The sequence below is a fragment of the Piliocolobus tephrosceles genome, chromosome 21 (genome assembly GCF_002776525.5).
Source record: "Piliocolobus tephrosceles isolate RC106 chromosome 21, ASM277652v3, whole genome shotgun sequence".
Classification (NCBI taxonomy): Eukaryota; Metazoa; Chordata; class Mammalia; order Primates; family Cercopithecidae; genus Piliocolobus; species Piliocolobus tephrosceles.
The window spans coordinates 32,811,183-32,867,168 of NC_045454.1; the positions used below are offsets into that span (position 1 = coordinate 32,811,183).

Genomic DNA, 55,986 nt, shown 5'->3' on the forward strand with positions numbered 1-55,986 from the left:
GCTTTAAGACAATTACCTTATGTGGGACAAGGGTGTGGGGCAGTCCCCCAGAAAATTCACCAACTGAAAATAACTACTGAAACAATATGTGCCTATTCCCAAACAGAGCAAGAGTGTCTGTAGATGGTCAACCTTTGCAGACAGTAGTAACATCTACGTTCACCAAGAGACATACTGTGAACTCTGAGAACAGGTTACAATGTGTATTGAGTCAGGAGAAACTCATCCATCAAACCACAGCCAAAGACAGTCAAATATTAAACATATTCTCTGCACATGTGGAAACATCAGATGTGCAAAAATAAAACATTGGGAGACAAGGTCCTCACTGCATATTTGTGGGCTTTAGTCTCCAGTGAGACACATGAGCCCACATCTCCTATTTCACTACTGCTGCATCTGTCATACACCACATTTCATATATATTTCATACTACGTTTGAATTTTATATTCCATTTGTCTCTAAATCTGTTCATAAATCAAAACTATATTATTTAACTTTTCAATTCCTTACAACACATCACAGAAGATGTCACTTCACTTTTCTTTTCCAAGCCCAGGCTGGAATGCAGTGGCATGATCTCAGCTCATTGCAACCTCCACCTTCCAGGTTCAAGCTAAGCTCCTGCCTCTGCCTCCCAAGTAGCTGGGATTACAGGTGCACCCCACCACATCTGACTAATTTTTGTGTTTTCAGTAGAGATGGTGTTTCACCATGTTGGCCAGGCTGGTCTCAAACTCCTGACCTCAGGAGATCTGTCCGCTTCGGCTTCCCAAAATGCTAAAATTACAGGAGGGAGCCACCACACCTGGCAAAGAGCTGTAATTGTTATTGGTAAATTGTAACTGGAGCAAATTCTTCAAAATATCTTATTTTTTGTTCAAGTTCAACAGCTCATTTTCCTTTATTCAGCTATGAATAATTGAGATCTATCCATACTGACTTAAAACACCTAATTTTTTTTTTTTTTTTTTACATAAAAACTTGGGAGTTAGGCATACCTGGGCCAGTGTGGCAGCTTCATGAAGCCCTTAGGGATGTCTCTGCTCCATCACCCCTGATATTCGTTTTCCATTCTTCATGGTCCAAGATGAGGCTAAAGATCCAGAACATCTATTAACATCCATATTTTTGAAAACCAAAGAAGCTCTTTTTAAAATCATTGTTGTTCCATCTACTCAATTTCTGAATTTTATTTTATTTGTGCTGTTTTCTTCAACTTCTATTTTAGGATCAATGGTGTATGTGCAGGTTTGTGAAATGGGTGAATTGCATGTCACTGGGGTTTGGTGTACACATTATTTCATCAGCCAGATAGTGAGCATGGAGCTTGATAGGTAGATTTTTTTTTTTTTTTTTTTGATGGAGTTTTGCTCTTGTTGCCCAGGCTGGGGTGCAGTGGCCTCATCTTGGCTCACTGCAACCTCTCTGCATCCCAGGTTCAAGTGATACTCCTGCCATAGCCTCCTGAGTAGCTGGGATTACAGGTTCATGCCACCATGCTCGGCTAATTTTTGTGTTTTTAATAGAGACCAAGTTTCACCATATTAACCAGGATGGTCTCGAACTCCTGACCTTGTGATCTGCCTGCCTCGGGCTCCCAAAGTGCTGGGAATATAGGCATGAGCCACCGTGTCTGGCCCAATTTTTGTATTTTGAGACAAGGTTTTACCATGGTGGCCAGGCTGGTGTCGAACTCCTGACCTCAGGTGATCCGCCTGCCTCAGCCTCCCAAAGTGCTGGGATTACAGGCGTGAGCCACCGTGCCTGGCAGATAGGTGGATTTTTGATCCTCACCCTCCTCACACCCTCTACTCTCATGTAGACCCTGGTATTTATTGTTTTCCTCTTTGAGTTATGTGTACTCAATGTTTAGCTTCAACTTATAAGTGAGAATATTCAGTATTTTGTTTTCTGTTCCTGCATTAATTTGCTTATAATAATGGCCTCCAACTGTATCCATGTTGCTGCAAAGGACGTAATTTTACTCTGTTTTATGGCTGACTTGTATTCCATGGTGTACATGTGCCACGTTTTTCTAATTCAGTCAACTGTTGATGGGCATGTAAATTGATTACATATCTTTGCTATTGTCAAAAGGGCTACAGTGAACATATGTGTGCATGTATCTTTATAGTAGAATGATTTATATCCCTTTTGGTATATACCCGGTAACAGGATGGCTGTGTCAAATGGTTTAAAGTTATTTGAGAAATCTTTACACTGCTCTTTCCACAGTGGCTGAACTAACTTATATTCCCTTTGCTCTGCAACCTGACCAATATCACATTGTGGTTTTCATTTGCATTTCTTTAATAATTGTAATGTTTACCATTTTTAAATGTGCTCTTTGGCTTTGTGTATGTCTTCTTTTGAGAAGTGTCTGGTTTTTGTTTTGAGATGGAGTCTTGCTCTGTCACCCAAACTAGAGTATAGTGGCAGGATCTCTGCTCACTGCAACCTCCACCTCCTGGGTTTAAGCGATTCTCCTGCCTCAGTCTCCTAAGTAGCTGGGATTCCAGGCACCCACCACCGCGCCTGGCTAATTTTTGTATTTTTAGTAGAGATGGGGTTTTATCATGTTGGCAAGGCTGGTCTCAAACTTCTGACTTCGAGATCCACCTGCCTCAGCCTCCCAAAGTGCTGGGATTACACGCGTGCGCCACAGCGCCCAGCTGAGACGTGTCTGTTGATGTCTTTGTTCATTCTTTAATTGGTTGTATATATTTTGCTTGTTGATTTGTTTATGTTTCTTTATAGATTCTGGATATTAGACCGTTTTCAGATGCATAGTTTTCTTTTTTTTTTTTCGGAGACGGAGTCTCGCTCTGTCACCCAGGCTGGAGTGCAGTGGCCAGATCTCAGCTCACTGCAAGCTCGGTCTCCCAGGTTTACGCCATTCTCCTGCCTCAGCCTCCCGAGTAGCTGGACTACAGGCGCCCGCCAATTCGCCTGGCTAGTTTTTTTTTTTTTGTATTTTTTAGTAGAGACAGGGTTTCACCGTGTTAGCCAGGATGGTCTCGATCTCCTGACCTCGTGATCCGCCCATCTTGGCCTCCCAAAGTGCTGGGATTACAAGCTTGAGCCACCGCGCCCAGCCCAGATGCATAGTTTTCAAATATTTTCTCTCATTCTGCAGGTTGTCTGTTTAGTTTATTGATGGTTTTTTTCACTGTGTAGAAGCTCTTAAGTTTAATTAGGTCCTGCTTGTGAATTTCTGTATTTGTTGCAGTTGCTTTGAGAGTCAGTATCATGAAATCTTTGTCAAAACCTATGTGCAGAATGGTATTTCCTAGGTTTTCTTCTAGGGACTTTATAGTTTTAGATTTTATATTTGAGTCTCTAATCAATGTTAGGTTAATTTTGTACACGGCGAGAGACAGAGGTCCAGTTTCAAACTTCTGCATATGGCTAGTCCATTATCTCGGCACCATTTATTGAATAAGAAGTTATTTCCCAATTGATCGTTATCATCAACTTTGTCAAAGATAACATACTTATAAATGGGTAGTCATTCTTACATCAGACAAAACAGGCTTTAAAGCAAAAACAGGTAAAAATAAAAAACACAAAAAGGGACATTATATAATGATAAAAGGACTAGTCCAACAGGAAAATATCACAATCCTAAATATATATGCATCTAACACTGGAGCTCCCAAATTCATAAAACAATCACTACTAGACCTAAGAACTGAGATAAATGGCAACACAGTAATAATGGGGAATTTCAATACTCTACTGACAGCACTAGACAAGTCATCAAGACAGAAAGTCAACAATAACAACAAAAAAACACAATGGACTTAAACTATATCCTAGAACAAATGGACTTGACAAATACTTACAGAACATTCTACCCAACAACTGCAGAATACACATTTTATTCATCAGCACATGGAACATTCTCCAAGATAGACATACGATAGGCCACAAAACAAGTCGTAATAAATTTAAGACAATCAAAATTATATCAACTAGTCTCTCAGACTGCAGTGGAATAAAATTGAAAATCAACTCCAAATGAACCATCAAAACCATGCAAATACATGGAAATTAAATAAATTTTAGAAATTAAATAAAAACCATGGAAATTAAATTAAATATAAAGTTAAGATCCACCCGTTTCTGAATGATCATTGGATGAAATCAAGATTGGAATTTAAAAATTTTTTGAATGGAACAATAATAATGGCACAACCTATCAAAACGTCTGGGATACAGCAGAAGTGGTGTTAAAAGGAATGTTCATAGCATCAAGAGCCGCCATCAAAAAAAGTCTGAAAGAGCATAAGTAGACAATGTAAGATAACAACTCAAGGAACTAGAGAAACAAGAGCAAGCCAAACCCAAACCCAGCAGAAGAAAAGAAATAACAAAGATCAGAGCAGAAGTAAATGAAACTGAAACAACCACCACCAAAAAATCCAAACCATAAATGAAATGAAAAGCTGGCTCTTAGGAAAGATAAATAAAATTGATAGACCATTAACAGCATTAACCAAGGAGACAGAAGATCCAAATAAGCTCAATTAGAAATGAAACAGAAGATATTGCAACTGATGCCACAGAAATACAAAAGATCTTTCAGGGTGACTGTGAACACCTTTATGTGCACAAGTTAGAAAACCTAAAGGAGATGAATAAATTCCTGCAAATGTACAACCCTCCTAGATTAAAAAAACAACAACTCTGAACAGACTAATAACAAAAAGTGAGATTGAAATAATAATTTTTAAAAATTGCCAACCAAGAAAAAAAAAAAAGTTCAGAACTAGGTGGATTCACAGCTGAATTATATTAGACTTTCAAAGAAAAATTGTTGGGGGCAGAGCCAAGACAGCTGACTAGAAGCAGCATCCCATAAAAAAGAACTATAATAGTTTGTGAATCCTGCACCACAACCTGAGGTATCCAGGTTCTCTCATCAGAACTGACTAGGTGGCTGGCGTGACCCATGGAGAGGAAGGAAGAGCAGTGTGGTGCGCAGCCCACCTGACACCCACATGGGCCTGGGGAGCCCCCACCCCCACCCAGCCAAGGGAGGTGGTGAGTGAACGTGCTACCCATCCTGGGACACTGTGCTTTTTCCATGAAACTTGCAACCCATGGATTAGAAGATTCCACTCATGAACCCACACCACTGGAACCTAAGGTCCCAAGTGTTGGAAACAAGAGCTCAGAGTCACAAAGCTGAGAGCTGCAAAGAAAAAGAGCACTGAAACAAGGAATTTCTCAGCAAGGCAAGGCAAATTTACTTCTGCAGAAGGGTGCCAGTCTTGTCTCTGGCTGTTGTGAGAGCACAGCATACAAGGGAGGGAAGGGGTTTTTATCCCTAACACAGTCCCTACTTCTGTGTCTTGCCCTCTTTGGCTGGAGTCAGACCGCACAATCTAAACTAACTCGATGGCTATTTTAAATCGAGACTGGCAGGAAGGTTGTTTACAGAGCAAGTAACTAGGAGCGAGGAGCACTTCTTCCAAATAAGGAAGAAATGTGGGTTACAGATTGCGAAGGGGAGAAGAGATGTTTACAGAGCAGGTAGCTAGAAGCGGGAAGGTACAAGGAAGTTGATTTTGAGAACAAAGAACAAGGAAGTTACCCTTTGAAGAGGAACTTATTATGCCTGACACAACCCTGGAGCTGAGCAGATTCTCAGCAGCCTGTGAGCTAGAATGTGCTTAAGCCTGTAGAGTTCCCACTGGAGGGGTGACCAGCACCACAGTTGCAGCTGGCTGCTGTCTCAGCTGTTTGAGCTTCTTGGGGGAGGGACAGCAGCCAACACTGGAACTTGAAACGGCCTAACAGGCTAAGCTCCCTGGGTGGGGAAAGGGCAGCAGCCATCTCCATAGCCCCCGGCCGCACTTTTCCCCTGCTAGATACAGGGAAACTGGATAGCTTGGTCTCAAGAGGTGTCCCCCACAGCCCAACACACTAGTTGTTCCAGACTGTGGCCAGAATGTCTCTTGAGGCCTGACCCGTCCCTCCTCACTGGGCAGGGCCTCCCTGCAGGATCTCCAACAACTCCAGCCAGGGGCTCAGGAACAGAACTCTGATGTTTCTGGGCCTGAGCCCCTAGGGGGAGGGGTGGCTGCAGTCCCTGTGGACCAGCAGACTTAGCCTTTCCTCCTGCTAGTTCTGAGGAATTTGGGCAGCCCAGATGAGTGGGTTTCTCCTCAGCAAAACACCCCCCTCCACAAAGGAACAAAGTGCTTCATTAAATGGGTTCTGCTCCCCGTGCTATCCCCTGGTGACCCTTCAACAGGGCTTGTCAGACACCCTATACGGGAGCGATCCTACTGGCATCAGGTTGGTGCCTCTTGAGGGCAGAGATCACAGAGGAGGGAGCAGACACTCTGCTGTTCTCCAACTTTCTTGAGTGACATCTCCAGGCACAGGAGTATACCAGATAAATAGGGCCTGAAGTGAACCCCCAGCAAACTGCAGCAGCCCTACAGAAGATGGACCTGACCACTGAAAGAAAAACAAACAAACAGAAAGAAACAACAGCATCCAAAACAAAAAAGCACCCACAAAAACCCCATCCAAGGCCGGGCATGGTGGCTCACATGTGTAAAAAGGTTAACTTGTTTTTGTGCTTGGCTATTGTTTTTAAATAACTAACATATAGAAATAGTTTGAAATAGACATTTCTCTGAGACAATGCTGGATAAATGCCTAAAGGGACTCACACAACCTGTTCCGAGACTTGGTGACCATTATTTGTGTCCATGTTCAATTGAGTTCAAATTTAATATTTAACTTTTCCACTACATTTGGCCTCAGTTGGATACTCAATTGTATGAAAATACCCTCACAGATATATGGGGAACACATAGTTGATATAGATTACAGACACAGGGTAAGCACCGGAGAATTAAAAGCACAATTAGTAAAAATTAAACCCAACATGGCTTTGCAATCAGAATAATATTGTGAGACTTGCCAGGAATATACACACCACATTCAGTATGCAGTAAGGCCCAAACCCCTCCTTGGGCTCTGGTAAGCATCTCTAATACCATGTGATTTTGCAACACAACAGTACGCAGCTGAGCAAATTCATCTGATAACAACATAAGGTCAGTGCTACTACCATTAAGAGCTTTTTCTACATGTAAGGTAAATGTTTTAATCTATTGCTGAAGCAGGATTGTACGGACAGCAGGGGAGAATACTGTGATAGGGTACCACCGCCAGGGAGGCCAGCGCATTTGTAACCAGCCAGGTTTGTAAGCATCTAGATTACTGGGGAGGGGAATATTATCGCGGATAGTGAATGAACTTAATGGCCACACCCAAGTACATCTCCCAGCAAAAGTGGCAGCAGGTATCAGCACCCATAGGATCTGCACACCCAGAGGGCCCCCCTGGGGACAGCAGTGGAGCTACCATAATCATAGTGTACTAATTACTATTTAATTCTTATTAAAATAGGAAAAGGGATTGTGGTTCACTGGGCGCGATATTGTTGATTTGGAGTATGTGTTGACAATTGACTGGAGAAACCCCAGAGAAACATTAGAGGAGTCATTTACGGCCTCCAGACAAAGCAGGGGCTATATGGAATCCGGCCACCAGCACAGCAGGTTTCCAAAATATACGGTTCCAGGACTATTGGGCAGGATACCAAAGCTTTCAATACAAGGTGAGGGTGCCGTTCACCTTTTGTCTGACTTGGCAAAGATAGATTCTTTAGTGTGGTCAAAGGAAGTCCAGGTTGGATTGCAAGTGTTGTTGTTATGGCCCCATTGGTAACGACATAGCCATTCAGAAATACTGTCAGGGATGATTCTCCAAGTTTGCCCATTTTTGGCGGCCTCCGGCAACTCGATGTACAGCCAACATAGATTGCAGTTGGCTTCTGTTGCAGCGGTGGCTACCCAGGTGATGAATTTATTCTTGGCCTCGGACACAAAGACACAGGTGCTGACCACTAGTAGATAGGTTATTCCCTGTAATAACAAAAATGGAGGGGAACATGATATTGTTTTTCATCTTTAGGAAATGTTACTACGCCTTCATTTTCTGCTTTCATAGCTACAAGGTCACCAGCCTCAGGATCGGGATCTGATGGATGCTGTACCCATATTTTGACTCCAGGATTTAAGCTACCTGTACCAGGGGAGCTGAATCCCCCAGTTCTGCATGTAGACTCTATTGGGCAGAGATTTCCTCAGGGTTTGACTGTGGACAAGGTACCACTAACAATTGAGCAACCAGCATCTGTGGTTTTATAGCAAAAGAATCTGGAGCGGTATTGTGTAAAATGACCTTTAACTCTCCCTGGTAATCGCTATCAATTATACCACCATACGCTAGAATGCCTCTCATTGCAAGGCTTGAACATGTTGCAATCCATTTACCTGCATTCAAGTTTGCAGTTATGGTGGAAATTTTGACCTGTTGCTGATTAAATAGTCTGTCAAGAGAAAGCAGAGATGCCTGAGCATCAACATGGAAAACAGGGTCGGGCGCAGTGGCTCATGCCTGTAATCCCAGCACTTGGGGAGGCTGAGATGGGTGGATCACGAGGTCAAGAGATTGAGATCATCCTGGCCAACATGATGAAACCCTGTCTCTACAAAAAATACAAAAATGAGCTGGACATGGTGGTGCGAGCCTGTAGTCCCAGCTACTCGGGAGGCTGAGTCAGGATAATTGCTTGAACCTGGGACGTGGACGTTGTGGTGAGCCCGGATAGCGCCACTGCACTCCAGCCTAGCAACAGAGTGAGACTGAGTCTTAAAAAAAAATGAGCTGGGCGTGGCGGCCCATGCCTGTAATCCCAGCTACTTGGTAGGGTGAGGCAGGAGAATCTCATGAACCTGGGAGGCAGAGGTTGCAGTGAGCTGAGATTGCACCACTGCACTTCAGTTTGGTGAAAGGGCTAGAAAAAAAACAACAACAGGCCGGGCGCGGTGGCTCAAGCCTGTAATCCCAGCACTTTGGGAGGCCCAGACGGGCGGATCACGAGGTCAGGAGATCGAGACCATCCTGGCTAACACGGTGAAACCCGTCTCTACTAAAAAATACAAAAAACTAGCCGGGCGAGGTGGCGGGCGCCTGTAGTCCCAGCTACTCCGGAGGCTGAGGTGGGAGAATGGCGTGAACCTGGGAGGCGGAGCTTGCAGTGAGCTGAGATCTGGCCACTGCACTCCAGCCTGGGTGACAAAGCAAGACTCCACCTCAAAAACAACAACAACAACAACAACAACAACAACAAAACCAAACATGGAACACAGTGATAATGGTAGTGTGCACCAGGATTCAGATACCTTACCAGTATTGTTCTCACCAAACTTCTTTATTCCCAATTAGCCATTTATTTCGTTGCCAGTGGGGCACCCAGGTGGTAAGACCATTTGCTACTGACCAAGAGTTGGTATACAAGTGACAAATCCCTCTGGTCTCCTCCTGAATAGCTCAGAGGATGGCTACCAGTTCAGCTAACTGAATGCTCCCATCTCTTCCTTCATCAGAAATGCTTATGTTTTTAAGAGGATTATAAGCCACAGCCTTCCAGCATTGGGTCCCACCAATGTATTTGGTGGATCCATCAGGAAACCAAGCATATTTCTGATCCTCTGGGCTTAGTTCTTCAAAGGATGTGTTCCATTTGACGGGCAACACGGGGTGGCGTTTCCCTCTGTATCTGCAGGACTTATTCAGTGTTTCCTGCGCTGTCAAGTTTTGTCCATCCTCATGTAAAAGTGATACCCCCTTTGGTTTTGGCTTAGCCTGGTTTTGTATGTCCCATTTCCATTTTATGATGCTACTTTCTTGAGTGTGCCCTATCTGGTGGGTTTTGGGGGAACTCATGTCTCAGGTCATAATAGCAATTTCAGGCCTCATAAAAACATCATGGTTGAAGCAGAGGTGTTCCATTTTGAGCAAAGCCCAATAGCAAGCTAACAATTGCTTCTTGAAAGTGGTATAAGCTTTTCCGGCCTCTGGTAGTTTCTGGGTCCAAAACCTGAAAAGTACCCTCTTCCCATCTTGTTTCTGCCCAAGGCTCCAATTAGCATGTTGATCTAGGACAGTTACTTGGAGTTCTACTGGCCCATCCCGTATGGGCCATAGATCCAGGACCAGTTGCACTGTTTGTTTAGCTTGTTCCAACGCCATGCTGTCTTTCTTTCCCCAGTGAAAGTCATAGCGTTTTCTAGCGACTGCATGCAGAGGTTGTAAAATGTTACCTAGGTGGGGAATATGATGTCTCCAGAATCCAAACAAGACAATACATTTCTGGGCCTCCTTCTTAGTGGTGGGGTTTGCAAATTCTAGTATTTTAGCTCTAGCTTTTGGTAAAATGGACTATTTCTTTGCATTCCATAAAACACCAAGGGATTTTACACTTTGTGCAGGTCCTTGAATTTCACTAGGGTTAATTTCCCATTTTTAAGATAGGAGCTGGGTTTTTACCTGCTTCAAGCCCCGGTTGACTAGTTCTTCAGTTTTACCCTGACCAGGCCGCCTGGATAGCTGCTTTTTTGAGCAATAGGCTGATAGCTTTGAGCTTGATCAGTCAAGACATTGACTGGCATTGGGCCAGGGCCAGTCCGGAAGTCAGATGAGCATTTTCCTTTTCCAGCTCACATTTCTCTTGTAGCAACCAGACCGTATCTCGATAAATTAATTTATAAGCAGTAAGGAAACACCATCCATTTTGGGATGTCCCCTCAGCATCTCCCTTGCTGACCAGAATCCCCTGCAGCACTTCACGCACAGTCAAAGGTTTAAATTGCACTCATTTAGATTCCCAATTCTCACAAAGGCCAGTTCCCCTGGACCATTTACTCAACAAGAAGGAGAACTGGGGGGAGTTCCCATCCTGGGATATGGGAAATCCCTGAGCCTCCAGCCCTGTCCTTCTGGTCAAAAAGGGGCACACTTGTGTTTCCAAATCCTATTTGTGATGCCAAAAATGTTCTGTGCTGGAAATGTTGAGAGGGAGAAGAAAAGACACACACACAATACCTTTAAGGGTAAACAACCTTTATCCCACGTAAATGGCAATGCAGACATTATAGACTAATAACATAATAAGCAAATGACATAATAAGAAAATAAATATAAGCAGATTGATATAATAAGCAAATTGCAATAAGAAGGGGAGACAGGAAAAGATATATATTTACCCTCACCAGGCTATGGAGGATTCACCACCAGAAAGGGAAGCAACAGCCACGACTCCAGAGTCAGACACCTGTCTGTGCACAGATTCACCCATCCTCCACAAATCCCCCTGGCTTGATGAATCGGCTCTGTCTAGGCAAAGGGCAAGGTGAACCCCTTGGGCTGTTACACAACCTCCGCCTCCTGGCTTCAAGTGATTCTCCTGACTTAGCCTCCGGAGTAGCTGGGACTACAGATGTGCACCACAACAAACGGGTAACTTTTTATATTATTAATATAGATGGGGTTTCACCATGTTGGCTAGGCTAGTCTTGAACTCCTGACCTCAAGTGATCCACTCACCTTGGCCTCCCAAAGTGTTGGGATTATCGGCATGAGCCATCCGTGCCTGCCCCTAAATGATTTCTTTCTATCTCCTATAGCAGTTTGAAATTTCTTAAAGGTTGTTTCAAATTGAAAAAATAAAAAGAATGTGGATAAAAATAAAATATGAATAGATAAAAAATTACAAGATATTACAAAATACATACGTAAATCTGGAGTGGTCAAAAATGACAAATTTGATTTATTTATAAGGTTTTATTAAAATTAGCTTTAATAAATAATATACTATTACCAAAGTAAAAGTTATGATTTTCTGTTATGTATTATTATTATTTTTTTTTTTTGAGATGGAGTCTGGCTCTGTCGCCCAGGCTGGAGTGCGGTGGCCGGATCTCAGCTCACTGCAAGCTCCGCCTCCCAGGTTTACGCCATTCTCCTGCCTCAGCCTCCCAAGTAGCTGGGACTACAGGCGCCCGCCTCGTCGCCCGGCTAGTTTTTTGTATTCTTTAGTAGAGACGGGGTTTCACCGTATTAGCCAGGGTGGTCTCGATCTCCTGACCTTGTGATCCGCCCGTCTCGGCCTCCCAAAGTGCTAGGATTACAGGCTTGAGCCACCGCGCCCGGCCTGTTATGTATTATTAACATGACAGCAAAATACTTCTGGTCACCTTTTGAATACATTCAACAAGAGAGAGATTTAAAAAAAGAAATAAAATTTTCCCACGCTCTAGGGTGGGCGTGGCTCAGCTCAGGGAGGAAGCCCTGTTTGAAAAGGCTGCTGCTTAGGCTGTGGCTCTTTGTTCACTCAGCCCAGCGTCTGATCACATCTTCTGTCACTCAGGGCCTGAGGGGGCGAGGCCTTAAGCATTATCCAATCAGGGACGCTGGGCTGGAAACCGTCCAATCAGGCACGCAGCCAGAGTGACCCGTAAGGCTTCCGGGTTTGGCGGGGCCTTTGTCTCTCGCTGCAGCCGGAACTTCAGGTGTCTTCTTCACTGCTGTGTGTCCTCTACTCCTAGAGGCCCAGCCTCTGTGGCCCTGTGTCCTGCAGGTATTGGGAGATTCACAGCTAAGACGCCGGGACCCCCTGGAAACTTAGAAATGGTGAGAGTGCCGGTCCGACATCCCGAGAGAGGGGGACGCGCTGGTTGGAACCGGTGGGAAGTAGCTGTGGCGGGACTCAGGCCTCCGGGCAGTCAGCTCCACAATCTGCACCCCAAGTTCTGCTTGCCCAGCTCGGCCTCAGCCCCGTTCAGCCATAAGATGGCGGCTACGCCGACAGCCGGGCCCACGGGCCTCCTGTCTCTTCCCTGCGCAGTGACCGTGCTGTGGCCCGGAGCGCTCTGTGGGCAGCTCTGCACCCGCAGCGCCCCATCTCTCCCAGAATGTGCAGGGACCACCGGAGGGTCGTCAAGGGAGAATCCTGACTCGGGGTGCGGGTCAGGGAAGAGCTGGAAAGGGAAGAGCTTTGGTCCGTGGGGTTCACAGTTTCTGTTTTCTGCGATTAAAAATTTATGGGGCCGGGTGCGATCGTTCACGCCTGTAATCCCAGCTCTTTGGGAGGCCGAGGCAGGCGGATCACTTGAGGTCAGGACTTGAAGATCAGCCTGGCCCAAATGGGGAAACCCCATGTCTACTAAAAATGCAAAAATTAGCTGGGTGTGATGACAAATGTCTATAATCCCAGCTTCTCAGGAGGCAGGAATGAGAGAATCGCTTGAACCCGGGAGGTGGAGGTTGCAGTGAGCTGAGATCCTGCTACTGCGCTCCAGCCTGGCAACAGAGGAAGACTCTGTCTTAAAAAAAAAAAAAAAAAAGTAAGCACCTTAAAATTTCCTTCTCTTATGTAAACTGTGTTTGAGTAATTTCCCTGGATTTTTCAAACACTTAGTTTCAAAAACCAAGTGAATAACTGATATGGAAATTAAAGCTTGAACCTAAGAACTCCAAGCTAAGGCTAATATTAAGCCTGCAACAGGATGTTATTAAAGACTCAGTTTTTTTCTGGGGAGCCTCCCCTGCAGATTTCCCAGCTTGCTCATCCCAGCCATGGAAGGAGTCTTTATCCTGAGAGAAGCTACAGAGCCCTAGAAAGCTGGGGATCCACAGGCAGTTGCAGTTGAGATTAAGATGAAAGGAAACTGAGAGGGTCTTACTGGTGATGAAGTTTTTATGTTTTGCGGCACTTTCTACACTTCGTAAAATAAAAAACATTAGATTTATGTAAAAAAAATGAATTCCAAAAAATTATTGCAACAGCAGAAAGTGCCAACTAAGTATAAGATCTTTATGGCTTGCAAAGATGTAGGCAGAAAAGAGCGTTCTTTTTTAGGGAGGAGCAAACAAGATTAGAAAGGAGGTGGGAAGGGAATAGCAAATGGAGAGTGAAAAAGTCAGATATTAGATCAGAGAATGTCTTACCCTGAAATCAGCGTGTTCTTAGGAGGGACCTAAAATGGGGTTGTATGTTGACTCAGACTCAGACTGAGGGTAGCACAAAGTTCAGGAGCCTGAAGGAGGGAGATAAGCTTAAGAAAAGTTGGACTAAGGATTATTTTATTTTAGGCTAAGTGTAGTGGCTCACACCTGTAATCCCAGCACTTTGGGAGGCTGAGGCAGGTGGACCTGAGGTCAGGTGTTTGACACCAGCCTGGCCAAAATGGTGAAATCCTGTCTCTACTAAAATACAAAAATTATTGGGAGGCTGAGGTGGGCAGATCACCTGAGGTTGGGAGTTCGAGACCAATAAATAAATAAATAAAAATAAAAATAAAAAATGCAGGTATGGTGGTGCATGCATGTAATCCCAGCTTCTCATACGACTGAGGCAGGAGATTCGCTTGAACCTGGGAGGTAAAGGTTGTGGTTAGCCGAGATCGCAAAACTGCACTTCAGTCTGGGTGACAGAGTGAAGAAATAGTTTATTTTGAGCATGGAAGACAAATTCAGCTGATTTTTTTAATGAGAAAAAGGAGAAAATGTGCAGTGTGTGTGTCTGGCTGTGTGATAAGTAAGAAAAGAGAGCACCATCTAAGTCATAATGGGAAGAGTGTTTCTTTCCATAAACTGTTCCTGGAGCACACAAAGGATGGAGAATTTTATTAATCACAAATACTTTCCAGGATTATCTATGTGTTTCATCTTTCCCCATCTCTTTTCTTTGTTCTATGCTTTTCTTCCATTTGGCTTTTCCTGGTCTGCATTTCATATATGAAACTGGTAAACCTAACTACAGTGTTTTGCTGAGCTCTGTGAGTAGCTCTACCAAATTATCGAACTTCAGGGAGGTTGTGGGACTCCCTAGTTTTTAAACAGTAGTTCAGAAGCGTAGAAAAGCCCATGGGAGGCCGGGCGCGGTGGCTCAAGCCTGTAATCCCAGCACTTTGGGAGGCCCAGACGGGCGGATCACGAGGTCAGGAGATCGAGACCATCCTGGCTAACATGGTGAAACCCCGTCTCTACTAAAAAATACAAAAAACTAGCTGGGCGAGGTGGCGGGCGCCTGTAGTCCCAGCTACTCCGGAGGCTGAGGCAGGAGAATGGCCTAAACCCGGGAGGCGGAACTTGCAGTGAGCTGAGATCCGGCCACTGCACTCCAGCCCGGGAGACAGAGCGAGACTCCGTCTCAAAAAAAAAAAAAAAGAAAAGCCCATGGGGTTTGTGACTGGCATCTGCAGTGAGGACAGTGTTGTGGGACCAAGCCCTGAATCAGGGTCTGTGTTGACGCTGGGTGGTGTCAGAATTCAAATATTAGACAGTGTGTTGGTGTTGGAGAATTGTTTGATTTTCAGCAAACTCTACAAATTTGGTTCCAGAAAAAAGATATCACAGAGGCCTGGCCTGGAATAAAACTCTAGGTGTTTGGGAATGGGAGCTCTGCTGTCCAGTACACAGGCTGTCACACTGCCCATTGTCCTGTGATTCCAGGTATTCTCGCAGGGTGACAGAGGACTGAAAACTTAGAAGAAAGGAGCTCTGATGACAGACCCCCTTTTCCCACAGCTGCCACCACGGGATTCCCACCCACTCACAAACACACACACTAGACATTGACATGGCCACACTCTTCTGAGGTGTAGGCACCACCCTCAGGAACTTCACCATGGCATTTTTGATCCTAGTGTTTCTTGGCAAGAACCCACAAGTCTCTACAAGTCTCCTGACATATCCCCACCCCCAGATATTAAATCTGCAGCAGCAACCTGTTTTCTCCACCAACCTAGCATTTTGGACCAGCTGTTCATAATCTCATATGTCTGCATGCACACAGTAATAAATCAGAGTACAGCTGCATTGGGACTACTATCTAGCAAAGATCGGTCCTCTCACCCACATTGCACTCTCCCACCCAGGGATTTAATTTTTTTCTTTTAGTTTTTATTTTTGTTTCGGGGTATACTTGGGTTTGTTTTGGTACATGGGGGTTTTGTGTACAGATTATTTTGTCACTGAAGTATTAAGCATAGCACAAAACAGGTATATTTTCTGATCCTCTTAGTCTTCTACCCTCTACCCTCAACTAGGCCACAGCATCTGTTGTTCTCCTCTTTGTGTTCATGTGTTCTTATTATTTAGCTGTTACTTATAAATAATAACATGCATTTGGTTTTCTGTTTCTGCATTATTTTCTTTTTATTTCTTTTTTTTTTTTTTTGGAGACGGAGTTTCAGTCTTGTTGCCCAGGCTGGAGTGCAGTGGTGTGATCCAGGCTCACTGCAACCTACATCTCCCAGTTTCACGTGATTGTCCTACCTCAGCCTCCTGAGTAACTGGGATTACAGGTGCGTGCCACCACGCCCAGCTAATTCTGTATTTTTAGTAGAGATAGGGTTTCTCCATGTTGGGAAGGCTGGTCTCAAACTGCTGACCTCAAGTGATCAACTGACATTTGACTCCCAAAGTGCTGGGATTACAGGCATGAGCCACTGCACCAGGCCTCTGCACTTGTTTTCTAAGAATAATGGTCTCTAGCGTCACTGATGTTATAGGAAACAACATGATTTTGTTTTTTAATGGCCACAAAGTATTCCATGATATTTATGTACCGTATTTTGTATTTATTTAATTTTTGAAGACAGGGTCTCCCTTATTGCCCAGGCTCGAGTGCCATCGCATGATATTGGCTTACTTTAGCCTCAACCTCCCAGGCTCAAGCAATTCTCTCCTGCCTCATCCTCTTCTTGAGACTACACATGGGCATTACCACACCTTGCCAATTTTTCTTTTTGTATTTTCCGTGGAGACAGGATTTTGCATTGTTTTCTCAGACTGGTCTGAAACTTCGAAGCTCAGGCAGTCCACCTGCCTCAGCCTCCCAAAGTGCTGGGATTACAGGTATGAGCCACCGCATCTGACCATACCATGTTTTCTTTATCCAGTCTACCATTGATAGGCATTTAGGGCCTGTCCATGTCTTTGCTATTGTGAATAGTGCTGCAGTGAACATGCATGCGGATGTGTCTTTATAATATAATAATTTATATTTCTTTGGGTATATACCCAATTATGAGATTCCTGGGTCAAATGATAATTCTGTTTTTAGTTCTGTGAGGAATCACCACACTGCTTTTTACAGTTGTTGAACTAATTTACACTCCCACCAGCAGAGTATAAGCATTCCGTTTTCTCTGCAACCTTGCCAGTATCTGTTATTTTTTGACTTTTTAAAAATAGCCATTCAGACTGGTGTGAGGTGGTATCTCATTATGGTTTTCCTTTTAATTTCTCTAATCATTAGAGATGAGCATTTTTTTTCATATGCTTGCTAGCCACATGTATGTCTTCTTTTGAAAAGCATCTGTTCATCTTTTTTGCCTACTTTTTAATGGGGTTGTTTGTTTTTTTCTTTTAAATTTGTTTAAGTTTCTAATAAATTCTGGATATGAGATGTTTGTCAGAGGCAAAGTTTGCAAATATTTTCTTTCTTCTATAGGTTGTCTGTTTACTCTGTTGATAGTTTATTTGCTGTGAAGAAGCTCTTTAGTTTAAATAGGTCCCATTTGTCAATTTTTGCTTTTGTTGCAGTTGTTTTTCGTAGCTTCATCATGAAGTCTTTGCCAGTTTCTATGTCTAGAATGGTATTTCCTAGGTTGTCATGCAGTGTTTCTTATAATTTTACACTTAAGTGTTTAATTTATCTTGAGTTGATTTTTGTATATGCTATAATGAAGGGACCTAGTTTCTGTCTTCTACATAGTGCTAGGTAGTTATTCCAGCACCATTTATTAAAGAGAGAATTCTTCCCACATTTCTCTTGTCAGCTTTGTCAAAAATCTGATGGTTGCAGGAGGGTGCCATTATTTCTGGGCTCTCTATTCTGTTGCATTGGTCTTCAGCTTGAGTCTCTCCAGCCTGGCTTATCATTGGGCCATCAGCCCAGGGTCACTGGAAATTCCCTCAAAATCACGTAGGTGTCTTTGAGGCATTTGAGGATGTTCAGAGCAGAATTGTGTTAGGCTGACAAGAGTGGTTAATTCTCCTTCTGTCTCAGTGTAAGAGAAATGAGTCATTCTGTGTTTGTTCATCCCCTTGTTGGTTGGTACCCAGATGAGAGTTTCTCCAGTTTTCTGGTACTTGGACGATAAAGAAGGAAAAGATCTGGAGACCCAAATGGACAAACAAGTTGCTCCCATTTTATAGGGCCATTAAAAAAAACTATTAAGCAGTCTTGGTTCCTACAATCCAGAAACTTTTAGTCTAGACAAGCAACTGGATAAATAATTGAATTATGCATCATACGCTTGGTACAATAAATAGATGTGTCCAAAATCTGAGGCTTTATTTAGGCCACTTTCTTTATATTTTTGAGATTTCTGGTGTCTACATCTGAAAGCATATTTATGAACAGAAGAATTGTTATTATAAGTTCTTTTTTTTTTTTTTTTTTGAGACGGAGTCTCTGCCACCCAGGCTGGAGTGCAGTGGTGTGATCTGGGCTCACTGCAACCTCTGCCGTCCTGGTTCAAGCAATTCTGCTTCAACCTCCTGAGTAGCTGGGATTACAGGTGCTGGCCACCACTCCCAACTAATTTGTATATATCTTTTTTTTTAATTTTTGTATTTTTAGTAGAGATGGGGTTTCACCATCTGGTCAGGCTGGTCTCAAAGTGCTGAGGTCATGATCCACCCATGTCATCCTCCCAAAGTGCTGGGATTATGGGCGTGAGCCACCATGCCTGGCTGTATAATTTCTATTTCTTTTACCTTGCCACGTGTACATATTTATTTTCTAATAAAATTACCCTAGAAAAGCTGGGTGTGGTTGCTCATGCCTGTAATCCCAGCACTTTGGGGGCCCAAGGCCGGTGGATCACAAGGTCAGGAGTTCGGGACCAGCCTGTCTAATATGGTGAAATGCCATCTCTACTAATAATATAAAAAATTAGCTGGGCATGGTGGCAGGCTCCTGTAGTCCCAGCTATTCGGGAGGCTGAGGCAGGAGAATGGCGTGAACCCGGGAGGCGGAGCTTGCAGTGAGCTGAGATCGCGCCACTGCACTCCAGCCTGGGCAACAGAGCGAGACTCCGTCTCAAAAAAAAAATTAGCCAAGTGTGGTGGCACGCATCTGTAGTCACAGCTACTTGGGAGGCTGAGGGAGAAGAATCACTTGAACCCTGGAGGCAGAGGTTGTAGTGAACCAAGATGGCACTGCTGCACACCAGCCTGTGTGACAAAGTGAGACTACATCTCAAAAAAAAAAAAAAAAATTACCCTAGAAAACCTTAAAGGATTTGTTTAAATTGCGTATTAGAATGTAGTATAAAATAGTATAAAGTTCATAGGTTTTCTAAGCTAGAAAATATTAACATTACAGAAATTCTGGGATTTAAGGAGTTTTTTTAGGTAAGCTTAGAAAAAGCAAAACTGGTAGTACCGCAGTGGCATAGAGAGCAGAATTTTACATAGGGTCCTCACCCTCCTCCAGACCTGTTCAGATTCACCCTTTTTGGAAGTCTTGCCTCAGATAACTGATTGGAAGAGATCAGAGTTTTGGCTGGTGAATCTTGCTGCCTTTCTAGAGCCAGTGGTCACAATTTCCTGAAACCGCAAAGCAGATCAATGGGATAAATAAAGTATGTATTTTAGGGTACTAGTTTTTAAATGTTCTATTAAAACCAGTGCTTGCAGAGACATTGTATTTAGAAACTTGTTTTCTATTCCTGCAGATCCAGTAGTTGCTCCGTAAGTCACAAAAAAGTAAATATAAACAGAATAAAACTTTGTCTAAACTACATTAACCTCTTTCTATATCTCTTTCATCTGTCTATATTGAGCTTTTATTCTGTACAATTTTTTAAAAATGGATGACAGAGAAACAGAAGAAGAAATAAAAATGCTGGGCCTTTTACCTGAATCTTGAAAATTGTTAAATCCTTAGTAGCAGCTCCCAGGGTGTTATAAGAATTAAATCACATAATGTGTTATGCCCAGCACAGTGCTTTGTATCACACTCTTGAGCACATAGTACCTGCTTAATAAACATTGCATCAGCACATGGGTATATATTGTTTTTTAAATACAGACTTATTCAGACATTTCTGCCTTCTGTTTCCTCTTGTAAACTTTAAAGAGCCAGCAAAGAATATAAAACTTTAGGATGGAGATGGGTTGTCCTTGCTTGTACAAGTATTTAGTTGTGACAAGTGCTGAGTGTAAGGGACCCTCTGCTGTGCCTGCTTCTCTGACTAATAGTAATAATGAGTCAATGGGGAGCAACATCAGCATTGACAGGGGGCTTGTTTAAACACCCATTCATGGACCCTTTTCAAACCTCCAGAGTCACAATACATAAAGTGGCACTGAAATTACCAAGTGAATTACAAGCTCGTTAAAGCTTGAGAGGCAATACTTATCTTAGTGGTTATCAGCCCAGGCTTCTCATTAGGATCACATGGCCAATTTGCAGAAATCTCTTATGCCCTCCCCACAGTTTGTTTATTGTTGTGGGTGGAAGCATCCATATTGTTTTAGTAAAGGGCCTCATGTGACTGTAAGGTGAGGCCTGAATCAGATATGAAGGCTGCAAAATACATTCATGAGAATTAAGTTCCACCTTTGCACTAAAGGGTGGCTGCAGGGCCTGTTCTGTTTGGGTTTGATAGGGACACATCAGTGTGGCACATTTTTCCATTACTGTAGCAGAAATGGGTGATGTCTGTGGCAGGGGAGGGCACCTGAGGACAGGAAAGGAGAAACTTCTATTTTCATCTTTATGGAGCAGCTCATTGTTTCTGAACCTCTTCTGTTTTAAAGGACAGAAATGGGTGGACTTTTTCTGTCTTTTTCTACCAGTTGATGTCATGCTAGCAGGTAAACATGTGGTACTGACACTTTTAAAGACATATTCTCCAGATACAGGTGTAATTAGTCCACAGAATCTCATCTGAGAAGGAATTCCAGTGAAGGAGGAGATAGAAAAAAAAAAAAAGGCTTTTCTTCAGGTAAACATGCCTCAGCCGAAAAGCTGTGTCCACTCCCACTCTGCCTCCTGGACTGCCATGCGTTTAGTGCTTTCAACCCTTTACTTCTCTACTTGTGTTTTTCCTCCCTAAGGAGTTTGGTTTAAATACTTCTTAAAATTCTTATAATAGTCAAAGGTGTCTGAAAAATATTTCTTTGCTGTTTCCCGGAGCGTTTTCTTCATTCTCTAAATCATAATTTCTCATATGCCATGCAGATTTCTCAACAAGAATTTATGATCTGCAGTATTAAAAATGTTCCCTTTGTGGCTGTTGAACATGGAAAGATGTGGATATTCAAGATTTCTATTGCGGAAAACTGTGGTCCTTAGTAAAGACAGAGAACATGTAATGTTGAGGCTCCATTCGCATGTGCCATTAGCTGTATGCGGAACAGGATTAAGAAATTGCTTATTGGCCGGGCGCAGTGGCTCACGCCTGTAATCCCAGCACTTTGGGAGGCCAAGGTAGATGGATCACCAGATCAGGAGATTGAGACCAACCTGGCTAACACAGTGAAACCCCGTCTCTACTAAAAATGGAAAAAGTTAGCTGGGTATGGCGGGGGGGTGCCTGTAATCCCAGCTACTCAGGATGCTGAGGCAGCAGAATAGCTTGAACCTGGGAGGCGGAGGTTGCAGTGAGCCAAGGTTGGGCCACTGCACTCCAGCCTGGGCAGCAGAGCGAGACTCTGTCTCAAAAAAAAAAAAAAAAAAGTAATTGCTTATTTAGGTTGGGCGTGGTAGCTCATGCCTGTAATTCCAGCACCTTGGAAGGTCGAGGTGGGCAGATCACCTGAGGTCAGGAGATCGAGACCAGCCTGGCCAACATGGTGGAACCCTGTCTCTACTAAAAATACAAAAATTAGCTGGGCATGGTGGCAGACGCCTGTAATCCCAGCTACTCGGGAGGCTGAGGCAGGAGACCCGCTTGAACCCAGGAGGTGGAGGTTGCAGTGAGCCAAGATCACACCATTGCACTCCAGCCTGGGGGACAAGAGTGAGATTTCACCTCAAAAAAAAAAAATAATAATAATAATAATAATTTGCTCATTTAAAATGGGATGGCATTTATTACCCAGAAAGTTCTGAAAAAAACTTATTAGGAGATACCTGCTCTCTAGGGTGCTAAATGAAGTCTACTTAAAATTACTACTAAAAATTACAGAACATAGGAGTTATCTGTATTTTGAGGTTTGCGTAAAACTGATGATTTTTTATGATTAAATCAGATTTTATTTACTTTTTTGAAAGAGGAATATTTCAATAGTGATGCTGTGTTCTTCTCTGTGCATTAGCACATCATCAAAATTTCTCCTAGTGCAGTTAATGGTTAATGATTCACTTGCTTAAATGGCTCTGACAGATTTTTTTCACTATATAGCTGATTATTTTTCTCTTCATTATTAAGTATCTTTATGCAGCTCATGTGAATAAACCATCACATTTAATCTGGCAGTTGTCCTTTTTTCTTAATTTTGTCTATATATTTTTCTTTGGAAAATTTATCTTTGTTACAGGCCAGAAAAACTGAGAAAAACACAGGCTCTTCCACTTACTGGATGTTTGACAAAATATCCTTCTTGGGCCAAAAACATTGACATTATTGGTGAGCTTGTTAGAAATTCAAAAGATCAGACTTTATTCCAGATCTTCTGGAAAAAAACCCCTGCACAATAAGGTCTTCAACTTATTGTATATATTTAAATTTGAAAGGTGCCTTCTAACTCAACATATCTTTTTCATCTGAATATTCACAACTCATTCCATATGGTGTAAACATAGCACTCAAAAATGTACATGTTTGTGTTCCTTAATTTTACACTTTACTATCTAGAAAAATATATGAACTGATGTTGTGGATCTTATGCTGTTCTTTTTCTCAGAGAATACATTAGATAAAATTTCTGTTTTGAAAGTTATTTTATTGGATAATTTTAGTCCTATAAGTCAGAACCATTTGTCTTTACTCTCTCATTTCACCTTAAGTCAAATTAAAAATTCCACCCATGACCACTTGGTAAAAACGTATGTGTGTGTGTTTCAGGGGCCATTGCAATTTAGAGACGTGGCCATAGAATTCTCTCTGGAGGAGTGGCGTTGCCTGGACACTGCACAGCGGAATTTATATAGGAATGTGATGTTAGAGAACTACAGAAACCTGGTCTTCCTTGGTGAGAAAAACTTTAATACATTATTCATAATATACACAAAAGGTTTTAATTTCTCTTTTTTGTAGAATTTTTTTAGTAATTTATTCTTTTATAAAAGAGTTTCAGATCCACTTTTTCAAGAAAATCTTCAGAATTCGGTCATTTAGAAAAGAAACTCTTTGGTGCCTCTTGCCTGTAATCCCAGCACTTTGGGAGGCTGAGGTGAGGGGATTACCTGAGGCCAGGAGTTCAAGACCAGCCTGGCCAACATGGTGAAACCCCATCTCTACTTAAAGTAGAAGAAATTAGCCAGGCATGGTGGCACGCGGCTATAATCCCAGCTACTCAGGAGGGTGAGGCAGGAGAATAGCTTGAATCCGGGAGGCAGAGGTTGCAGTGAGTTGAAATCATGCCATTGCACTCCAGCCTGGGCAACAGAGCAAGATTTCATCTCAAGGAAAAAAAAAGAAAAAAGAAAAGAAAAAAAATTTCTTCAAGATGTTTCATCTTAATCCAAGCTTTCCATATTTCTGAGGTGAGCTGTGAGCTGTAATCCTCACTCTAAATTAGTGGTAATTCCAGAAATTTGGTGGCATAAAATATTGTAGCTTCCACCTGAAAACCTAATTACCACCACCAATTTTTGATTCAGTAGTGCCAGGCAGGAAAATTAAGAAACCTACAAATTGAAAGTTATTTTCTTTCTTTCTTTTTGTTTTTTGTTTTTTTTTTTTTTGAAACGGAGTCTTGCTCTGTCACCCAGGCTGGAGTGCAGTGGTGTGATCTCGGGTTACTGCAACATCAGCCTCCTAGGTTCAAGCAGTTCTGCCTCAGCCTCCCGAGTATCTGGGACTACAGGCGCACATCAGCATGCACAGCTAATTTTTGTAGTTTTAGTAGAGATGGGGATTCACCATGCTGGCCAGGCTGGTCTCGAACTCCTGACCTAGTGATTCACCCGCCTCGGCCTCCCAAAGTGCTGGGATTACAGGCGTGAGCCACTGCACTCGGCAAATTGAAAGTATTTTCTAAATATTTAGAAATTTCTGTTATAAATTTGTATTTCGGTATTAATTTACTAGAATATTTTATTACATTGTCTTTGCTGAGCACATTACTAGCTTGCAAGTGGAGAATATGAGCAAGATTCATGTTATTTGTTTTTAATAAAACAGGTATTGTGGTCTCTAAGCCAGACCTCATCGCCTGTCTGGAGCAAGGAGAAAAACCTTTGACTATGAAGAAACATGACATGGTAACCAACCCCTCAGGTAGGTGCGAATGAAAATGAATACAACAGATGACACAGATAAGAGGTCCCGAGGTCAAAGAGAAGGCCAGTCCTTAGAGTGTGATTTGGGAAGCTGTGTTCCAAAGGAAATAGTTCCTAGTCAGCTGTTTTTTTGTTTTTTTTTTTCTTTTTTAAAATTTTGCTCTTTTAAAGGGGCATCTTCTGCTTATGCTTTTAAAATCTGTAAAAATTCTACTTTTCTTTCAGTGAGCTCCCTTCAAGTTCACAGTGAGAGCCAAAGTCCTCTTCATGGCATGTAAAAGACTGCACAATCTGGCTGCTTTTTTGTTGTTTTGGGGACACATACATATCCTCATGATTTTGAGAATTATTTCTCTTTTTGCATCAGGTCTGAAATGTGTGAAAGTAGTAGTTTCTGTTGAATTTTTATTTTTTTCCTGCTTAGTCCTTTCTATTTTTATTACTACACAGTTTTAAAATGTAGTTTGAAATTATAAGATGATATCCTTCTGCTTTGTTCTTTTTTTTCAAGATTGTTTTGGCTATTCAGAGTTTATTTTAGTTTGATGTAAATTTTAGAATTGTATTTTCTATTACTGTAAAAAAAAAACCACTGCAATTTTGACAGGAAGTTTATGAAATCTATAGATCACTTTGGATAATATGACACTTTAATAAGATTTATTCTTTCAGTCTCTAGACATAAAATATTTTAAAATGTATTTGGATCTTCTCATTTTTTCTTTTTTTGTTGTAAACATTTTCTTACCTTCTTGGTTAATTTTTTTCTCAGAAATTTATTTATTTATTTATTTATTTATTTTTTTTTTTTTTGAGACGGAGTCTCGCTCTGTCGCCCGGGCTGGAGTGCAGTGGCCGGATCTCAGCTCACTGCAAGCTCCGCCTCCCGGGTTTACGCCATTCTCCTGCCTCAGCCTCCCGAGTAGCTGGGGCTACAGGCGCCCGCCACCTCGCCCGGCTAGTTTTTTTGTATTTTTTAGTAGAGACGGGGTTTCACCGTGTTCGCCAGGATGGTCTCGATCTCCTGACCTCGTGATCCGTCCGTCTCGGCCTCCCAAAGTGCTGGGATTACAGGCTTGAGCCACCGCACCCGGCCAGAAATTTATTATTTCATGCTATATTAAATAAGATTTTTTCTTCCTCTATTTTATCAGATTGTTTTAAGTATATGAAACCATACATACACTTGTGTGTTAATTTTATATTTTGCTAATTTACTCAGTGTATTTGTTAGTTTAGGTAAGTTTTAATGTACTGTTTATGGTTTTTTAAATATAAGAGGTATGATCCACAAACAGCAACTTTTACTTATTTTTCTTCAATTGCAATGGATTCTTTTCTTTTCTTTTCTTTCTTTTTTTCCCCCCCCAAGATGGGGTTGGGTTTCACTCTTATTGCCCAGGCTAAAGTCCAATGGCATGATTTCAGCTCACTGCAATCTTTGCCTCCCAGGTTCAAGCGGTTATCCTGCCTCAGCCTGCTGTGTAGCTGGGATTACTGGTGCTCGCCACAACACCCAGCTAATTTTTTTGTATTTTTTTGGTAGAGACCGGGTTTCACCATGTTGGCAAGGCTGGTCTCAAACTCCTGACCTCAGATGATCTGCCTTGGCCTCTGAAAGTACTGGAATTACAGGCATGAGGCACCCCTTCTAGCCCAGTTGTGTGGGTTTCTATGTAGGCAGAACTGACCATAAACTGTGGCTCAAGTAACTGAAACTGAGTCAGGAACCACTTCAGGAACCCCAGTAAAGGCCAAGGGCTGCAGGCCTGCCTACATTGCTGTAAATGGGTGTCTTCTTCTAGGTCTCTGGAATGGAAGGACCTCTGCCAGACTGTGGCTGGGAGTTTGGGGTGGTTACAGAGTAAGTTCAGAATTCTCAGTGGGACTAAGTTGGGTGAATCCTATCCTGGTCTGTAGCCATGAACTAGGGTCCTGTAGTTTCCCACCTGAATGAGGGCCTGCCTTCTGAATAGAACACTTCTCAATCTTAAGCTTTAACAGCATTTCATAACTCCCTCACTGGCTCTCAGATCTCCCTCAGAGGCACTTATTTTGGAGATGGCATCTTGCTACATCTTTGATCTGGTCTTTGAGACCCAGGCTGGTCTCAAAATCCTGGCCTGAAGCAGTTCTCCAACCTTAATGTACCATGGAGCTATTATTACAGGTGTGAGCCATAATCCTGGTTCTCTCATAAAAGTATTTTTGTCAGAGATGGCTGACATTGTTTTGCCGTAAGGGAATATGAAAATACAGCACTTTTAATCTTTTCATCTCACTGATGTCACTCTCCCTATATGTTTTTACTTTCTATTTTCTCTGTCAGATTTATTTGTAATTTTAGATTCAGATATTTAAGAAAATATGCTAGAATTTGCATGGTATGCCTGAAGTAAATTGCATAATTAGTAGGCACCCATAGTTACTAAAATAGTTATTTATAAATTTAAGTTTGCTGCAGGCAAAAAGGAATTATAGGATGTTCATCTACTTTTTTCAGCCTATATCTCCATAATAAAATAGTTTATTTCCTAATATTTGTTTTACATATCAGAGGGTCTAACACTACTCTGGAAAATATGTATTTTTTTATTTAACAATGTAAGGCTACTCTTTGTTTCTAAAGTTGGATTACAGCAGTTTCATTTTGTGTAAGAATACCATATATTGAAAACATTAAAAGTAACTAGTTTCTTTTAAATGCTAATTTATTTTCTTATTAGAATCTTCTATTTATAATTATACTCTATATTCTCTGAAATTTTACGGCCACACAGTGCATGCCAATGATTCAGAATACTTGCATTTAGTGAGTACATACTAATAGTTAAATATTGCAATTATCTAGACATTTTTTTTTTTTTGAGATGGAGTCACGCTCTGTCACCCAGGCTGGAGTGCAGTGGTATGATCTTGGCTCACTGCGACATCCACTTCCTGGGTTCAAACTATTCTCATACTTCAGTCTCCCAGGTAGCTGGGATTACAGACATGTGTCACCATCCCCAGCTAATTTTTGTATTTTTAGTAGAGATGGGGCTTCACCACGTTGGCCAGGCTGGTCTTGAACTCCTGACCTCAGGTGATCTGCTCATCTTGGCCTCCCAAAATGTTGAGATAACAGTTGTGAGCCACTGCGCCTGGCCTGACAATTTTTTAAAATTATACATCAATGTTGAATACAAGATTTTATGAGTAAACATTTCTCTTGTTGTTTTGAAGTTTTGAACCCCTCTGGGGTTCAAGTGATTCTTCTGCCTTGACCTCCTGAGACGCTGGGACTACAGGCATGTGCCACCACGCTCAGCTAATTTTTGTATTTTTAGCAAAGATGGGGTTTCACCATATTGGCCAATCTGGTCTGGAACTGCTGACCTCGGGATTTGCATGCTTTGGTCTCCCAAAGTGCTGGGATTACAGATGTGACCCACTGCACCTGGCCTCAGTGTAGGTTTCTTAACATTAGTTTATTGGGTGTTTTGGGTTTATTTATGTATTACAATTTTAGACAATTTGCAATTCTTTTTGTACATTTTAAGTCAATTTAAGATAATAAATTATGCATATCTATCACAATCAGATTACATATGTATGTGTATTTATCTATAAATATTACCCTAATTTTAGTATGGCTCATGCTGTATTCTTTCTTAGCTGATTTTTGATGGTAGTTTTATCTTGTCTAAGTGACTCGTCATCAAGATAGTCTTATTTTCACCATGTGTTTAATGATGACTATATATTTGCTTTTGTGAGAGAAACACTTCTATGATTTGAAAGTAATTTTCGAAAAGATATATAATTCTGGTGTTTTTTTTTTCAGTTTTTCTTTAAAAAAATTGTCTTAAAACACATAACATAAAATTTATCATCTTAAATCTATTGAAGTGTGCATTTCAGGGCCAGGCTAGGTGGATGCTCTTATTTGTAATCCCAGGATTTTGGGAGGCCAAGACTGGAGGATCCCTGGAGCCCAACAGTTTGAGATCAGCCAGGGCAACATATGGTGACCCCTCTCTCTAAAAAAAAAATTAATAATAGCCAGGTATGGCGGTGTGCAGCTGTGGTCCCAGCTACTTGGGAGATTGAGGGGAAGTCAAAATTGTACCACTACACTCCAGCTTTGGTGACAGAGTGAGACCCTGTCTCAAAAAAAACAGCTGTTCATTTCAGGCATGTTAAGTATATTCACATTGTATACAAAAGACTTCTAGAAACTTTATATCTTGTAAAACTAAAAGTCATTGACCATTAAGTACTAACTGCTCATTTTACCCTCTCTCCAGGCCTTAATAGACATACCTTCCACTTTCTGATTTTATGATTTTGACTACTTAAGATATCTCATATACATGGAATCATACAGTATCCATAATTCTGTCACTGAATTAATTCAGGTGACATAATATTCTCAAAGTTCATCTTAAAATTGAGAATATTGTTTTTTCTAAGGTGGAATAATACTTCATTATATGTATATGTTACATTTTTTGATATGTTTATAAATCAAGAGACATCTGGGTTGCTTTTGTGAATACTGGTACAATAAACATGGATTTTCAATTATATCTTCCAGGTCTTGTGTTGCATATTTTGTTTTTTTGTTGTTTTCCTTTTTTTGAGATGGAGTCTCACTCTGTTGCCCAGACTAAAGTGCGGTGGTGCGATCTCGGCTCACTGCAACCTCTGCCTTCTGGGTTCAAGTGATTCTCCTACCTCAGCCTCCCAAGTAGCTGGGATTACAGGTGCATGTCACATCGCCAGGCTAATCTTTTATTTTTAGTACAAATGGTATTTCACCATGTTGGCCAGGCTGGTCTCAAACTCCTGACTTCAGGCTATCTGCCCACCTCAGCTTCCCAAACTGCTAGGATTATAGGCTTGAGATACTGCATATGGCCTGTGTTACATATTTTGGATATAGATTTATACATGAGGAACATTTATAACATTTTAAAATAATAGCTGTGTCTTTGTTTTCCACCAGCAATCAACATCGGTTTTATTTTCATTGCACCTAATGGGTATCAGTTGATTTTGTGTGTCATTGTGTTTTTTTTTTTTTTATTTCTCTACAAATTCGTAATTTTGTATGTTCTTTCAAATGCTTTTTCCCATTTGTGTATTTTTATGTTTAAGCATTTTATTTAAAATATGTAATTGGCCGGGTGCGGTGGCTCATGCCTGTAATCTCAGCACTTTGGGAGGATGAGGCAGGGGGTCATGAGGTCAGGAGATCGAGACCATCCTGGCTAACAAGGTGAAACCCCGTCTCTACGAAAAATACAAAACATTAACTGGGCATGGTGGTGGGCACCTGTAGTCCCAGCTACTCCGGAGGCTGAGACAGGAGAATGGTGTGATCCCGGGAGGCGGAGCTTGCAGTGAGCTGAGATTGCCCCACTGCATTCCAGCCTGGGTGACAGAGCGAGACTCCGTCTCAAAAAAAAATAAAATAAAATATATTATTGTATCATTCAAGGAAATAAACAACTTTGTTTTATCAGTTTTGATACTGTTTTCAACATTTTTTTTTTTTTTTTTTGAGACGGAGTCTCACTCTGTCGCCCAGGCTGGAGTGCAGTGGCCGGATCTCAGCTCACTGCAAGTTCCGCCTCCCGGGTTTAGGCCATTCTCCTGCCTCAGCCTCCCGAGTAGCTGGGACTACAGGCACCCGCCACCTCGCTCGGCTAGTTTTTTGTATTTTTTAGTAGAGACGGGGTTTCACCTTGTTCGCCAGGATGGTCTCAATCTCCTGACCTCGTGATCCGCCCGTCTCGGCCTCCCAAAGTGCTGGGATTACAGGCTTGAGCCACCGCGCCCGGCCTGTTTTCAACATTTTTAAAAGAGATTATTTCTCTCTATTTTGTACGCATGGCAACTTTGTGGAAGATCATCTGATCATAAAGAAGGGTTCATTTCTGAGCTCTCTATTCTGTTCTTTCATCTGTTTATCTTTGTGTCAGTGTCACATCGTTTATGTTACTGTAGGTTTTTTTTTTTTTTTTTTGAGTCAGAGTCTCACTCTGTCACCCAGGCTGGAGTGCAGTGACGCAGTCTTGGCTCACTGCAAGCTCCACCTCCCAGGTTCACGCCATTCTCCTGCCTCAGCCTCCCAAGTAGCTGGGACTACAGGCACTCGCCACCATGCCCGGCTAATTTTTTGTATTTTTAGTAGAGACAGGGTTTCACTGTGTTAGCCAGATGGTCTCAATCTCCTGACCTCGTGATCCACCACCCCAGCCTCCCAAAGTGCTGGGATTACAGGCATTAGTCACCGCGCCTGGCCATGTTACTGTAGGTTTTAACTGTAGGTTGTACTGACATCTTTGAAAAATGAAATTTTTTGCCCCCTGAGCAAGAATATGTTGTAGAGTGTGTTTCATTTTCATGTATTTTTGAATTTTCCAGTTTGACTTTTGCTTTTTAATTCCTAGTTTCATTCAATTTTTGTTAGAAAACACAGTGTATACTTTTAGTGTTTTTAAAATAATTGGTTGTTGTTGTTTTTTGAGACAAGAGCTTACTGTCACCCAGGCTGCAGTGCAGTGGCAGAATTGTGGCTCACTGTAGCCTCAGCCTCCGGGGCTCAAGTGATCCCCTTCACCTCAGTATTTTGTGTAGGTAGGACTGTAGATATGCACTACCATGTCTGGCTAATTGCTTGTTTGTAGTGTTAGGATCTCACTATGTTGCCCAGGCTGGTCTCAAACTTTTGGCCCCAATCAATCTCCCAAAGTATTAGGATTATAGCCCAGAGCCATGGCACACAGTCAGTATTTTTAATTTAACAAAACTTGGTATGTGTCCTAACAGAATACACCAGATGCAAATAGAAATATTGTGTATTATCTTGGTTTTGACTGGAGAGTTTTGTGTGTGTCTGTGAAGCCTAGTTGGTCTATAATATGGTTTGGATGTCCATGTTGTCCAAACCTCATGCTGCAATAGAAATCCTCAGTGTTGGCTGTGGGACCTGGTGGGACATGTTTGGGTCATGGGGGCGAATTTCTCATGATCCACCCGTGTCCGCCTCCCAAAGTGCTGGGATTACGGGCATGAGCCACTGCATCTGACGGGGAATTTACTTTTAAAGGCATAATGTTATACTGGAGAGCAGGAAGAGCTGTGTTGGGTATAAGTAACAGGCTTTTCTTTATCTTCTATGTGATTCTTTGCATTGTGCTCGCCTGGGGCCCTTCATGCACTTAACTGACTTATAAATTTTTTACAAATGTATTTTGGGCAGTATGTTTTTGTTACATTTACATGTCCAGGAAGAAATTACAGCTTGCGATATTTTGCTGTGTCATCTTGCTTAGGTAGTTTGTATAACTTTATAGGTTAGATTTGTAAATTATATTTATCTGAGTCTAGCAATCAAAGTAATGTGTTTTTATTGTTTCTTTCAGTTTTGTGTTCTCATTTTACCCAAGACCTTTGGCCAGAGCAGAACATAAAAGATTATTTCCATAAAGGGATACTGAGAAGATATGAAAAATGTGGACATGACAATTTACAGTTTAAAAAAGGCTGTGAAAGTGTGGATGAGTGTAAGGTGCACAAAAGAGGTTATAATGGACTTAACCAATATTTGACAACTACCCAAAGGAAAATATTTCAGTGTGATAAATATGTGAAAGTCGTTCGTAAATTTTCAGATTCAAACAGACATAAGATAAGACATACTGGAAAAAAACCTTTCAAATGTATAGAATGTGGCAAAACTTTTAACAAGTCTTCAACCCTTACTACACATAAGAAAATTCATACTGGAGAGAAACCCTACAAATGTGAAGAATGTGGCAAAGCCTTCAACTGGTCCTCACACCTTACTACACACAAGATAATTCATAGTGGAGAGAGACGGTACAAATGTGAAGACTGTGGCAAAGCCTTTAGCCGGTTTTCATACCTTACTGCACATAAGATAATTCATAGTGGAGAGAAACCCTACAAATGTGAAGAATGTGGAAAGGCCTTTAAGCGCTCCTCTAACCTTACTACACATAAGATAATTCATACTGGAGAGAAACCCTACAAATGTGAAGAATGTGGCAAAGCCTTTAAGCGCTCCTCTATCCTTACTACACATAAGATAATTCACAGTGGAGAGAAACCCTACAAATGTGAAGAATGTGGCAAGGCCTTTAAGCACTCCTCTGTCCTTACTACACATAAAAGAATTCACAGTGGAGAGAAACCCTACAAATGTGAAGAATGTGGCAAAGCCTTTAAGTACTTCTCATCCCTTACTACACATAAGATAATTCATACTGGAGAGAAACCCTACAAATGTGAAGAATGTGGCAAAGCCTTCAACTGGTCCTCACACCTTACTACACATAAGAGAATTCATACTGGAGAAAAACCCTACAAATGTGAAGAATGTGGCAAAGCCTTTAAGTACTCCTCTTGCCTTACTACACATAAGATAATTCATACTGGAGAGCAACCCTTCAAATGTGAAGAATGTGGCAAGGCCTTTAAGTGCTTCTCTATCCTTACTACACATAGGAGAATTCATACTGGAGAGAAACCCTATAAATGTGAAGAATGTGGCAAAGCCTTCAACTCGTCCTCACACCTTACTGCACATAAGAGAATTCATACTGGAGAGAAACCCTACAAATGTGAACGATGTGGTAAGGCTTTTAAGCGCTCCTTTATCCTTACTAGACATAAGAGAATTCATACTGGAGAGAAACCCTAGAAATGTGAAGAATGTGGCAAAGGCTTTAAGTGCTCCTCTACCCTTACTACACATAGGGTAATTCATACTGGAGAGAAACTATAAATGTGAAGAATGTGGCAAAGCTTTTAACCCACTATCCTTTTTATACATAAGAAAATTCATATTGGAGGGAAACTGTACAAGTGTGATAAATGTGGCAAAGCCTTTATTTCATCCTCACACCTTAGTAGACATGAGATAATTCATGTGGAAGAGAAACCCAACAAATAAGAAAATGCGACAAAGCCTTTAAGGACACCTCTGCCCTTACTAGACATATGATAATTCATACTGGAGAGAAACCCTGTGAGTTTGATGAATGTGGGAAAGCCTTTATAGCCAGCTATCAACTTTTTTTTTTTTTTTTTTTTTTGAGACGGAGTCTTGCTCTGTCGCCCGGGCTGGAGTGCAGTGGCCGGCTCTCAGCTCACTACAAGCTCCGCCTCCCGGGTTTACGCCATTCTCCTGCCTCAGCCTCCCGAGTAGCTGGGACTACAGACGCCCGCCACCTTGCCCGGCTAGTTTTTTGTATTTTTAGTAGAGACGGGGTTTCACCGTGTTAGCCAGGATGGTCTCGATCTCCTGACCTTGTGATCCGCCCGTCACAGCCTCCCAAAGTGCTGGGATTACAGGCTTGAGCCACCGCGCCCGGCTCAGCTATCAACTTTTACTAAATATGAGAATTTATATGAAACATAAACCCTACAAATACAAAGAATGTGACAAAGCTTTTAGGAAGTTCTGAACCTTTCTTACACATAATTCATACTGGACAAAAATCGTACAAGTTTGAGGAATGTGGCAAAGCCTATAACAAGTTTTCAATTTTTTTTTTTTTTTTTGAGATGAAGTTTCATGCTCATCACCCACGCTGGAGTACAATGCCATGATCTCGGCTCACTGCAACCTCTGCCTCCTGGATTTAAGCCATTCTTCTGCCTCAGCTTCCTGAGTAACTGGGACTACAGGTGTCCTCCAACATGCCCACCTAACTTTTGTATTTTCAGTAGAGATGTGATTTCACCATGTTTGCCAGGCTGGTCTTGAACTCCTGTCCTTAGAAGATGCACCCGCCTTGGCCTCCTGAAATACTGGGATTACTGGCGTGAGTCATGATGCCCGGCCACAAGTTCTCAATTCTTAAGAGACATGGCGATAATTCATACTGAAGAGGAAATCTACAAAGCTAAAAAATGTGACAGTGCTTTTACCAACACCTCCAACTTCTCTATACATAACAATAATTATACTAGTGTGAAACCCTAGAAATATATAAAAGGTGTCAACGCCTTTATATGGTTGCCACACTTCATTGTAGGTAGGATAACTCATACTGGCCAAACTCCTACAAGTGTGAAGAATGTGGCAAAACTTTTAATCAGTTCTTAAACCTTATTTCACAGAAAAGCTAGTATCCTTGAGAAAAACTGTACAAATAGAAGGAATATGGAAAACCCATTAATTCCTACTCACATCTAACTCAACATAAAAATGTTCCTTTTAATAAAAGCATTAAAATTGCAATTACTGTCAAACTTTCAGAAAGTATGTCTTTAAAATGAGTATTTTTTGTGAAGACAAGCATTACAAATATAAAGAGGGTTATAAAGTACATTTACTTGTATCACAGATTTTATTGCACACATTTTGTACTGAAGGAAAACCCTAAAGCAGTTGCTCAAGCTTTGTTCAACATCAGGGAATTTATATTGGAGATGAGTCCTACAAATGTATTAAGTTTAGAAACACTTTTTTTTTTCCCTCAGAAACTACAGCTTAGAAAACACCAGAGAGTTTATACTAAAATATAATTTTGCAGATGCAGTAAATATGAAAAAATATTTAATTCAAAATAGATTATATATAAATATCAGAGAAGTTACAATAGAATAACTAAGGCCCTGATATTTCAGACATTATACTAAATCAGAGCATTGGGTATAAAAACTAATCCACAGCAGCAGTTTTTAGGTAAATGATTTCTATGTAACTTTAAAAGGAGTAGATTTTTGGAAGCATTGTAATTCCATTGAAAGTGTATTTGTTTCATTGAATTAAATTTTTTAAAAGCTGAATAATGATGTAATACAGATTTCAAATTATGCTGTTATTTCTATTCACGTGAGAAAGCATGTGATCAATTGCTTCTGCATCAGAGATATCAGAGGTTTTAACAAATTATTTGGACACTATGACCTTTTCTATAAAATAATAAGAACATTAAAATGTAAGATCCATAATGAAAATACAAGTGGAGAGGCTCTTTGTAGTAAAATTCTATTAAGTAATGTATAAGATAAATGTTCAGAGCAATAACTTTATTTTAGTGACAAAGAATTATGTTTAGAACTATATTAAAATGAGCATATTACTTTACTACTTGTACTTTTATGTAATAAAATGCAGTACATTTTAAAACTGTTAGGGCCGGGCTTGATGGCTCACACCTGTAATTTCAGCACTTTGGGAGGCCGATGCGGGTGGATCACCTGAGGTCAGTAGTTCAACACCAGCCTGACCAACATGGAGAAACCCAGTCTCTACTAAAAATACAAAAAAATTAGTCAGCCATGGTGGTGCATTCCTGTCATCCCAGCTACTCAGGAGGCTGAGGCAGGAGAAATGCTTGAACCCAGGAGGCAGAGGTTGCTGTGAGCCGAGATTGTGCCATTGCACTCCAGTCTGGACAACAAGAACAAAACTGTCTCAAAAAAAAAAAAAATGTTAGATTATGAACTTTATTTTATTTTATTTTATTTTTACCATGTTAAGACTATTGTGCATTTAATGAACCATTATTGTGCCACTAACTTTATCCCACCTCACTCAAGGGTGTAGGTACAAGATGGTAGGAATATAATATACTATTTGGCACATAGTAAAATAACATCTCTATTAGTCACTTTGTTAGTGGCTTTAAACTGCAAATGAGTTAAAGAATATTGTTCCCATAGGTTAAATGTTTACTCTTTTTACTTATTGAAATTTTTTATTTGTATTCGTGGATATGTAGTGGGTGTATATATTTATGCCTTATATGGCATCTTTTGACTCAGGCCTACAATATGTAATAATTACATTATGGTAAATAAGGTATCCATCACCTTTAGCATTTATCTTTTGTATTACCAATAGTGTAATCATATGCTTTTTCATTTTAAAATGTACAATTAAATTGTTATTGACTACAGGATTATTTTTATGGTCATAATGATTATACAGAAGTATAAATAAAATACAGCCAGGTGCAGTGGCTCACATCTGTAATTCCAGTGCTTTGGGAGGCCGAGGCAGGTGGAATGCTTGAGGGTGGGAATTCAAGACCAGCCTGGCCAACGTGGTGAAACCTTGTCTCTACTAAAGATACAAAAATTAGCCAGGCATGGTGGCGCATGCCAGGACGCTGAGGCAGGAGAATCGTTTGAACCTGGGAGGTGGAGGTTGCCCTGAGCTGAGATCATGCCACTGCACTCCAGCCTGGCTGACAGAGTGAGACTCCATCTCAAAAAAAAAATTAATTAATTAAAATCTATACATTTCTGAGTCCTGAAAAATTATTAATATTTGTAATATAGTGTTCCTTGAACATGTGGTCTCTGCAAACATACAGACTTTTAGTTTTAATTTACATAGAGTTAAATATACACATATTACTCTGAAGATAAACCTTAGGTGTAAGAAAGTTATGAAGTGAGTGTTTTTGTGTGAGTATAGGTTTGCATATATTTTCAGAAGAAAAGGGCAATTATTGCAACAAGACAAATTATGTTAATTAGGTGATTAACAAAACTAAACACTTTAAAAATGCTGAAAGCAAGTCTATACTCTGCTTTGTATTGAATTTGTTAATATAAAATGCTCTGGCTTGTGATTTGGATTCTCCCCAGAATCTGCCTATTAAAGCACAGGCAACTTTGTCTCCAGAAACAACTCTCTTAAGTACAGTAGTAAAAGCTCTCTTCAAACAGAAAAAAAAAAAAAATCATTTTTAACACTTATTTAAATGAACATTCAATCAAAATGGAATAGTTGGATATATTTTTATTGTTCTGTGTGTGTGTGAATATATAAACAGTGCATAAAAAATTAAGCCAGAAAAAAGGTGTTAGTTAATATTTGTAATGAATAAAACTGAAAAGTAGTTAATTATTATATCCAGTTGATATCTTTGTTTATGTAGGTAACAAAAGCAGCAGAAAGACTTTTTTTTTTTTTCAAGATAGAGTCTCGTTCTGTTGCCCAGGCTGGAGTGCAGTGGCGTGATCTCAGCAACCTCCCCCTCCTGGGTTCAAGCAATTCTCCTGCCTCAGCCTCCTCAGTAGCTGGGATTACAGGCGTGCACCACCACATCGGATTAGTTTTTGTGTTTTTAGTGGAGACAGGGTTTCATCATATTGGCCAGGTTGGTCCCAAACTCCTGACCTCATGATATGCCTGCCTCAGCCTCCCACAGTGCTGGTATTAGAAGCATGAGCCACCATGCCTGGCGAAAGACGATTTTAAAAGTTTATTATGGTGGGTAGGCAACAGTCTAAGATAATACCCTGGATTCCCAGTCTGTTGCACACCTGCTGTGTAATACTTTCCTCTTGAGTGTAAAAAAAAATGTGTGACTATGGTGGGAAATCACTTATGAAATTAGGTTACTCATCTGTAGACGTAATCAGAGGTGGTTTTAAGAGAAAGAGACACATCACAGAAAAACACCCCTGCTGACCTGAAAGTAAGTGACTTCTAGGTAGAATATGTTGTAAGCTGGTTGTGGGTGGCCACATGGCAGGAAACATATTTGTAGATTGTCATCATTCCTGCCTCCTGCATGTTGATTCCAGGAAGGAGCATAAGATGATTCTATGGCAGAGGGTAAAAAAAGGCAATCTCATTCATTCAACAAATAATCACCTCTCATGTGGGATAGCTTAAGAAAAACCAAAGACCACAACAGGACCACATTAATGGGAGAAAAAGGGTAACCTGGGTAAAAGTGCTCTCTGACATTATGGAACAATATTTAGTAAGCTGTAGTGAATGATTGGCTTCTGGGATACCAATAGTCAACCAACAAGGCTGAATTTATTCTATTTCAATCAGCATGTCTGCACCATTCTGGTGACCCAGGTTTACACTATTCATTACAGAAATGCCATGAAGACCCGTGGGTAATGTCCTGGAATTGAACTTGCTTCAAAAAGCATACCTAATTGTCTGTTTTCAAATTTGAAAAACCTTAAAAACAATGCATTTATAAATAACTTCTAATTATAGAGGATTCTACTATACTGTAATGCAAGATTAAACTGTAAACACTTTAATATGAGTAGTTTTTAAATGCATGATTAGTTATGTAGATAGTTTCTTTTAGGTTGACATGACCACAGTAACAATTAGAGAAAACATTTGAAATGGAATAAAATTAACCAAAACCACATTTTTTCAGTGGCTTGGCATAATTGCCATACTTACGGAAATGGAAATGGCCAGATGACTAACAAGAAACAAAGACAAGATTTAGGCTTTGCTCAATGATTGTTTTTTACCTTTTGAAATCTGAAATCCTGGCTAGAGTATTCAAAGGGAGTATGGGGCTTTCCAGGGTTTCCAAGTAAATGAAAAAAGAATTTATTTTATTTTATTTTTTAGATGGAGTCTCACTCTGTCGCCCAGGTTGCACTGCAATGGCACGTTCTCAACTCACTGCAACCTCTGCCTCCCTGGTTCAAGTGATTCTTCTGCCTCAGCCTCCCAAGTAGCTGGGATAACAGGCACTGCCATTATGGCCGCATAATTTTTGTATTTTAAGTAGAGATGGAGTTTCATCATGTTAGCCAGGCTTGTCTTGAACCCTTGACCTCAGGTGATCCACCCATCTCAGCCTCCCAGAGTGCTGGGATTACAGGCATGAGCCACTTTGCCCGGCCAGAAGAATTTTGGTAGGCAGGAAAATGCACATGATGTACACACATTACTCTTCTCTTCAACACTGAAAAACTGAAGATTGTAAATGTAGTCTCAATTTAGAGTGAATTAACAAAAGATTTGTTTTTCAAAAAAGCAAATGTATAAAATTAATGGGTAACAGATGCCATTAGCTGCTAAAAAATAGTATGACTAATGTTAGTATCTATGCAAATAACAGCCCAATTAAATTAAGACTCTAATAGCTGCATGTGGAAAGCATTGCTGTGCAGTGTGGTGCACCTCCACTCAGCATTTTCTGCCTCTTTACAGACATACCAATTTCCCCTGAGTCACTCAGGGTACATATTGGTGTTAGAAATGCTTTTCTCTGGTGCTGTAAAGAAATAGCACTTGAACATAAATTTAATTTTTCTTAGCAAGGCCATTTTTACTTTCTGCAGGAAGGGTACACTTACCAGCAGTTTTGCCATGAGGGTACACTCAACAAAGGAGACGGGGTCATTTATAACGTGACGTGTCCACCCTAGTGCTGTGTCTGGTTTTTATTGGCTGGAATAGGACCTCACGTTCTGTATTTGTCCCAATTGTTTAGCAATTTAGAACTTTTTTTTTTTTTGAGATGGAGTCTCGCTCTGTCGCCCAGGCCGGAGTGCAGTGGCTGAATCTCAGCTCACTGCAAGCTCTGCCTCCTGGGTTCATGCCATGCTCCTGCCTCAGCCTTCTGAGTAGCTGGGACTACCGGCTAGTTTTTTGTATTTTTTTAGTAGAGACGGGGTTTCACCGTGTTAGCCAGGATGGTCTCGATCTCCTGACCTCGTGATCCGCCCGTCTCAGCCTCCCAAAGTGCTGGGATTACAGGCTTGAGCCACCGCGCCCGGCCAATTTAGAACTTTTTAAAAGAGGCAAAGGCAGAGGAGAACAAAGGAAAGAGGAAGTAACTTGTGGAATGCTGATAAAGGTAAAAACACCTTCAAATAAAGAGGAGGAACAGGCTATGGCCTAATGCTTGCTTGGATTAGTATAAGCATGCCAGGGCAAATATTTAGGCTACACTGGGGGAGCTAAGAACATAAAGTACATTGATTTTTTTTTATTATGGCTAGCAGATATTTAAGAATGTTAGCACAGGTCTTTGAATAAACTTTGCTTCTAAGAGAAGTTACTATTTGTTCCTAATTAGACAGGGAGAAAAGTCTTTAAAGAGGAACCTCTACTTTACTTTTTACACTGGGAACTGAGAATGCTGTATTCAGAGTGATTGCTGAAAACATGGTTAATACACTTCTTCCATATGATAATAAAATGTTATAAATCTTACTCTACCTCAGAAAAGCTTTTATTAAAAGATTATCTATAGTACTTGATTTGAGTTCATGAAAAATTTTAATATTCCAGATAATTCAGACAGTTAAATGTCAATGAAATCTCATAAAACATTTGAATAAGATAAAGTCTTCTTAGCGAAGAATTTTATATTACCAGTAAATTGAGAAAAAAAAAAAGAAAACCAGGCCGAATGCAGTGGCTCACGCTTGTGATCTCAGCATTTTGGGAAGCCGAGGCGGGTGGATCACCTAAGGTCTGGAGTTCGAGACCAGCCTGGCCAACATGGTGAAACCCCATCTCTACTAAAAATACAAAAAATTAGCTGGGCATGGTGGCAGGTGTCTGTAATCCCAGCTACTGGGGAGGCTGAGGCAGAAGAGTTGCATGAACCTTGGGAGCAGAGGCTGCAGTGAGCTGAGATCATGCCATTGTACTCCAGCTTCGGCAACAAGAGCAAAACTCCATCTCAAAAAAGAAAAAAAGAAAAAAAACATCTTAAGTAAAAATAACAGTGTTTGACATGTGAGTAGCAACCAAACAAGTACTATTCATGACCACTGTTTTTTTTTTTTTTCTTGTTTTGAGACAGAGTCTCACTAGGTCACCCAGGCTGGAGTGCAGCGTTGTGATCTCCGCTCACTGCAACCTCCGGCTTTCAGGTTTAAGTGATTTTCCTGCCTGAGCCTCCTTAGTAGCTGGGACTACAGGCGCCCGCCACCACGCCCAGCTAATTTTGTTGTTTTGAGAGGAGTCTTACTTTGTTGCTGAGGGTGGAGTGCAGTGGCATGATCCTGGCTAACTGCAACCTTGGCCTCACAGGTTCAAGAGATTCTCCTGCCTCAGCTTCCTGAGTAGCTGGGATTACAGGTGCCCACCACCACGCCCAGCTAATTTTTTGTGTTTTTAGGAGAGATGGGGTTTCACCACGTTACCCAGGCTGGTCTTGAACTGCTGACCTCAAGCAATCCACTGGCCTCGGCCTCCCAAATTGCTGGGATTACAGGCGTGAGCCACTGCACTGGGCAATTTTTGTATTTTTAGTAGAGACAGGGTTTTACCATATTGGCCAGGCTGGTCTCGAGCTCCTGAACTTGTGATCCACCTGCCTCAGCCTCTCAAAGTGCTGGGATTACAGGCATAAATCATCATGCTTGACCTGATCATTGTTAAAGTAGCAACAGCACCACGTGCATTTCTAGGACCTGCTGGCCTGTTTTCACTGATATAAAGTGAAGAAGGCATTGAAATAGCAAAGGCAGGTGATATAAATTGAATACTCAGATGAAATAACGTTTTAAATAAAAATTAGTATTTGATGTCATATAACTATAGGTGAGACTATTAGTGTGAGGTCATATTTTTACTTATATTGACAAAATAATCATTCACAATATTCTTATTTAGAACACTTTTCCTTTTCTACTGTGTATTTGCTAGCTTTTGATCAAATATTACAGGAGCTCAATGGAAATCAACAAAATGAATCTTTATTTTACAAGAAGCACTATTGATGCACATGCCAATTTTATTTTTTCAGTTTGTTCTTTATTACGGAGAAGTGGCTCTCCTGCCAGAAAACTGCTGCTCTCATCTGCACCCACACTGACTAGTAGTGAGAGGAAATGAAGTGGATAAAAAGCAAATGTGTCTTCTCTATATCTTTTTTCATCCATTGGCTGAAGAACAGGAAATGTGGAAAATAAAAGAAAATATAACCCCTGAAAAGTCATGAAGAAGGTCTCTTAACCAGACAAAAAACTTGATAGGGGATTTGTTTGTTTGTTTTATTATTGTACCGTCTGCTTCTATGAGTTTAGTTTTTCTTTCCACTTTACATAGAAATAGGATTATGTAGGCCGGGCACAGGGGCTCAAATTTGTAATCTCAACACTTTGAAGGGCCAAGGTGGATGGATCACTTGAGGTCAGGAGTTTGAGACCAGTCTGGCCAACATGGGGAAACCCCATCTCTACTAAAAATAAAAAATTTGCTGGGCGTGGTGGCGCATGCCTGTAATCCCAGGTACTGAGGAGGCTGAGACAGGAGAATCTCTTGAACCTGGGAGGTGGAGCTTGCAGTGAGTGGAGATGGTGCCACTGCACTCCAGCCTGGGTGACTAAAACAAAACTCCATCTTAAACAAAAATAAAAACAGGATTTTTTTTTGTTTGTTTTTTTCTGTGCTGACTTATTTTACTTAGCATAATGTCTTTCAGGTTCATGAATGTTGTTGCAAATAACAAGACTTTCTTATTTTTAACGGCTGAATAGCATTTCATTGTGTACATATACCGTATTTTCTTTCTCTATTCACCCATTGATGGACGCTTAGTTTGATTTCATACCTTAGCTATTATGAGTAATCAACTTCCTTCTTGCTCTTTTATTTTGTTGTTGTTTGGTTTTGTTTTGTTTGAGATGGAGTCTCATTCTGTCACCCAAGCTAGAGTGCAGTGGTGCAATCTCAGCTAACTGCAAACTCTGCCTACCAGGTTCAAGTGATTCTCATGCCTAAGCCTCTGGAGTAGCTGAGATTACAAGTGTGCATCACCACACCAGGCTAATTTTGTATTTTTAGTAGAGGCAGGCTTTCACCATGTTGACCAGGCTGCCTTTCATTTCTTTATATATTTCTTTCTTCCTTTCCTTCTTTATTTCTAGAAGTATTTTAATTTTAATATATAAATTATGACTGGAAAAACCTTCATTTCTCTGTCTTTGCTTACTATTATGGCTGATTAAAAAATAAGTTTTTGAAATTTCCTGGATAAAGGTTATTACTTTATTGTTAACATAACTTCAGACAATATAGAAAGGAAAATCAACATTTGTTAGTAAAATGGAAATTATCTAGCTACTGGCAGTCATTTAGTCTCTCACCCAACATGAATGCTACATCTTGGTGTCATCTCTCCCAGTTGTATGAAAGAGGCTACTGATCAAATTGTTCAGCATAGCATTTTGTGAAGTTTAACACATTTGTTCTGAAAATTAAGCTGATCTACTACCAGAAAAGTTGATTTTTTGATATGTGTAATTTGACTCTATTTAAATTCTTTAGAAAATTAAACTAACAATATTTATTTAAAAGTTTTTTGGAAATTAAAAATGCTTAAGAAACATTTATAAAAACTAAAAGTTAAAATAATTTTAGATTCTCAACATCTCTAAAATACTTCAAGTTATCCTCTAACTGTATATATATATATATATACACACACACACACATATATATATATACAGAGAGAGAGATTTTTTCTTTTTTTGAGACAGAGTTTCACTCTTGCTCCGGCTGGAGTGCAATGGCACAATCTTGGCTCACTGCAACCTCCACGTCCCGGGTTCAAGCGATTCTGCTGCCTCAGACTCCTCAGTACCTGGTATTACAGGCACCCACCATCAAGCCTGACTAATTTTTGTATTTTTAGTAAAGATGGGGTTTCACCATGTTGGCCAGGCTGGTCTCAAACTCCTGACATCAAATGATCTGCCTGCCTTGGCCTCCCAAAGTGCTGGGATTACAGGCATGAACCACGGGCCCGGCCCAGTGTTCAACTTTTCTGAATCAATTAACTCAGCTCAGATAATTTAAATCAGCCAAGCAGCTTACCTCAGGGGATTCCAAGCAGCCCATTAGCACACCCCAGGAGAATCCAATCAGCAAATTAGCTCAGCCCCGCTGATTAGCCCAGGTGATTTCTAACAGTCACCTAGGTTTTTCTAGGTGATACCAATCAGCCAGTTAGCTCAGCTGATAAGCCAATTAGTTTAGCACAGGTGATGTTCAACCACCGAGTCACTCAGCCCAGGTGATTTCAATCAATGACTTAGCTCAGCCCAGGTGATTCTAATCAACCCATTGATCAGTCCAGGTGAATTCAATTAGCCAATTAGCTTAGTCCAGGTGGTCCCAATCAGCCTATTATCTAAATAGCGGCTACAGATTCATTAGGGTATGCCCAAAATGGTAAATGGAAATAGCCCATGCACACCGAAAAGAAATGCAGGGCCCTATATGCTAACCCCCACAGTGTATATCACACAGCTTTACAAGGCCTTAAGCCTGAAGCTGAATCTTTATGTTTCTATAAACAACATTGTATAGTTATGTTTCATTCTGACATACTATTGTGCAAAACAGAAGGCAATTAATTCTACATCTGCATTCTTAGTATATGCTCTATAATTTAAAAAGTGGGAAAATATTGTATGTATACATTAATATTTACATAGACACATTCATATGTTTGTGTTTATGTATCTATCATGTATGTATATTCATATATATACCTACATATATATAAATATATATATATGAAGCTGGAACAATCTTTGTATGTATGTTCATACAGAATAAAGACATTGAATATGGAAGTATTGATACCTATTGCTATAAACAGTAATAAAAAACCTTCCATACATGTATAAAAATATTTTCCCTATAGAATACTATATCTAGAATAGTACAGAAATAGAGGAATGCTCTGATATACATCCTGCTGCACTTAATATTCAAAGGAAGCACTGGGCTTTGTTGTGCACTTCTGGAAGATGAATACTTACTAAGGCCATTGGAGTTATTTACCGCCATGTCAGGGTTGACTTTTATTGTTGTATGTAGGGTCAGAGACGAACCAGCCCCAGTCCAAAGGTCCTAACCTAAATGTGGAATACTTATTCTTTCTCTTTAGAACTTCCATCAAGACAAGTACTGCATTTTTTTCCAAGAGTACTTGATGTAAAATCACACTCTTTTTGTCTTTGTGGCAGAAGTCGGGTATCTACAGTAATGAAAAAGAAGTCTAGGTCTCTTTTTAGAAGACAGATGGAGATGATGGAAGCAAATATAATGGTACATGGTACTTGGCCACATTTCAAATGGGTGATAGTGAACAGTCACTGAAGTGCCACAGGTGGCTCTTATTTCCCAGGTCAAATCTTCTTTGTGAGGAAGGCTCAGCCCACTGATGTCTAGCATTTCTGGCAGTTCCTAGATAGATGAACAAAACCTCATGGGACTGGTTTAATGGGACCAGAATTAAAAATACCCAGGTTCCAGGTTATTAAAGACATTTTTACATTTATGAAAAAAATGTAATGTGGTGTGTGGCTTGGTTTGAATAAATCTTCAGAGCTCAGTAGCTGATTGATTTACCTAACCTGTAGGTAAAGAATATGGAAATAACCTCTGATCAAGTTTATTTTATAGGCTTCTTTCTGTACATATATATATATATATAATAGGTAGCTAGATAAACATATACACAGAAAGTGAATCACATGGGTATGTCTACGAAATGTTTATTTGTGCACACGACCCTTAAAAAAAACCTCAGAAATAAAGTAGGTCAGATGACATCTCCATATTCTACCCCTGAAGCTGAGATAAATTAAATAAGCAAATTAGGAGAAACCGGGTAATTGCAATGAGCCAGTTTGCACAACCCAGGTGATCCCAACCAGCCAAGTAGCTCAGCCCAGATGGATACAATCATCAAATTACCTAAATGGTGACTGTGGCTTTGTCAAGACAGGCCCCAAATACTGGATGTGAACAGAACATGCACACACTGAGGAGACATGCAGAGCACTGAAATACTGTCCTGGACAGATGTGTTCCATGACTTTATTTTCAGCTTATTTCTGTAACCTTGCCTTTGAAGATAGAGCTTTGTTGATATTTACATAAACAAAATTGTATAACTATGTTCCATTCTGACATGTTATTTAAGAAAAGAAAAAAGAAGTAACTCTACATCAGCATCTTTAGTGCGTGCTAAAAGATTAAAAATGTCTTTTGGGGAACATGTTTTATATACATAAATGTTTAGATAGAAATATTTATAGACTTCTCTATGTGAGTAATTGTCTTCCTATGTATATTTATATCTAGATGTATCAATCTTTGTATTGATATGAAACACTATGAATAGTCAGATAAAAAGTAACTTCCTGCCAGGTGCTGTGGCTCACACCTGTAAGCCCAGCATCTTGAGAGGCCAAGGCAGGTGGATAACTTGAGGTCAGGAGTTCAAGACCAGCCTGGCCAACATGGTGAAACCCTATCTTTTCTTAAAAAAATGCAAGAAACTAGCCAGACTTGGTGACAGGCATCTGTAATCCCAGCTACTAGGAAGGAGGAGGCAGGAGAATTGTTCAACCTGGGAGGTGGAGGTTTCAGTGAGCCAAGATCGCATCCATACACTCCATCCTAAGCAATAGAGCAAGATTCAATTCAAAACAAAAACAAAACAAACAAATGATGGTACGTAAAACCTTTAAAGTACTTTTGTAGAATATAAAAAACAGTATGTAAATCTGCATAAATACGTTAATAGATACACTATATACAATAATTTTAATATCAATAACAAACTGGAAAATATAGAGGCATAGTTTTGTATTCAATTGAAGTTGTTATGAGATTAAAATATATTGCTTTAACTTTAAGATGTATGTAATCTACAGTTTTCAAGATGATTACAAAGATAATATTTATAGAAAGTATGCAAAAGACAATAAAAAATAATCAAAGCATGCCAGTACAAAATTAAAGAGAGCAAAAAAGGAAATGCAAAAAATATACTACTAGAAACACATAAAACAATAACAATATAACTAGCAATAACAACTTCATTTCTTTAAGCAATCATTTTAAATATAAACTTATCAAACTAATTAATAAAATGAAATGTAAGCTTAGGACTTTGGAAGGCCAAGGTATGCTGATCACTTGATCTCAGGAGTTCAAGACCAGAATTGGCAACATGGCAATACTGTCTTGATAAAGAATACAAAAAAGTTAGCTGGGTGTGATGTCACATACTTGTAAGGCAGCTACTTGAGAGGCTGATATGAGAGGATCATTTGAGTTTGGGAGATTCAGGCAGCAGTGAACTGAGCAAATCAGTCTGGTTGACAGAGTGAGACACTATCTCCAAAATACACAAGGCCGGGTGTGATGGCTCATGCCTGTAATACCAGCACTTTGGGATGCCAAGGCAGGTAGACCACCTGAGGTCAGGAGTTCAAGGCAAGCCTGGCCATCATGGTCAAACCCCATTTCTACTTAAAATAGAAAAAATTGCCGGGCGCGGTGGCTCAAGCCTGTAATCCCAGCACTTTGGGAGGCCGAGACGGGCGGATCATGCGGTCAGGAGATCGAGACCATCCTGCCTAACACGGTGAAACCCCGTCTCTACTAAAAAATACAAAAAGCTAGCCCGGCGAGGTGGCGGGTGCCTGTAGTCCCAGCTACTCGGGAGGCTGAGGCAGGAGAATGGCATAAACCCGGGAGGCGGAGCTTGCAGTGAGCTGAGATCCGGCCACTGCACTCCAGCCCGGGCGATAGAGCGAGACTCCATCTCAAAAAAAATAAAAATAAAATAAATAAAATAGAAAAAATTAGCCAGGTGTTGTGGCAGGCAACTGTACTCCCAGCTACTTGGGAGGCTGAGGCAGGAAAATTGCTTGAACCTGAGAGGCAGAGGTTGCAGTGAACTGAGATCATACCATTGCACTCCAGTCTAGGCAACAAGAGTGAATCTCCATCTGAAAAAAAATATACACACACACACACACATATATAAATTATATATATATAATTATATAAAGAAAAATATATAGAATGCCTGAGTGGTTTTTTTAATAAAGCACGCAGTATGCTGCCTACAAGAGACTAATTTTAGCGTTGAGTCAAATAGGCTAAAAGTAACACAATAAAAAATGTATATTCCATGAATATAGTAATCACAAGTGAGTGAGGTGGTCATAATTATATTGGACAAAATTTACTTTAAGCCAAGTATTACCATGAAACAATGACTAATATTATATTATGATAAAGTGAGTTGATATAACAGGAATCTACAGTATTTATCTATCTATATGTATATGTGTATATAACATAAGGGCTTTAAAATATATAAAGCAAATATTGACAAAAGTGAAGCAAGACATACATAGCAACACAATAATTGCAGACATCAAGACCCCATTTGAACTACTAAATAGAAAATTCAGATAAAAAATCAGAAAGAGAAAACAGACATTATAGACTATATTAATTATTTTGCAAATAGAGGAATACATGGCAGTGCATAATTTATAAAGGAAAAGGCTTATTTGGCTCACAGTTTGGCAGACTGTATAAGAAGTCTGTGCCAGCATCTGCTTCTGCTGAGGATTTCAAGAAGCTTAAAATCATGGTAGAAGGTAAAGAATAACTGGACATACTATATGATAAGAGACAGAGAAAGTGTGAGGTGAAGGAGTCAGGTTCTTTTAATGAACCAGCTCTCATTCGAATTAATAGAGTGTAAATTTTTTGGTTACCGAGAGGATGTATCAAGCCATTCATGAGAATTTGCCTCCATACACAAACATGCCCCACCAGGTCTCACAACCAACATTGAGGATTTATATTGCAGTTTGAAATTTGGAGAACATGGACATCCAAATTATACTATAGACCAACTAGCCTTCACAGACACATACAAAACTCTCCAGTCAAAACCAAGATAATACACAATATTTCTATTTGCATCTGGTGTATTCCATTAGGACACAATATTTCTATTTGTATCTGGTGTATTCCATTAGGACATACAGCAAGTTTTATTAAATTTTAAAATACTGACTGGGTGCAGTGGCTCTTGCTGATAATCCTAACACTTTGTGAGACCAAGGTAAGAGGATCCATTGGTGCCAAAAGTATGAGACCAGCCTGGGCAGCATAGTCAGATCCTAACACTACAAACAAGCAAACAATTAGCCAGACATGGTAGTGCATGTCTGTAGTCCTAGCCACTCAGAAAAGTGAGGTGAAAGCATCACTTGAGCCCAGGAGGCTGAGGCTACAGTGAGCCAAAATTATGCCACAGCACTGCAGCCTGGTGACAGTAAGATCTTGTCTCAAAACAACAACAAATCACTTTAAAAACACTAAAATTATAGACTGCATGTTTTCTAACAAAAATTGAGTGAAACTAGGAATAAAAAGCAAAAGTCAAACTAGTAAATTCAAAACCATGTGAATATGAAACACACTCTTCAACATATTCTTGCTCAGGGGGCAAAAAATTTTGTTTTTCAAAGATGTCAATACAACCAACAGTTAAAACTACAGAACACAAACAATGTGATACAGAAGCAAAGATGAACAGATGAAAGAACAGAATGGAGAGCTCAGAAATGAACCCTTCTGAGTATGATCAAATGATCTTCCACAAAGTTGCTATGAGCACAAAATAGAAATAATCTCTTCAAAAAATGATATTGAAAACTGAATATCAACACTGATAAAATGAAGTTGGATTATTTCCTAGAATAATACAGAAATATATTTTAAATAAAATACTTAGACATAAAAAAACTAACAAATCTTTTTTAAAAAACTACAGGAAAAAGACATGGCATTGGTCTTGGCACCATTTTCTTAGATACAAAATTAAATGATTGAGCAGCAAATGAAATAACAGAAAAGTTTAATTACAATAGGCTTCAAAATTTCTGAATATCAAAAAACAATTCAAGAGTAACAACATCCCTTAGAAAATAGGTGAAAACATTTGCAAATTACATGTGAAATAAGTTAATACTCAAAATATATAAACTCTTAAAACTAAACAATAAAGTTGAATAACTTGATTTAGAAATGGAGAAACAAAATTTTCATTAGAAAAGTACACAAATGTGAAAAAGCATTTGAAAGGACACAAAAGATTACTAACTTGTAAAGAAATAAAAAAACACAAAGACAAACAAAATCACCTCATACCCATTGATGGCCATGATAAATTTTTTAAAAAACACCAAATCTGTTGATGATACAATAAAAATGAAACCGATGTTGAATGTTGATGGAAAACAAAGATTCAGCCATTATTTTAAAAAGTTATAAATGTTCCTCATTTATAAATCTATATCCAAAATATGTAACAAAGGCCAGGCACAATGGCTCAAGCCTATAATCCTAGCAATTTAGGAGGTGGAGGTGGCAGATCACCTAAGGTCAGGAGTTTGAGACCAGCCTGGCCCCATCTCTACTAAAAATACAAAAAGTTAGCTGAGTGTGGTGGTGGGCATCTATAACCCCAGCTACTCAAAAGGCTGAAGCAGGAGAATCGGCTGAACCCAGGAGGCAGAAGTTGCAGTTAGCAGAGATCACACCACTGCACTCCAGCCTAGGCGACAGAACAAGACTCCGTCTGGGGAAAAAAAAAAAAAGCAACACTGGATCTGGGAGGCATATTTGAAAATTCATCTTTATTATAGCAGTACTCACAAAAGCCAAAAGGCTGAAGCAACCTAGATGTTTCTTGATTTATAAACATATCAAAAATGTAACATATATATACGATGGAATATTATTCCACCTTACAAAGAACTATCTTGTCACGTTTTAGGATGAACATTGAGAATATTATGTCACCTGAATTAATCCAGTAACAAAATTATGAATACTGTATGATTCCACTTATATGAGATATCTTAAGTAGTCAAAATCATAAAAACGAAAAGTGGAAAATTTGTCTGTCAAAAGCTGGAGAGAGGGTAAAATGAGATGTTACTTAATGGGTATTGAGTTTTAGTTTTGCAATATGTAAAGTTTCTAGAAATCTTTTGCATAACAATGTGAATATACTTAACATGCCTGAAATGAAATGAACAGCATGTTTTGTTTTTGTTTTGAGACAGGGTCTCACTCTGTTACCCAGGCTGGAGTGTAGTGACACAATTTTGACTCCCCCTCAGTCTCCCGTGTAGCTGGGACCACAGCCGTATACCACCATACCTGGCTATTATTGTAATTTTTTTATAGAGAGGGATCTCCATATATTCCCCAGGCTGGTATCAAACTTTTCAGCTCCAGATAACCTCCTGTCTTGACCTCCCAAAATTCTGGGATTACAGATGAGAGCCACAACCACAGCTGGCCCTGAAATATACACTTCAATAAATTTAAGATGGTAAATTTTATGTTACATGTTTTTAAAACAAGAAAAACTGAAAAAAATCCAGAATTGTAAATCTTTTTAAAAATTAACTTCAAATCACAAAAGTGTTTCTCTCACAAAAGGAAAATATATATTCATCATTAAAAATACCATGAAAACAAGACTATCTCCATGACAACTCATTTAGACAAGATAAAACTACTAACAAAGAATCAGCTAACAAAGAATAAGCCATAACTAAAATTGGGGTCATATTTATAGTATGTCCAGTTACTCTTTACCTTCCACCATGATTTTAAGTTTCCTGAAATCCTCACCAGAAGCAGATGCTGGCACACACTTATACAGTCTGACAAACTGTGAGCCATATAAATTTTTTTCTATATAAATTATGCACTCTCAAGTATTCCTCTATATGCAAAATAATTAATATAGTCTGTAATGTTTCCTAAGTTTTCTGTTTCTTATTTTTCCCCTAAATTTTCTATTTATTATTGCAAATGGGGTTTGATGTCTACAATTATTATGTTGCTATATATGTCTTGCTTCACTTTTGTCAGTATTTGCTTTATATATTTTGGAGTCCTGATGTTATATACACACATATATATAGATAAATAAATATTATAGTTATAGATTCCTGGTAAATCAACTCACTTTACCATAATATAATGTCAAAATATGTCTCATGGTACTACTTGACTTAAAGGATATTGTGTCTAATATAATTATGACCACCTCATTCAATTGTGGTTACTATTTTCATGGAATATGCATTTTTTTCATTCTCTTACTTTCAGCCTATTTGACTCAATGCTTAAATGAATCTCTTGTAGGCAGCATGCTGTATGCTTTTTAAAAGACCACTCAGGTATTCTATTTCTTTTTCTTTATATAATTTTATTTATTTATATATTTATTTTTATTTATTTATTTTTGAAGTGGCGTCTCACTCTGTCACCAAGACTGGAGTACAATGGTGCAATCTCAGTTCACTGCAACCTCCACCTCCCAGGTTCAAGTGATTCTCCTGCTTCAGCCTCCTGAGTAGCTAGGATTACAGGCACATGGCACCATGCCCAGCCAATTTTTGTATTTTTAGTAGAAACACGGTTTCACCATGTTGGCCAGGCTGGTCTTGATCTCTTGATCTCATGATCCACTCACCTCAGCCTCCCAAAGTGCTGGGATTACAGGTGTGAGCCACAGTGCCCAACCTATTTATTTATTTATTTATTTATTTATTTATTTATTTTGCGACAGAGTTTTGCTCTTCTGGCCCAGGCTGGAGTGCAACGGCGCAGTCTCTGCTCACTGCAACCTCCACCTCCTGGGTCAGCCTCCCATGTAGCTGGGATTACAGGTGCCTGCCACCACACTCGGCTAATTTTTTGTATTTTCAGTAGAGACGGGTTTTCACCATCACAGCCAGACTGGTCTTTAAGTCCTGACATCAGGTGATCTGCCTGCCTCAGTCTCCCAAAAGGCTGGGATTACAGGCATGAACCACTATGCCCAGCCTCATTTATTTTTCAGAATGGACCTCACTGTGTCAACCAGGCTGATTTGCACATTTTGCTGCTGCCTGAACCTCCCAAACTCAGATGATCCTCATTTCAGTCTCTCAGGTAGCTGGGTTACAAGTATGTGACATCAAACCCAGCTAGCTTGTTTTTTTTTTTTTTTTTTTTTGTAGAGACGGAGTTTGCCATGTTGCCTAGGCCTCTCGTGAACTCCTGGGATTAACTGATCAGCCTACCTTGGCCTTCCAAAGTCGTAAGATTACCTTTCATTTCATTTTTTTAAGTAGTCTGGTTAATTTATATTTAAAATAATTGCCTCAAGAAATAAAGTCCTTGTCCAGGCGCTGTGGCTTATGCCCGTAATCCCAGCACATTGGGAAGCCAAGGCGGGTGGATCACTTGAGGTCAGGAGTTTGAGATCAGCCTAATCAATATGATGAAACGCTCTCTCTACTAAAAATACAAAAATTAGCCGGGTGTGGTGGCATGGGCCTGTAGTCCAAGCTACTGGGGAGCCTGAGACAAAAGAATCACTTGAACCCAGGAGGCGGAGGTTGCAGTGAGCCAAGATTGTGCCATTGCACTCCAGCCTGGGCAACAAGAGGGAAACTCTGTCTAAAACCAAAAAAAACAAAAAAGTGAGGTTGTTATATTGTTACGTTTTATGTGTTTCTAGTAGTTATTTTTTTCTCATTTCCTGTTTGACTTTCTTAATTTTCATTTAAATTTGTACTGGCATGCTTTGAAATGTGGCTAAGTACCAAGTACCATTATATTTGCTTCCATCATCACCATCTTTCTTCTGAAAAGCAACCTAGACTTCTTTTTCATTACCATAACCACTCGACTTCTGCCACAAAGACAAAAAGACAAGAGTGTGATTTTACATCACACACTCCTGGAAAAAAATAGAGTTCTTGTCTTGATGGAAGTTCTAAAGACTAGGTGAGAGATTAAATCACTCCCAGGAGCTAGATAATTGCTGTTTTACTAACAAATGTTCATTTTAATTTCTATATTATCTCAAGTCATGTTAATAATGAAGTAATAACCTTTATGCAGAAAATTTCAAAAAAACTTATTTTTAAATCAGTCATAATAGTAATCCAAGACAGAGAAATGAAGATTTTTAATATTCATAATTTACATTTTAAAACTAACATGCTTCTAGAAATAAAGAAGGAAAGGAAGAAAAAAATACACAAACAAATAAGAGTAGCCTGGTCAACATGGTGAAAGCCTGCCTCTACTAAAAATACAAAAATTAGCCAAGTGTGGTGATGCACACCTGTAATCTCAGCTACTCAGGAGGCTGAGGCACTAGAATTCCTTGAACCTGGAAGGCGGAGGTTGCAGTGAGCCGAGATTGTGTCACTGCACTCCAGCTTGGCTGACAGAATGAGACTCCATCTCAAACAAAACAAATCAAGAATGAAAACAAAACAAAACGAAAGGGAAGGAAGGAAGTGGATTACTCACAATAGCTAAGGTATGGAATCAACCTAAGTGTCCATTGATAGGGAATGAAGAAAAAACATGTGGTATATGTTCACAATGAAATGCTATTCAGCCAGCCCTTAAAAATAAGAAAGTCTTGTTATTTGCAACAATATTCATGAACCTGAAAAATATTATGCTAAGTAAAGTAAGCCAGCACAGAAAAACACATGCAAAAAAAATCCTTTTTTTTTTTTTTCTGACATAGAGTTTAGCTCTTGTTGCCCAGGCAATGATGCAGTAACACCATCTTGGCTCACTGCAAACTCCGTCTCCTGGGTTTAAGCAATTCTCCTACCTCAGCCTCCCCAGTACCTGTGATTACAGACACCCACCACCACACCTGGCTAATTTTTGTATTTTTAGTAGAGACAGGGTTTAGCCATGTTATCCAGGCTGTTCTCGAACTGCTGACCTCAAACGATCCACCCACCTTGGCCTCCCAAATTGGTGGGATTACAGGTGTGAGTCACCACACCCAGCCCACATAATTCTATTCGCATGTAAAGTATAAAAAGAAAATTAAACTCATCAGGCGCAGTGGCTCATGCCTGTAATCTCAGCACTTTGGAGGACAATGCAGGGAAATCACAAGATGAGGAGTTTGAGACCAGCCTGATCAACGTGGTGAAACCCCATCTCTACTACAAAAACAGAAAGTAGCATGGGCGTGGTGGCGCCTGCCTGTAATCACAGCTACTGAGGAGGCTAAGGAAGGAGAATCGCTTGAGTACAAGAGCTGGAGGTTGCAGTGAGCCAAGATTGTGCCATTTCCCTTCAGCCTGGGCAAAAGATTGAGACTCTGTCTCAAAAAGAAAAAGAAAAAAAATTAAACTTATAGAAGTAGAAAGTACAAAAAAAAAAAAAAAAAACTTCCTCTATGTGGGTTTTTTTGACTGTTTAAGAGAACTTCTTCATGATCTTTCAGGGATTATATTTCCTTTCATCTTCTGCATCCTTCTGTTCTTTAGACAATGGACAGAAAAAAATACACAGAGAAGACACATTTACTTTTTATCCACTTCATTTCCACTCATTGTTAATCAGTGTGGTTACAGCTGAGAATAGCAGTTTTCTGGCAGGATGGCCACTTTTCAGCAATAAACAATGAACTGAAAAAATGTATAAATCTTTTGTAAAAAGCTAATGCATTTTAAGAAAAACAAGCATATGCATCAATGCTTGTGGTAAAATAAAGATTCGTTTTGTTGATTTCTATTGAGCTCCCATAACATTTGATCAAAACTAGCAAATATACAGCAGAAAAGGAATATTATTCTAAATAAGAATATTGTGAATGGTTATTTTGTCAATATAAGTAAAAATATGACCTCACACTAATAGTCTCACCTATAGTTGTACAACATCAAAAGTTATTTTTTATTTAAAATGTTATTACATGTAAGCATTCAATTTATATCACTTTCCTTTGCCATTTTGATGCCTTTTCCACTTTTTTTTTTTATTTTTTATTTTTTTTTTATTTTTTATTTTTTTGAGACGGAGTCTTGCTCTGTCGCCCGGGCTGGAGTGCAGTGGCTGGATCTCAGCTCACTGCAAGCTCCGCCTCCTGGGTTTACGCCATTCTCCTGCCTCAGCCTCCCGAGTAGCTGGGACTACAGGGGCCTGCCACCTCGCCCGGCTAGTTTTTTGTATTTTTAGTAGAGACGGGGTTTCACC

General features: G+C 40.1%; 1 protein-coding gene across 1 annotated transcript; it reads left to right on the plus strand.

Moving 5' to 3' along the window:
• The first annotated feature begins 12,372 nt into the window (after positions 1-12,372).
• Positions 12,373-42,314, plus strand: LOC111524851 (zinc finger protein 737). Its single transcript, XM_026448196.1, has 5 exons — positions 12,373-12,568; positions 22,969-23,095; positions 24,250-24,345; positions 31,763-32,995; positions 41,867-42,314. The coding sequence occupies exons 1-5, from the start codon at positions 12,566-12,568 to the stop codon at positions 41,953-41,955; spliced, it is 1,548 nt and encodes a 515-aa protein (XP_026303981.1). The 5' UTR covers positions 12,373-12,565; the 3' UTR covers positions 41,956-42,314.
• The last annotated feature ends 13,672 nt before the right edge of the window (positions 42,315-55,986 follow it).

Bases quoted from the DNA above. Each gene is read 5' to 3' on its own strand.
- LOC111524851 (XM_026448196.1), top strand. The intron at 23,096-24,249 runs GTGAGAAAAACT...TTAATAAAACAG, and splicing joins CAGAAACCTGGTCTTCCTTG to GTATTGTGGTCTCTAAGCCA. The intron at 32,996-41,866 runs GTAAGGCTTTTA...TTATTTTTTCAG, and splicing joins CTACAAATGTGAACGATGTG to TTTGTTCTTTATTACGGAGA.